A 72,089-nucleotide genomic window follows, 5' to 3' on the forward strand; every position below is an offset into this window, starting at 1 on the left:
GTCATTTGAGAGCATCCCATCCTCCAAGGACTTTGAGAGAAAATCATCAAGTTAGGAAAACCCAAACCCAAACACCTACAAACCCCAAGTGATTGAGCATTATTGAAGAGATTGATCCTGCATGGATCCGACGCTTGTTACCTTTGAAGACTGTGCTTCTTCCAGACGGTTAGGCGTCAAGGTCTAGAGCATCCAAGAGGAATTGTGGATCGCCGAGTGACCAAGTTTGTGAAGGTTCGGAATTCACCTGAAGACTTGCCACGAGTGATTGGGCGAGGTCTGTGTGACCTTAGCTCAAGGAGAATACAGTGAGGACTGTGTGTCCTCAGGTTTAAATACCTAGCCGCTCCAACCAGATGTACAACTAAGACAGCAGTTGGAACTAGTCTACCAAATCATTGTCTTCACCAAGCTCACCGGTTCTATTTCCTCAACTCTTTCATTTCCTCATAATTGTGTTGAGTGCTTGTTCATATCTTTGTTTGAAGACTTTGACTGAAGACGTTCTCAAATTCCTCAGTTCAAGCTTGTCTTTATTTCATCATGATGACTATGCTTGTGCCCTGTTATGTTTACTTTTGAGTACTTATTCCACTACTAGTAGTTCTTCGCTAAGGAATTTCCTCACCTGCAAATTCCTCAGTGAAGAATTCATAAAAATCGCCTATTCACCCCCTCTAGTCGATATAACACACTTTCAATTGGTATCAGAGCAAGGTACTCCCTTGTTCTGTGTGATTTTGGTTTAACCGCCTGGAGTTTTAGTTATGTCGACCATAGGTATGAAGAAAGTGATATGCCCCAACTTTGACGGTCACGATTATCCCAAGTGGAAGGCCATGATGAAGAAGCATCTCATGGCGATGAACAACGAGCTATGGAATGTCACTGAGATTGGTCTGACCGATCTGTGCAAGATGGCGGAAGCTGATGACATTCGCAAGTACACTCTTCTCAACCTCACGGCGAAGGACGTCATCTGCTCCTGTCTGTCTCAAAATCAGTTCAGGAATATCATGCATCTAGATCATGCGGTCTATGAAGGACCGTCTCTCTGAGGTCTATGAAGGTCATCAAACCTAGCATGATCCTTGGTTTGAGGACTTCAAAGAATCTCTCAAAGCGATGACATTCGAACCAGAATCATCATCCTTTGCATCATCCCTGCTAAGGTAACTGAATGCTACCTATCCGAGTCTAGTGATGATGAATCTGGTGATGAATTTGGACCCAGCTATGTCAAACTTGCTTCCCTTGCCACTAAACAACAAAGAGCTTTGGAAAAAGTTTAATACATGCTAAATAAGAGCGATGATATGTTGGGTGAAGAAATGGATCAGTCAAAAGCTTTGGGTAAAAGTCTTCAGAGACTTCATACTAAGCATGACACCCTTCAAGATCATCATAACACTCTCTTATCTGATCATGAGAAGCTTTCTTATGAATTTCTTCAAATAAAGCAAGATCTTGAAAAGCTAAGAGTGAGTTATGAAGATCTTCAGAAGGAGCGCGATTCATTACTTGCTCAACAAATCAGCGCTTCTTAGGAAGAATTTGTTCCTCCTTGTTTGAAATGCATTGAACGTGAATCTGCTAATTCTTCACCTGAATGTTCAAATGCTTCTAATGCTACAAATTCTTCACCTACCTCTGCTATCACTAATTCCTCATTTGAGGACACTGCTAGTATCACTGATGATGCAGGGCTGAAGGAATTGTACATGACATGCATGTACAAAAGCCTCAAAGGGCATCAGACTCTTTGTGATGTGCTTAAAAAGCAGATCCTCAACAGGAACCCTAGGAAAGAGGGTATTGCCTTTGAGAGGAAACTCAATGCTGATGGTACATATTGGAAGCCTGAGCAGTACCCCAAAACCTCATGGGTTGCTGCAAAGGGACCTCCAGTTGATCCATCTAATTTATCTGGCTTTGCATGTGAATCTCCTCATTCTGATGATGAGTCAATTGACTCCAACTATAAACTGTTCAAAAATCAGAATGGTGAAGTATTTGCTATATATGTTGGCACTAATTGCAGGAACGGTCCTCCTATGAAGAAAATCTAGGTTCCCAAAAGGTGCCTTGAAAGTCTTCAGGTAAATGTCCTCAGGACACCACCTGTGAAGAATAGGAACCCCAGATCAAATTCTTCAGATGGACCAAACTCCTCAAAAGAATCAAAGTCCTCATATGAATATCATCGTGCTAACAACTCTATTTCGCAGGGAAGAGCTAAGGGCTATTAATATGAGCATTATTCTTCTAATTATTATGTTCATAAGTCCTCAAAGAATTTCTCTGCTTATTCATATGCTTATCCTAACTCCTCTTATGTGAAACGAAATGGGTGGCATCTATGCCACCTTTCTCATATGGAGCTCGCAGAGTGATGAACTCTTTGCCACCCCTTCAGATGTGGGTGGTGAAGAAAAAGAACTAATCTCTTCTGCAGGGTCAGGTCTCCAAACGTACGTAATCGTCTGAAGAATTTGCTAGAGACCTGAATGTGCCTGAAAGGACGCAGGCTAATCATGAAGAAATGAACTTTCATTTCTCATGTCCTCATACTGCTTTATCTGTTCTCTTGCTTGATGAAATTGATCTGATGATTTGATGTCATATTCTTCACTGAGAAGTATATGAGTTCGTAAGTTGCACTAATTCATCTGCAGGATGATCAATCCAAAGCCACTGAGTGGGTCCTCGATAGTGGATGTACAAATCACATGACTGGTGACAAGAATCTATTGATGGATGCTCCCTTATCACCATCGCATCTGAAGCATATCATCTTTACTGACAAAGGCAAAAGTCAGGTATTGGGTCTAGGTAAGGTTGCGATCACAAAGGATCGACACATGGACAAAGTCATGCTTGTCGAGTCCTTAGGATACAACCTCATGTCTGTCTCAATGCTTTGCGATCTTGATATGGTTGTTATCTTTGGCAAGTACCATTGTGTTGTGGTTATGGAAGCTGACAATTCCAAAGTCTTCGAAGGCTTTAGGAGAGGAGACCTGTATATTGTTGATTTCTCTACAGGACCACAACCAGCCGTGTGCCTACTTGCAAAAGCTTCAGAGGGCTGGCTCTGGCATCGACGACTTGGTCATGCAGGCATGAGGAATTTGCACACGCTTGCGAAGAAGAAGCATGTCATTGGCATCGAGAATGTCAAATTCCTCAAGGATCACTTATGCGGAGCCTGTGAAGCTGGAAAGATGACCAAGGCCAAGCATCCAGCAAAGACAATCATGACTACCACTCGACCATTTGAATTGCTTCATATGGATCTTTTTGTCCCTAATCATTATTCTGTTGTTACAAATGATGCATCTCTATATGGCTTTGTTATTGTTGATGATTACTCTTGATACACATGGGTACACATTGTTACTTACAAACATGAAGTGCAGGAAGTCTTCAAACGATTTTCCTCGAGGGTTTCAACCAACTTTGGTGTGAAGATCAAGCACATCAGAAGTGACAATGGAACTGAGTTCAAGAATTCTGGTCTTGATGACTATCTTGATGAACTTGGTATTACTCATCAGTTATCTGATCCTTATACTCCTCAGCAGAATGGCGTCGTGGAGCGCAAGAACAAAACTCTTGTTGAGATGGCTCGCACTATGCTTGATGAATACAAGACACCTGATACGTCTCCAACATATCTATAATTTTTGATTGCTCCATGCTATATTATCTACTGTTTTGAATGTTTATGGGCTTTATTATACACTTTTATATCATTTTTTGGGACTAACCTATTAACCCATAGCCCAGTGCCAGTTTCTGTTTTTACCCTGTTTTAGGGTTTCGAAGAAAAGGAAAATCAAACGGAGTCCAATTGACCTGAAACTTCATGGAACTCATTTTTGGAAGGAAAGAAGCCCAGAAGACTTGGAGTGCACATCGGGGGACCTACAAGGAGGCCACGAGGCAGGGGGCGCGCCCTCCACCCTCGTGAGCCCCTCGTGGCCCCCCTGACGTACTTCTTCCACCTATATATCTCCATATACCCTAAAAACATTGGACAACACAATTGATCGGGAGTTCCGCCGCCAGAAGCCTCCCTAGCCACCGAAAACCCATCTAGACCCGTTCTAGCACCCTGCCGGAGGGGGCAATCTCTCTCTAGTAGCCATCTTCATCATTCCGGTGCTCTCCATGATGAGGAGGGAGTAGTTCTCCCTCGGGGCTGAGGGTATGTACTAGTAGCTATGTGTTTGATCTCTCTCTCTCTCTCGTGTTCTTGAGGTGATACAATCTTGATGTATCGCAAGCTTTGCTATTATATTTGGATCCTATGATGTTTCTTCCCCCTCAACTCTCTTGTAATGAATTGAGTTTCCCCTTTGAAGTTATCTTATCGGATTGAGTCTTTAAAGATTTGAGAACACTTGATGTATGTCTTGCCGTGCGTATCTGTGGTGACAATGGGATACCACGTGATTCACTTGATGTATGTTTTGGTGATCAACTTGCGGGTTCCGCCCATGAACCTATGCATAGGGCTTGGCACACATTTTCGTCGTGATTCTCCGGTAGAAACTTTGGGGCACTCTTTGAGGTCCTATGTGTTGGTTGAATAGATGAATCTGAGATTGTGTGATGCATATCGTATAATCATACCCACAGATACTTGAGGTGACATTGGAGTATCTAGGTGACATTAGGGTTTTGGTTGATTTGTGTCTTAAGGTGTTATTCTAGTACGAACTCTAGGGCTGTTTGTGAAACTTATAGGAATAGCCCAACGGATTGATTGGAAAGAATAACTTTGAGGTGGTTTCATACCCTACCATAATCTCTTCGTTTGTTCTCCGCTATTAGTGACTTTGGAGTGACTCTTTGTTGCATGTTGAGGGATAGTTATGTGATCCAATTATGTTAGTATTGTTGAGGGAACTTACACTAGCGAAAGTATGAACCCTAGGCCTTGTTTCCTATCATTTCAATACCATTTACGCTCACTTTTATCACTTGCTACCTTGCTGTATTTATTATTTCAGATTACAAATACCTTTATCTACTATCCATATACCACTTGTATCACCATCTCTTCGCCGAACTGGTGCACCTATACAATTTACCATTATATTGGGTGTGTTTGGGACACAAGAGACTCTTTGTTATTTGGTTGCAGGGTTGCTTGAGAGAGACCATCTTCATCCTACGCCTCCTACGGATTGATAAACCTTAGGTCATCCACTTGAGGGAAATTTTCTACTGCCCTACAAACCTCTGTACTTGGAGGCCCAACAACGTCTACAAGAAGAAGGTTGTGTAGTAGACATCAAGCTCTTTTCTGGTGCCGTTGCCGAGGAGGTTAGCGCTTGAAGGTATATCTTTAGATCTTGCAATCGAGTCTTTTAGTTTCTTGTTTTATCACTAGTTTAGTTTATAAAAGAAAATTACAAAAAAATGGAATTAAGTTTGCCTCATACGCTTTATCTTTTTAATATCTTTCGTGAGTATGATGGAAAGGATAATTGTGCTCAAGTGCTAGAAGAAGAATTATATAAAATGTTTGGCACTAAATCTTTGAATGATGAGCATGATTGCAATGTTGTTAGTATGAATTCTTTGAATGTCCATGATACTAATGATGATTGCACTAGTTATGATGAAAATGTCTCCTATAAACATGTCAATTTTTGTGGAGTGCATTTGGTTTGTAAGTACACACCAAAAAGGGAAGATAGATATTGCAAGAAGCATAAGTACTTAGAAACTAAATTGTTGCAAGAAATACTAGATGATTGTGCTGAAAATTTAAATTTTTTTTCCATACTTGTGGACTTTGCAATGAACAGGGTCATTTAGCTATCCGATGCAAATTGTTCCATGATCTAATCGTGTCCAAAAATTGTGATGACTTGATTTCCCTTGCACATTATAATGAACTTAGTTTGCTTATGGGTTATGAAGAAATGAAACATATAACTGAGGATCTTCCAGAATTTGCCCGTTATAAACTTCTTGGCTTTGATCTAGAGGAAATTTATATGTATTGTGCTGTGAATTGCATTGAAAATCCTTATATTGCCAACTACATAAAGAAAAGAAAACAAATGGAAGATGAAGAGAATACTAATGAAAGGGAAGAGACTTCCCAATACCCTTCTATTATTTCTTATGATGAATCAGGTAACGAGGAGGAGCCTCCTATTCAACCAATCTCATTAATAAGGAGCTCCAAAAAGAGTATTGAACCCACACATGATGTGGTGAAAAAGAAGAAAATAAAAAGGAAGAGAGGTAAAAAGATATCTCTCCCAAATAATGCTGCTCCTATTAATATTGTGCCTAATGAAAATATAATTGTGGAAGATAATGATACTTCTTATGATCTTGAAAATCTTTTTGGCACTTGCTTGGAAGAATATGATAATTGCTATACTATTGGTGCTATCCATACTATTAATGATGAGAGTGGTTATGCTTATAATATGAAAAGGCCCAAGCTTGGGGGTGCTATGTTTGATGAAGATGATGTTTTTGAGAACATATTTGCTTCAATTAATGTTTGTCCCAAGCTTGGGGATGCTACGCTTAATGAAGATATTTTTAGTATCCCAAGTTTTGATATGCAAATTTATAATGATAATAACATGCCTCCTACTTATGACGATTATTGTGATGATACTTATGCTATAAAAAGTAGTGAGGATTATATTTATAAAACTTGTCATGATTATGGTTACCCCTTTTCTGAACATTACTCTTTTAATGTGGAAACAATTTATAGTATTCGAGTCTCTTATGATACTCCCACTATTCCGAATGAGAAGAATTTTTCTTATATGGAGAGTAGTAAATTTTCTATGCTTGTAGATCATGAAAAGAATGCTTTAGGTGCTGGTTATATTTTTTAATTCATTCATGATGCTACTGAAAATTATTATGAGGGAGGAATATATGCTTGTAGGAATTGCAATAATACCAAGTTTCCTCTCTATGTGCTTAAAGTTTTGAAGTTATGCTTGTTTTACCTTCCTATGCAAGTTGATTCTTGTTCCCACAAGTTGTTTTCTCACAAAATCCCTATGCATATGAAGCATGTTACACTTAAATGTGCTATTCATATTCTTCATGATGCTCTCTTTATGTTTCAATTCTTATCCTTTATGTGAGGATCATTGAAATCATCATGCCTAGCTAGGGGCGTTAAACGATAGCGCTTGTTGGGAGGCAACCCAATTTTATTTTTGTTCCTTACTTTTTGTTCCTGTTTAGTAATAAATAATTCATCTAGACTCTGTTTAGATGCAGTTTTATGTGTTTAATTAGTGTTTGTGCCAAGTAGAACCTTTGGGAAGACTTGGGTGAAGTCTTTATGATCATGCTGTAAAAAAACAGAAACTTTAGCGCTCACGAGAACTGCTGCCATTTTTATTTGGAGAGTGATATTTAGTTAATTATTTTTGAATATGATTAATAGATAAATTCCTCAGGTCCAGCAATTTATTTTAGAATTTTTGGGGTTCCAGAAGTTTGCGTTAGTTACAGATTACTACAGACTGTTCTGTTTTTGACAGATTCTGTTTTTTGTGTGTTGTTTGCTTATTTTGATGAATCTATGGCTAGTAAAATAGTTTATAAACCATAGAGAAGTTGAATACAGTAGGTTTAACACCAATATAAATAAATAATGAGTTCATTACAGTACCTCAAAGTGGTGTTTTGTTTTGTTTCACTAACGGAGCTTACGAGTTTTCTGTTAAGTTTTGTGTTGTGAAGTTTTCAAGTTTTGGGTAATGATTCGATGCACTATGGACTAAGGAGTGGCAAGAGCCTAAGCTTGCGGATGCCCAAGGCACCCCAAGTTAATATTCAAGTACAACCAAGGGCCTAAGCTTGGGGATGCCCCGGAAGGCATCCCCTCTTTCGTCTTCGTTCATCGGTAACTTTACTTGGAGCTATATTTTTATTCACCACATGATATGTGTTTTGCTTGGAGCGTCAATTTATTTTGTTAGGATTTGCTTGCTGTTATTTAGAACAATGTTTTGCATCTTTTATTTCAATAAAAATGGCATTGAGAGCCTTTACTATGCCTATGTTACAAGTGTACATGTTTCTGTTTGAAAACAGAAAGTTTACCGCTGTTGCAATAATTCCCTAGAAAAATCAGAATGTAATAAAATGTTGAAAACTTTTGCATAAGAAGCTCTGATAAATTTACTACAGTGGGAATTTTATTTCATAATTTTTGGAGCTAGGGAAGTATGGATGTTTCTGCATTCTTTACAGACTATCCTGTTTAGGCAGATTGCTGTTATGTTTGCATTGTTTGCATATGTTTGCTTCTTTAATGATTCTATTTGAGGATAAGACTATTAAATATGCAGAGGCCTTTAGTATGAAATGTTGAATAATAATTTTAGTGATTTTCTACAGTAGAGTATGATAAGGTTTTTGCAATGGTTTATACTAACTTATCTCACGAGTCCTTGTTGAGTTTTGTGTGGATGAAGCTTTTGAGATTTGGGGAGACCATGATATGAGAGGAATTAAGGAGACACAAAAGCTCAAGATTGGGGATTCCCAAGGCATCCCAATATAATATTTCAAGAAGTCTCAAGCATCTAAGCTTGGGGATGCCCCGGTTGGCATCCCACCTTTCTTCTTCAACAACTATCGGTTAGTATCGGTTGATCCTAAGTTTTTGCTTCTTCACATGATGTTTGCTATTCTTAGATGTCATTTTATTTTGCTTTGCTTGATGTTTGAGTAGAATACCAAGATCTGAAATTATTAAATGTTAGAGATTCTTCACATAGTTGCATAATTATTCGACTACTCATTGATCTTCACTTATATCTTTCGGAGTAGTTTGCCATTTGCTCTAGTGCTTCACTTATACCTTTTAGAGCATGGTGGTAGTTTTATTTTGAACAAATAGATGAACTCTCATGATTCACTTATATTATTTTGAGAGTCCTAAATAGCATGGTAACTTTCTTAAAATCCTAATATTCTAGGTATTTAAGATTAGTAAATTTTTTCTTATGAGTGTGTTGAATACTAAGAAAAGTTTGATGCTTGATGATTATTTTGAGATATGGAGGTAATAATATCAAAGTCGTGCTAGTTGAGTAGTTGTGAAATTGAGAAATACTTGTGTTGAAGTTTGCAAGTCCCGTAGCATGCATGTATGGTAAACGTTATGCAACAAATTTGAAACGTGAGGTGTTATTTGATTGTCTTCCTTATGAGTGGCGGTCGGGGACGAGCGATGGTCTTTTCCTACCAATCTATCCCCCTAGGAGCATGCGCGTAGTGCCGAGGTTTTTGATGACTTGTAGATTTTTTCAATAAGTATGTGAGTTCTTTATGACTAATGTTGAGTCCATGGATTATACACATTCTCACCCTTCCACCCTTGCTAGCCTCTTCGATACCGTGCATTGCCCTTTCTCACATCGAGAGTTGGCGCAAACTTCGCCGGTGCATCCAAACCCCATGATATGATACGCTCTTTCACACATAAACCTCCTTATATCTTCCTCAAAACAGCCACCATACCTACCTATTATGGCATTTCCATAGCCATTCCGAGATATATTGCCATGCAAGTTTCCACCATTCCGTTCATCATGACACATTCATCATTGTCATATTGCTTAGCATGATCATGTAGTTGACATAGTATTTGTGCAAAGCCACCGTTCATAATTCTTTCATACATGTCACTCATGAATCATTGCACATCCCGGTACACCGCCGGAGGCATTCATATAGAGTCATACTTTGTTCTAGTATCAAGTTGTAATCATTGAGTTGTAAATAAATAGAAGTGTGATGATCATCATTATTAGAGCATTGTCCCAAGTGAGGAATAAAAAAAAGGCCATAAAAAAAGAGAAGCCCCCCCCCCCCAAAAAAAGAGAGAGGCCATAAAAAAGAGAGAAAAGGCCCAAAAAAATGAATGAGAGAAAAAGAGAGAAGGGACAATGCTACTATCCTTTGCCACACTTGTGCTTCAAAGTAGCACCATGATCTTCATAGTAGAGAGTCTCTCATGTTATCACTTTCATATACTAGTGGGAATTTTTCATTATAGAACTTGTCTTGTATATTCCAACAATGGGCCTCCTAAAGTGCCCTAGGTCTTCGTGAGCAAGCAAGTTGGATGCACACCCACTAGTTTCTTTTGTTGAGCTTTCATACATTTATAGCTCTAGTGCATCCGTTGCATGACAATCCCTACTCCTTGCATTAACATCAATCGGTGGGCATCTCCATAGCCCATTTATTAGCCGCGTTGATGTGAGACTTTCTCCTTTTTTGTCTTCTCCACATAACCCCCTTCATTATATTCTATTCCACCCATAGTGCTATGTCCATGGCTCGCGGTCATATATTGCGTGAAAGTTTATAGGTTTGAGATTACTAAAGTATGAAACAATTGCTTGGATTGTCATCGGGGTTGTGCATGATGAGAACATTCTTGTGTGACGAAAATGAAACATGACTAAACTGTATGATTTTGTAGGCATGAACTTTATTTGGCCATGTTATTTTGAGAAGACATAATTGCTTAGTTAGTATGCTTGAAGTATTATCATTTTTATGTCAATATGAACTTTTGTCTTGAATCTTATGGATCTGAGTATTCATGCCACAATTAAGAAGAATTACATTGAAATTGTTCTAACTAGCACTCCGCATCAAAAATTCTGTTTTTATCATTTACCTACCCGAGGACGAGCAGGAATTAAGCTTGGGGATGCTGATACGTCTCCAATGTATCTATAATTTTTGATTGCTCCATGCTATATTATCTACTGTTTTGAATGTTTATGGGATTTATTATACACTTTTATATCATTTTTTGGGACTAACCTATTAACCCAGAGCCCAGTGCCAGTTTTTGTTTTTACCCTGTTTTAGGGTTTCGAAGAAAAGGAATATCAAACGGAGTCCAATTGACCTGAAACTTCACGGAACTCATTTTTGGAAGGAAAGAAGCCCAGAAGACTTGGAGTGCACGTCGGGGGACCTACGCGGAGGCCACGAGGCAGGGGGCGCGCCCTCCACCCTCGTGAGCCCCTCGTGCCCCCCTGACGTACTTCTTCCGCCTATATATCTCCATATACCCTAAAAACATCGGACAACACAATAGATCGGGAGTTCCGCCACCAGAAGCCTCCGTAGCCACCGAAAACCCATCTAGACCCGTTCCGGCACCCTGTCGGAGGGGGCAATATCTCTCCGGTGGCCGTCTTCATCATCCCAGTGCTCTCCATGACGAGGAGGGAGTAGTTCTCCCTCGGGGCTGAGGGTATGTACCAGTAGCTATTTGTTTGATCTCTCTCTCTCTCTCTCGTGTTCTTGAGGTGATACGATCTTGATGTATCGCGAGCTTTGCTATTATATTTGGATCCTATGATGTTTCTTCCCCCTCTACTCTCTTGTAATGAATTGAGTTTCCCCTTTGAAGTTATCTTATCGGATTGAGTCTTTAAAGATTTGAGAACACTTGATGTATGTCTTGCCGTGCGTATCTGTGGTGACAATGGGATACCACGTGATTCACTTGATGTATGTTTTGGTGATCAACTTGCGGGTTCCGCCCATGAACCTATGTGTCGGTGTCAAAACCGGCGGATCTTGGGTAGGGGGTCCCGAACTGTGTGTCTAAGGTGGATGGTTACATGAGGCAGGGGACACGATGTTTTACCCAGGTTCGGGCCCTCTTGATGGAGGTAAAACCCTACGTCTTGCTTGATTATTCTTGACAATATGAGTAGTATAAGAGTTGATCTACCACGAGATCGGAGAGGTTAAACCCTAGAAGCTAGCCTTTGGTATGATTGTCTGTTGTCCTGCGGACTAAAATCCTCCGGTTTATATAGACACCGGAGGAGGATAGGGTTACACAAGGTCAGTTACAAAGGAGGAGATATGCATATCCGTATTGCCTAGCTTGCCTTCCACGCCAAGTAGAGTCCCATCCGGACACGGGACGAAGTGTTCAATCTCGTATCTTCATAGTCCAACAGTCCGGCCAAAGGATATAGTTCGGTTGTCCGGAGACCCCCTAATCCAGGACTCTCTCAGTAGCCCCTGAACCAGGCTTCAATGATGATGAGTCCGGCGCGCAGTGTTGTCTTCGGCATTGCAAGGCGGGTTCCTCCTCCGAATACACCACGGAAGAGTTTGAATACAAGGATAGTGTCCGACCCCGCAAAATAAATTCCACATACCACCGTAGAGAGAATAATATTTCCACAAATCTAATCTGCTGACATGTTTTGGCAGCATGACATCACGCCACGGCCCGGTAATTATTTGAACCGTTTTTCTTTAACCAGCCCCGCACATAAAGCGAGGCGGTTTCTTGACATGTCTTGTCAAAGCAGAGATCGTGTTCCCTTATCACGGGATTCTCATCAATACAAACGTGGGTAACCCAACCATGCATGTTGGTATGACTCCTAGATCTTAGGTAAGTCTCAAACGACCACGAGGAGGACGCCTGATATTCATCCCCTTTATGAAGGGACAGGGCTTTTTCTTTTTTCCCTCCCATGCTCAATCGAATCCTTCCCCCGCCTCGAGTTCTAACACCCAAAGCCCAGGTCAGGTGCTTCGGACCTTCAATCATGTCCGGATACAACCTTCAAGGCTGGTGGATGCCTTCCTCCATCACGGAGGAGGACATCAAGAAGTTGAGGGAGGCCAGATATCTAACCGCCGAAATTTCGCATAGGTTACCCGCCCGAGGGCAGGTCGTCCCTACTCTCGAATCCAACGAGAGCGTTGTGTTCGTCTCCCACTTCCTCCGAGGACTAGGCCTCGCTCTGGATCCCTTTGTTAGGGGTCTTATGTTTTATTACGGGCTGGATTTTCACGATCTGGCCCCGGACTCCCTTCTTCACATCTCGTCATTTATTGTCGTCTGTGAGGCCTTCCTCCGCATTACCCCTCACTTCGGCCTGTGGCTCAATACCTTCAATGTGAAGCCAAAGATGGCCGAGGGGCAGTACGCAGCGTGCGGAGGTGCTCTAATAAGCAAAATTCCTGATGCTCCATGGCCAAAGGGTTCCTTTCCAGAGGTTTCCGGATTGTGGCAACGGGAGTGGTTTTACATCACAGCTCCCCAAAGTGCCAAGTGGGTAGCTGCCCCACCTTTCGCTCGGGCCCTCCACAACAACTGATGTCATGGATCAGCAGGGGGCTGAGCTGGGGTCCATCCAAGGACGTGCCATACTGCAGAGCCGTATTCGAGATCTCTTCGAGGGAGATTTCAGTCTGGTTATGGTAATGCAAGTTATGTTGGTTCGTCGAGTCCAGCCTTGCAAACGCCGGCCCCTCCGCATGTGGGAATTCAACCCGGAAGGACCACACACTATTCAGAATTTCCTTGGCATGACGCACGAGGAGATGTACAAATCTTTCTTGGAACCCCAAATAGAGTATCCGGACACTACCGAGGACGTGGGCCTGAGCTGCAACCGCCCCGCCTCCCAAGTAAGTAATCCCAGGGCCGAACACACTGTCCTTTTATTTATCATGACATCATTCTGAAGAATCGCTCTTTGACCAGGACTGGATAACAAAGGCGAAGATGATCCGGTGTTCGGCCTCCCTTCCTGAAGGCTTGGACAATCCGGTGCTGGAAAAGATGCTCGAGCCAGCACCTTGTCTAGTGCCCTCCAAGGAAGATGAAGGGGGGAATAAAGAGGGCAAAAGCGGGCCTCCATCGCTACCTATTCCAATCGAGGGAATGAGCGCCTCCGCGAGGGAGGATAACCAAGGGGAAGAATGTGACATTCTCTCTCCCCGGGGAAGGAAGAGGGCTACCTCTGAAAATCCGGAAACTAAGGTTTCCAAATGGGAGAAGAAATCTCTGCCAGAGGGTCCTGCCTCGGAGGGTATTCTTGCCGCACAATGTCCGCGCGGGGATCAGCCCTCTACCGAGCTGTAAGTAATCAAAAAGTAATTAATAATGAAAATATCTCGCTTTACTTCTGAGGAAAATAACCGAAGCATTTATCTTGCAGTTCGGATCTTAGCCCTTCTCAGCAAAGCTCGTCTTCAGGGGATCTTCTTCCAGAGATGATGGAGAGCGAAACGCCTCCCCCTGCCACGCCGCCTCACGAGGCGGGAGACCTCGAGGTGTCATCGCGGAGGGTTTCTCCTGATCCGGCAAGGCCAGAAGGTAATCCTATGGCCACCCGAAGTCCTCAGTATCCGGCTCTTGAAGAGAGCAATCAAAAGAGTCCGGCACCGTCTGGTGTGCGGTCGGACATACTGAGGGATCTTCTAGAGCAAGCGGCTATCTCAGAAGAGCACCGTACGTTGATGGGTGCGGTGATTGAAAGGATTTCGTCCGCCGAAAGCGGGTTGCATGAAGCCTTTATGATTCTACTGACGGGTTTTGAGGTACGTGAAATGATGTACATTTTTGACAGTACCACACATTTTTAGATGTGCCCTGTGTAGATAGTAGCCCTTGAGACTCTGGTTGTCGTCGAAAACGGCGGCAAACAGAGGATCATAGTCCCAGGTAATAACCAGACCGCCTGTATGCGCAGGGTGATTGAAAGGATTTCGTCCGCCGAAAGCAGGTTACATGAAGCCTTTATGAGTCTACTGACGGGTTTTGAGGTACGTGAAATGATGTACATTTTTGACAGTACCGCACATTTTTAGATGTGCCCTATGTAGATAGTAGCCCTTGAGACTCTGGTTGTTGTCGAAAACGGCGGCAAATAGAGGATCATAGTCCTAGGTAATAACCAGACCGCCTGTATGCGCAGGTGGTTGAAGCTCCGGTGGCTAGCCGGACTGATGGGTTTGCCGAACTAAAGCGACAACTGGATGCGGCAGATGCCGGCATCGTGCTTGTTAACAAGCGGCTTGACGAGGCACAGGTAGGTGATTTTTCTGGTGAATGTCACATAGTAAGAGCAGCATGATGCCAGTATCTTTAATATGTTGTGACTGCAGATGGAGCTGCCACCATGGAGACCCTTCGGGCGGAGCTTGCCCGAGCCAAGGAGCAAGCAAGGAGTAGTAATGCGGCCGCTTTAAAGGCGGCTGAAGAGTTAAGGGCCGAACAGGCCGCACATTGCGGGAGCAAAGAAAAAATTGCCAAGATGGCAGTGGAATTAAAAGATGCTGCTGACCGTTACCGGCTTCTTGAAGAAGAAAACCGGGTGAAGGCGACGGACCTGGAGAAGGCCCGGGTGGATGCCAAGGAAGCCCGCTCCAAAATTAGAGCGACAAAGGAGGAGCTGCATCAAGCAGCGGATATCGTTTTTGGGAAGCCCTTCTTGTTGCAGACTAAGTTCGGAGATCCGAAATATGCTCCTCTGGACCGGCTATGGAGTTCTGCGGATGAGTACATGGATTTGGCTGCAAGTGCTGCGGATGCGACTGAGTACTTCAAGGATCAGAAAGGTCCTGAAGTGGAGAAGCTGTTCTGGTCACAGTTTCACGCTCCAGTTCGTCCGCTGTTGCTGAATGAGCAATTGACCAATTGGGCCGAGCTCCATAGATTATCCGGACTGGCCATGAGGTCTGTTGTGGATCATTTGTGGCCAGGAGGGCCAAGGCCGAATAGCTACTTTAGCTTAGTGCAACAATTCCTTGGCACTGTGCCACGCATCGGTGCTGTAAAGAGGTCGGCGTGCATAGAAGGCTCGCGGATGGCCCTTACCCGTGTCAAAACATACTGGGCGGAGATGGATGCCGCCAATGTTGCGGCACAGGGTTCGGCCATAGGCCGAGTGGCTACCGAGCACTACTTTGAAGAAGTTCTTGAAGGCGCTCATTCGATAGAGGCTCAGTGCTCGAAGAATATTATGTTTGATTGACATGTATTCCCATTGTAAAAACAATGTTTTATTGAGTTTATCAAGGCTCTATTTATACTTTTGCCCGAAAGTACTATGATGCCTCCCGTGCGACCGTTTATGTATATATGTATATAACCTGAAAGATGGCAGTCGTCGGCTTCAGCCCCCACGCATATAATGCGGGGGTGTTCGTAGAAGATGCATCTGCACACTTGATCCAACGTCTTGGTCCATTAAGGAGGTGATAGCGCAGCGAACTAGGCAATCAGACTATAATGCTTCAATACTTTCACTTAGCCAGAGGAGTTTGACAGTGGGGCTACTATATAGCCCCTGGCGGCTTCGCACTCATCCGAATTCGGGGTGTGTACATGCCTGGCCGGGAAACGGCCCTTCTTTAAGGCGGAGGAATCCCGAAGATTCCTCTAGGTCATCGAGTGGTTGACTAGTCTCACGCTATATCATGACAGTCAGTTTTTGGCTTTCTCTACTGAGGTGCTCGTCCGGATGAACCAGGGCACAATCGCAGTAGTTCGACTGGTGTCGCCTTAGCCGATAGAGCGGAATGTAAGGCAGCAAAACACAGGAGCCGGGCAAACCCAACATTTGACCAAAGACATGATTCAAAGCTGATGCATATAAAGCCAAACTCGCGACGCCGAACACTCCCTAAGGTATTCGGTCTTTATGGTGTAAACCGGGCTTAAGCAGTGCCCTTTGTAATAAGCCCTTGGTGTCCAGGTACGTGCAATATTCTGACATGGCCACATGCCAATACGTCAGCATCCTTCTCAATTGTACTGAGAATCCGGGGGATGTGTATCAACAAGAGACAGTAAAAAAGGTTTACGCAGGGTCTTAATCTATAAAGAATCCTTGGAACGGGTCCCTGCTGCACGTCTGCGCCTGTGTCTCCGTTGTGCCATATCCTGGACGGGTGTGGCACGATGGTCATCTGTAAAAGAGAGCAACTTAGTTGAAAAGTTTTCATGCAAAAAGGTAGGTTATACTAAATAAACCATGTACAGTTCAAGATGAGTAAAGTTGAGCCTAATTGCCGCTTGTTTGCGCGCGCTGAGCCCCTTGTATTGTAATAGGGGTATAGCCATCAAACCTGTATCAATTACATATAGGTGCGCCGGACTCGTCTAACCGGCGTCCGTGGTCTTAACGACCTGTCAGATGCTTTAGTTGGTGAGGCCGTTTAGTGTGCTTCTGCCAAGGCAGCCGCACGGTCTTCCGCGTGCAAGGAGCGCTCAATATTTCCATTTACTGTAATGATGCCGCATGGACCGGGCATCTTAAGCATGAGAGAAGCATAATGCGGTATTGCGTTAAAGCGAGCGATGTGGAAGGTTAAGTTTTCGCTGCGGAAGTTATCGGGAAAGCCGAATATAACCTCTAGTAGCAGGGAGCCCGTGCAATGGGCCTTTGGGCCTAGCGTTACTCCTTTAAAGGTAGTATTGCTGCGGCTAATTTTTGTTGGGTCTATCCCCATTTTGCGGACTGTGTCCTGATATATTAGGTTTAAACTGCTGCCGCCGTTCATCAGGACTCGTGTGAAGTGGTATCCGTCAATTATTGGGTCTAATACCAAGGCAGCCCATCCTGCAAGCCGGATACTTGCCGAGTAATCCCGATGGTCAAAGGTGATCGGTTGGGACGACCAGTGGCAGAACTCCACGGTGATAGGCCCTGGGGCATGTGTCTCTAGGAGTGCCGCTTTGTTTCTCCCCTTTGTTACGTGTAACACGTTTACTGTTTTGACTTCTGGTGGGAATTTCTTCTGTTCCCCAGTGCTTTGCTTGCGAGGCTCGCCCTCGTGTTCGCGTGGTGTATCCTGCCCCTTATGTCCGGCGTTGAGCTTGCCAGACTGCTTGAAAACCCAACATTCCCTATCGGTATGATTTGTAGGCTTATCGGGGGTGCTGTGGATCTGACATATTTTATCCAGAATCTTGTTTAGGCTGGACAGTTCGTCTCTGTTGCCTTTCGAGGGCAGATTTTGTTGACCTGGCCAAGAGCTTCTAAATCCGGCATTTACCGCCGTGCTCTTTGGGATGTCTTCTTTATTCCGGCGCTTGTTTTTGCTGCGTCGTGGTTTCCCGTTTTCGTCCCTGACTTCGGATGTACTTGGGTCGCTGGTGCTGCATCGGGATAACCAGCTATCCTCGCCCGCGCAAAAGCGGGTCATGAGGCTTGTTAATGCTGCCATTGTTCTTGGCTTTTCTTGGCCGAGGTGTCTGGCAAGCCATTCGTCTCGAACGCTGTGCTTAAAAGCTGCAAAGGCTTCGGCGTCCGGGCAGTCGACTATTTGGTTCTTTTTAGTGAGGAACCTGTTCCAAAGCTTTCGGGCTGACTCTCCGGGCTGTTGAGTTATATGACTCAAATCGTCTGCATCCGGTGGTCGGACATAGGTCCCTTGAAAATTTGCCCGAAAAGCGTCTTCGAGCTCTTCCCAGCTTCCCATGGAGTTTTCGGGGAAGCTTTTAAGCCAGTGCCGAGCTGGCCCTTTGAGCTTGAGGGGTAAGTACTTAATGGCGTGGAGATCGTCTCCTCGAGCCATATGGATATGGAGGATGTAGTCCTCAATCCAGACCCCAGGGTCTGTCGTTCCGTCGTACGCCTCTATGTTTACGGGTTTGAATCCCTCTGGAAATTCGTGGTCCAGCACCTCATCGGTGAAACATAGGGGGTGTGCGGCACCCCTGTATTTGGGTGTACCGTGGTGTTGGGATGTTTGTTGTGTTGCATTGCATGCTGGAGCACGCTTGCGTGGCCCATAGATGGATCTGGTTGCGCCGTCCTTTTGATGCGAGCCCTCACGCGGATTGCGTACTGGCTTATGTGCGACGTCGTTTACCGCTCTATGTTGGCCATGAGGTCGTCTATCCGACTGGATGGCCGTTTTGTTTTTTGGTTGCGGGGGATCTAAGGCCTCCTTATCGAATTCAGGTAGCAACTTTCGCTTCGGGTAGCTCTTGGTGTGGCGATTACCGCCGTACTTCGCTGCCGTGTTGAGTACTTCACTCCATCTGATTCTGAGTGTGTCTTGTGCAGCCCTGAGCCTTTGCTTCTGCTTTTTCAGACTCCTCGTAGTGGCAACAAAGCCTTTGATGGGCATTCTGTTGCTTCGGGTGCCTGTCCGGTGTGATGTCGTCCAGACTGTTATCTTCGACGAAGTCGGGTTGTTCGGTTTGATTCTTTGTGTTGCCGTGGTCGGGCGATGGTTCACCCTGCTCTATCGCTGGATCTATATGATCGTTGTTTCTGCCGAGGCGGGATTTGGGGTGGTGCTTACGCCGCCGCTTTGACTGCTTCTCGAGGGAACAGCCCTTCGCTGCGTCCTTCCGTTCCTCGTCGTCGTTTTCTTTGGGTATGTCCACCATGTATACATCATATGATGAAGTGGGCATCCTGTGCCCTGTGGGCAGTGGTTCTTGTTCGTCTCTAGCATCGTCATCCATATCGTCGATGTCTTCGGAGTCGAAGTCAAGCATGTCGGTCAAATCATCGACAGTGGCTACTAAGTGGGTAGTGGGTGGGTAGCGAATTTCTTCGTCATCCGCATCCCAATCCTGCCGAACATAGTTCGGCCAGGACTCTCCTGACAGGGAGAGAGACCTTAATGAGTTCAGTATGTCGCCGAAGGGCGAGTGCTGAAAGATATCCACGGAGGTAAACTCCATAATCGGCGTCCAGTCGGATTCGATAGGCACATGCGCAGGCGGTTCGGAGTCTGTGGCCGAGGAAGGATCTGACAGTTTGGCATCACGGCTCTCGTGAAGGGTAAGGTCGATACTCGGCTCGATCGCCGCTGAGGATACGGCCTCCGTGGCGGGTTCTATCCACCCGTCCATGGATGGCGCAACTGGCTCCGAATTGATGGTCGGAGTGGTTGCCAGTGCGATCTCCTGAACACTGTCCGATGGTAGAGCTAAATCATGCTCATCGTGACCGTGTGGCACACTAGGCAGGGGCTCGAATCCGTTGAAGATCAAGTCTCAGCGGATATCGGCCGTGTAGTTTAAGCTTCCAAACCTGACCTGGTAGCCAGGGGCGTAACTCTCAATCTGCTCCTGATGGCCAAGCGAGTTGGCCCGCAGTGCGAAGCCACCGAATACAAAGGTCTGTCCGGGGAGAAAAGTCTCACCCTGGACTGCATCGCTATCGATGATTGAAGGAGCCATCAAGCCTAATGATGACGACACAGAGGAACTCTTAATGAAAGCACCAATGTCGGTGTCAAAACCGGCGGATCTCGGGTAGGGTGTCCCGAACTGTGCGTCTAAGGCGGATGGTAACAGGAGGCAGGGGACACGATGTTTTACCCAGGTTCGGGCCCTCTTGATGGAGGTAAAACCCTACGTTGCGCTTGATTATTCTTGACAATATGAGTAGTACAAGAGTTGATCTACCACAAGATCGGAGAGGCTAAACCCTAGAAGCTAGCCTATGGTATGATTGTCTGTTGTCCTGCGGACTAAAATCCTCCGGTTTATATAGACACCGGAGGAGGCTAGGGTTACACAAGGTCGGTTACAAAGGAGGAGATATGCATATCCGTATTGCCTAGCTTGCCTTCCACGCCAAGTAGAGTCCCATCCGGACACGGGACGAAGTCTTCAATCTCGTATCTTCATAGTCCAACAGTCCGGCCAAAGGATATAGTCCGGCTGTCCGGAGACCCCCTAATCCAGGACTCCCTCACTATGCATAGGGGTTGGCACACGTTTCATCGTGATTCTTCGGTAGAAACTTTGGGGCACTCTTTGAGGTCCTATGTGTTGGTTGAATAGATGAATCTGAGATTGTGTGATGCATATCATATAATCATTCCCACGGATACTTGAGGTGACATTGGAGTATCTAGGTGACATTAGTGTTTTGGTTGATTTGTGTCTTAAGGTGTTATTCTAGTACGAACTCTAGGGCTATTTGTGACACTTATAGGAATAGCCCAACGGATTGATTGGAAAGAATAACTTTGATGTGGTTTCGTACCCTACCATAATCTCTTCGTTTGTTCTCCGCTATTAGTGACTTTGGAGTGACTCTTTGTTGCATGTTGAGGGATAGTTATGTGATCCAATTATGTTAGTATTGTTGAGGGAACTTACACTAGCGAAAGTATGAACCCTAGGCCTTGTTTCCTATCATTGCAATACCGTTTACGCTCACTTTTATCACTTACTACCTTGCTGTTTTTTATTATTTCAGATTACAAATACCTTTATCTACTATCCATATACCACTTGTATCACCATCTCTTCGCCGAACTAGTGCACCTATACAATTTACCATTGTATTGGGTGTGTTGGGGACACGAGAAACTCTTTGTTATTTGGTTGCAGGGTTGCTTGAGAGAGACCATCTTCATCCTATGCCTCCTACGGATTGATAAACCTTAGGTCATCCACTTGAGGGAAATTTTCTACTGTCCTACAAAGCTCTGCACTTGGAGGCCCAACAACGTCTACAAGAAGAAGGTTGTGTAGTAGACATCAACACCTCGTCGTTTCTGGATTGATGCAATTGATACTGCGTGCCACATCATCAACAGAGTATATCTTCACAAATTCTTCAAGAAGACTGCCTATGAACTCCTCACTGATACGAAACCCAATGTAAGTTATTTCAAAGTCTTCGGTGCTAAATGTTGGATTATAGATCCTCATCACAACTCAAAATTTGCACCGAAAGCACATGAAGGTTTTATGCTTGGTTACGGAAAGGACTCGCACACCTACAGAGTCTTCAACAACGTTCTTCACAAGGTTGTTGAAATTGTAGATGTGCGGTTCGATGAAACTAATGGCTCGCAGAGAGAGCACCTACCTTCTGTGATAGATGAACCAGCACCTAAGGAAACTATCAAGTTCAAGGCTACTGAGGATGTCATTCCTACTGAAGAATCTGCTAAAGAATTCATTCCAGAACATGAAGAACGTCGAGCTAATGCACCTGAAGAAAATGGTGCTGAAGAAAATGCTGATCAAATTCCTCAACGACAACCAGCTCATCCTCGCATTGCAAAAGAAGTGCAAGTTGAAAAGATCATCAATGACATTAAAGCGCATGGTCCTCTCACATGCTCAAAAGCTTCACATTTATCTAACTTTTGTGGGCACTATGCTTTTGTCTCTATCACAGAGCCCATTAAGGTAGATGAAGCATTTCTGGAGCCTGAGTGGATTCAGGCCATGCAAGAAGAATTACATTATTTCAAGCTCAACAACGTCTAGGAACTGGTCAAACGTCCAAATCCTCACAAGCACAATATCATTGGCACAAAGTGGATCTATCGCAACAAGCAAGACGAAAATGGCCTTGTGGTAAGGAATAAGGCACGGCTTGTAGCTCAAGGCTACACACAGGTTGAAGGAATTGATTTCGATGAAACTTTTGCACCTGTTGCTAGACTTGAGGCTATTCGCATATTACTTGCTTATGCTAACCATCATGATATCACTCTATATCAAATGGATGTGAAAAGTGCATTCCTCAATGGTAAGCTTGAGGAAGAAGTATATGTTGCTCAACCCCCAGGTTTTGAAGATCCAAAGAATCCTGACAAAGTCTTCAGACTCAATAAGGCCCTCTATGGCCTCAAGCAGGCCCCACGGGCGTGGTATGATACTTTGAAGGAATTCCTTATGAAGAAAGGCTTCAAACCCGGTTCACTCGACCTTACTCTTTTCACTAAATCTTATGATGGTGAATTGTTTGTGTGCCAAATGTATGTTGATGATATTATCTTTAGCTGTACTAACCAACGTTATAGTGATGAATTTTCCTATATGATGAGTGAAGAGTATCAAATGTCTATGATGGGAGAGTTGAAATTCTTCTTAGGTCTTCAAATTCGTCAACAACACAATGACATATTCATATCTCAGGAGAAATGCCTCAAGGATGTACTGAGGAAATTCGGCATGCAAGATTGCAAAGGCGTCAAAATTCCTATGCCCACAAATGGCCATCTGTGCACTGATGAAAATGGTATTGACTTTGATCATAAGGTATACCGCTCCATGATTGGTTCTTTATTGTACTTATGTGCATCTAGGCCAGATATTATGCTTAGTGTTTGCATGTGTGCCCGATTTCAAGCTACACCGAAGGAATCACACCATAAGGCTGTGAAGCATATTCTTCGATATCTAGCTCACACACCAACACTTGGATTATGGTACCCCAAGGGCTCGGCTTTTGATCTCATTGGATATTCTGACTCTGACTATGCTGGTGATCGTGTGGACCGCAAGTCAACATCTGGTACATGTCATTTCCTCGGACGATCTTTGGTCTATTGGTCCTCGAAGAAATAGAACTGCGTATCACTATCTACTACTGAAGCTGAGTACATTGCCGCTAGTTCTTGTTGTGCTCAATTGCTATGGATGAAGCAAACTCTCAAGGACTACGGCGTCAACATGAAGAATGTGCCTCTCTTCTGTGACAATGAGAGTGCCATCAAGATTGCTCACAACCCAGTTCAGCACTCGAAGACAAAGCACATTCAGATTCGTCATCATTTTCTTCGCGATCATGTGTTGAAGAGCAACATTTCTATTGAGCTTGTGAAGACTGAAGAACAACTAGCCGATATCTTCACAAAGCCCTTGGATGAGAAGAGATTTAGAAAGTTGCGGTGTGAGCTAAATATCTTAGAATCTTTGAATATTCTTTGAAAAGGACACTCATCCTAACACTTATGCAAAATTGATGACTTAGATGTGCAACACATGAGGAAACGTTTTTCTTCAATCAATGAAGAATAACACTCTAAGTGTGAAGAAATTAATGAAGAATTTGATTCTCAGAACCCTACGACAATTGTACGCGGTGTCTGAAATCATCATTCTTATACGGTGGGTCACGCCACCACAAAAAGTTGAAATTCCTCAGTTGTTCAAATTCTTCAACTTTGCATTGTCTTTAATGTTTCCGTCATTTTTCTTCATTGGCTATATATATATGAGTTTATGTCCTCTACAGCATTCACTTATGGCTATTTCTTCAAGTTGTTTTTTTGCTAAGTGAATGTGATCGGACCCTTCCCCCTCTATGCTATACTCAACCCAATCTGTTCACAAATTCTTCATGTGCGTTCTATTTGAAACTCGTTCAAAATCTTCACTGTGTCCTTGTCAGCTGAAGAAATTGCGAACGGAACTTCAAAACCTATCTTATCTAAATTTTCGGCTTTGCCGCTCAAACCGTTCCGCATCCCACGATATACTTATCTATTCACCCACGATCTAACACGATCTCCACTTCTCAGTACGTGGGTGACACATGTCATGTGAATGAGAAGGGTCAGGGGCACGTTCGTCCAAATTCTTCGGGCGGACAGTTTTTCACCGTGGCTATAAATACCCCCTCTCCCCTTCCTCACTTCCTTTACTCCGCTCGACCTCCTTCTCCAGCTCGAGCTTCTCAAACCCTAGTTTCGCCGCTACTTCATCATCGCTGGTGAGGAAGAGCTTCACTGCCTCGACCTCGTCGCCGCCGTACTCGCGCCGGCCGCGTAAATCTTCACTCTGGCGCTGCCGTAGCCGTCTTCCTCCGCCGAGTTTGGGCGTGGAAGATCTGCACAGATGAACTTCACTTCTCAACCTCACAGTTCGTCATGTTCTTCGTTCAGGGTAATTAAAAGATACTTTTACTGCCCTCTATGATTCAAATGATTATCTACAAAATCTTCAAAGGTGTTTTTCTTCAAATCTTCACACACTAAAACACCTCACATGTCATCTGTTCTTTATTCGTTTCTCTAAGCTATGTTTTTCTTCAAGATTCCTCAAATGTGTGGATTTTCGACCTATACATCTCTGGAACCTAAGACAAAGAACGCTTAGTGAAATTCTTCAAGACTTATCTGGTCAAATTCCTCAAACTTGTTCTTTTTACAAAACCTTCTGAGAACACATATGACCTCTCCAAATTCCTCGCAACTATACTCTGTTCACAGGTACTCTTGTCCGCTGCTGAATCACCATGTTCTCATCAACTTAACTCATTTGCAGCGTTCCTCGAAGAAAAATTGCATACTTCTTCAGAAAATTCGATTGTTCAAATTCCTCAACTGAAGAAAATGACTGATGGTAAGAAGCCACAGAAAGGAGGAAATAAGCGAGAGGTCAACACAGTGTTTGAAATCCCTGATGACATCTATACTGGGTACTGCACACCTCCCGAGGAAGATAAAAATCAGTGCAAGGTGCGCATTCAAAAGATAGAGAGGAGATGGGCTAGAGAATGGAGGGAGTATAGATATGTTACTCCCAAATACATGAAGAAATTCGCTGTTACCCCTCCATGCTCAAGACCTCCATTGGCACCTGGCCAAGAAGCGGATCCCACTAGCATCAAGCATGGTGAGGACTTTCCTGAAGAATGGGCCAAGCGCCAGGCCAAGTTAGCCAAACAAGCAAAAGAAGCAGTGAGGAAATTCAATGAAGACTCTGCTGCTGCTGCTGCCACTAAGGCCTCTGTCAAGCCGAATAAATCTATGGCAAAGAAGCCTGCACGTAAGCCAAGTGCTTCACCTTCAGTGCCCTCAAAGCCAAGTTCCTCAGCAATGTCCTCACGGCCAAAATCTTCAAATCCCTCAAGGCCAATTCCTCATGCTACTCCTGCTCCTCCAAAATCCTCAGCTCCTCCAAAGTCCTCAGCTACTCCGACAAAGTCCTCTCATCTTGCCACGTGCCAAAGGACTACATGCATCTCTATTGCCTCAGGAGCTTTAGCTAGTTCCTCAACTGCACCCAATTCTTTAACGGGACCCTCTCTGCTGAAGACAAAGGCCACTGCTGGACGAGGTCCTCGCCCTAGTCCTCAGAAGAAGTAGGTCGCCTTCCAAGTGACGTCTGAAGAAGACGAAGCTGATGATGAAGAACTTGCTGAGATCATCAGAGATAGGCAAGTCAAGGCCGCTAGAGCCAAAGGCACAAATGTGCCACTGCTTTTGGATCCAAGGTTGATCCTCGACTATATTGATCTCTGGCACAAGGACCTAAACACTCCTATGCCTGATTTCAAGTTGACTCCTGGCCAAAGTCACATGCTGACCCATTTCATCCAAGAAGAAAAATGGAAATATGAGAAGGCCAGGCAGATCAAGAAAGCGCAATATAAGAAGGAGAAATTTCTAAAGAACAACATTGTCACTATGACAACTGATGAACTTGTAAAAATCCAGTCTGAAATCAAAACCCTCAGCAATGACTTCAAAGCCTACTATGTTGATTGGCAAGGAGCCAAGGCCAGGTTTGTTAAACTGGATGAGAAGTTCATCTCAAATGTTGCAGCTCCATCGCAATAGGAAATTCCTCAGGCTGAAGCATCTGCTCAGCCAACTGAAGAACATGCCAGCTCCGCTGATGACTTTCAGGCTGCTGAAGAAAATGTGAGTTCCAGGGATGATGACTGCATTCCAGCCACTGAAGAAATTGCCAGGGCATCCACTAGTGGTGCGCCTGAAGAAAATGAAGAAGTCAGGGCAATTGCATCAGTTGTGCCTGAAGAAAATCAACCAGATTCCTCTGCTCCTCCTGCGCCTACACCAACTCCGATCCTTCCATCTGCATCAGATGTGAAGAAGACCAAGACTGCAGAGCGGGCAGCTGTGAAGAAAAGGAAAGCATCAGCTACTTCAGATTCTTTAGCTCCGAAGAAAATGAAGTATATGACAAGTTCGTTCGCAAATCCCATTGATGTTGTTCCGATCTCAACTATGCCATCAAAGGACCTTGTTCCTTTTGATGAAGAATATGTGATCCCCAGCAGATCTAATGAAGAAAATCCTTCTGCTGCTTTGTCAGAGCAGATGGATGAAGAAATTGAAGCGGATCAAATCCCTTCAACACCAGTTGTTTCCTCGCCTATGCCTCAGTTCACAGCTGAAGAGGCTGGCGTTGAAGAAATGGAAGATGAAGATGTGGACATTGGCTGTACCACACCTGTGCTAAGTGATGAATTTTGGGAAAGTCAGCATCCAAACTCTCCACTGTTCACACCTTTACAGCAAATACCTCAGTCCCCTGCACCAACTGTTCAAATGGGCTCTAAAGAAACTCACCCCACTTCGTCTGTACATGAAGAAATTCCAGCCACTAGTGCTGAAGAAACTGCTGCTGCTGAACATCTGAAGACGCAGACTGCCACTGAAGAGGAACCAGAAATTCCTCAGCCTGAAGAACCTGACATTGCGATTCCTGAGGTTGTGATGCAACTCACTGACACTCCTCTACCCAAGCCAAAGGATCCATTCTCCAGGAAGCAAAGATTCAAGGCTGATGATTTCTTCGACGAGCACGTATTCTTCACAGACTACAACCCCTATGACTCTGCTCGCATTAGGAAAAGGCGTTTCTAGACTGCCAGCCAGGCTAATTTCTATTCCTCAGTACTGTTCAACAAAGACAAAATCTTCTATCATGAGCACATTCCTCACGTGGATATGGAATCTCTGCCGTGCTTCGTGCCAGTCCTCAGTGTTCTTCACGATGCTGGACTGTTAAATTTCTGCAGTGACATCTATGATTGGAATGAAGAACTCATTCTTCAATTTTATGCGACGCTGCACATCACAGGAGATTCTAAAGATGTGAATTCATGGGTGCTGGACTGGATGTCTGAAAACACTCACTACACGGCACCAGCTACTGAATTGCTTTGTGCTTTACCACTCAGTCCTCCCCTTGAAGCTGCTCGTTGCATCTAAAGTGAACCTGAGCTTACAAATCACTACATGCAAGTTCTGATGAAGCCTTTGAAGCCAGGTCAGGCCCCACGAACCAAATTCCTCGTGAAGGAATTACTATATGTGCCTCGGACTGTCTATCGCATTCTGACAAGGACAATGAGTCCCATCAAAGGCCACGACTCATCTGATGAGGAAATAGTTGGCATCATGAAGAATCTGCTATTCAACATCATACATAGCATTCCTATCAACTATCACGATTTCTTCATGAGGACTCTGGCAAATGCCGCACTTTCTCCGTTTGAGCTGAAACCTTATGCACCTTGGATTATGAGATTCCTCAGAACAAGGTCTTCACTCAACTACAAGGTTGATTTTTCAGAATCACCTTAGCTATCTGCCCCCGATTGAAGTCCTCAAGCAGGCTTTTGCTTCGACTGATGAAAAAGGCAAGGCTCCTGCTATCATTAGTGAAGGCACTCGTCCATTGGATGGTCAGTTTCGCAAAGCTGCATCTTATTCCACCAATGATGACTCTGCCACACATGACTCTGCTGCCAATGCACCCAAGTCTACTCCCCAAGCCACTACTCCTCGTGTGATGACTGACCGTGAGCTTCTTCTTAGTCTTCACCAGAAAGTGGATCAAAACCATAAATGGGTTAAGCGTCACTTTGGTTCATTTCTTCACAACATGACTGCTACACACAATGCAGTGAAGAAAAACCATTACTACGTCCATGAAGTTTTCGGTCGCACCTGGGCCATTCTGTCACATCTGTATGGTGAAGAAGATCTCAATAAAATGGGTCTCAAGGAAGATTTTGATTGGTCTGCACCTCCACCGAAGAAATACAAGAAGGTCAAGGTTCCTCCTTTGGTGTCCAGCTCCTATTCTTCATCGCGCGACACCGAAGAGCATGAAGACTTGGACGACACTGCAGCAGGCCCTTCCACGACAAACGACCCCAACAACGCTGGCGCTCCTTCATCAACTTGATATTCTTCAGGGGCGTTAGTCCTCATTTTCGATCCTTTTGGTCATTCGATGACAAAGGGGGAGAATTTTGAGTTAGTCTTCAAGCGCGCCTGTCTATATGGGCATTTTTTTGCTAAGTTACAACTCTTGTTCTTCTGAAACTTTATTAGATCGAATTGTAAACTTAAACCCGATGGTGCTCTGATACTTTGGATGTGTTTTTCTGCATGCTTATTTCTCATATATGTTAATGCACGCATGCTGAATTACATCAGTCACCATATTTCATCATGCATTCCAAATTCTTCATTATGATATGTCAAATGCGTGTATGAATTACAAGATACAGGGGGATATCTCCATGATTCAACTCTTCAAGTGTGCATTGCTTCAAATGCAAATTCCTCACTATGCACATCTTCAGGGGGAGTTCTTCTATATCTTGCAATCAAATTCCTCAATATCAGTATTTACAGTTCATATGTTTATCCCCGTTGAAAACTTAACCTATATTGTCATCAATCACCAAAAAGGGGGAGATTGTAAGTGCATCTAGTGCCCCTTAGTGATTTTGGTGTATTGAAGACTTATAGGTTAAGGGACTAATGTGTTTTTGAGTGTACACAGGTCTATAAGTCTATGAGGAGTCTGATATTTACTGAGAAAGTTGACCCCTAAAAATGAAGTTCTTCAACTAAAGACTTTGGATTTCTGAAGACTTTCTGAAGACTTTGAAAGTGAAGAAATTGGTGCAATCTTGAAGACTTGGTATTCATCCGAGGAACATGAAGCGTGAAGACTTTTGTTTTCGTAGTTTCATTTTCTCTTTCTTGAGTCATAGGAAACACCGTACTGTTAAAGGGGGTCGAGGAAATACTAAGGAAAAATTTCCATGTGATGCTCAACTCAAAATCCTACACCTACCAATCCCTTCGAGCGAAGCCATTGGAAATCTCATACAGTTCAGTTATATTCTTCAGTGACAGAGACGAAGTTCTTCTGGTCTATGAGGAATTTGTTCTGACTGAGGAGTTAGGAATTCTCCAGTGCGGATTACCTACACAGTGAGGAACATGATAGCCCTGAGGAATTTGATACTCAAATTTCCGATCGTTGCTGTGCTATGCGCCAACTGTCCCAAAATATGTACCCACCTAACGGTCATATCATTGAAGGGCATTTATGTCTTATCATGTCGGGCTGCTCCCTAGGCTATAAATAGCCGCCCCCCTACAACCACTAGCTGGTTGGCTGCTCCGAGAGAAACTAACACTTGTCATTTGAGAGCACCCATCCTCCGAGGACTTTGAGCAAAAATCATCAAGTGAGGAAAACCCAAACCCAAACACCTACAAACCCCAAGTGATTGAGCATCACTGAAGAGATTGATCCTGTGTGGATTCGACGCTTGTTACCTTTGAAGATTGTGCTTCTTCCAGACGGTTAGGCGTCAAGGTCTAGAGCATCCAAGAGGAATTGTGGATCATCGAGTGACCAAGTTTGTGAAGGTTCGGAAGTCACCTGAAGACTTACCACGAGTGATTGGGTGAGGTCTCTGTGGCCTTAGCTCAAGGAGAATACGGTGAGGACTGTGTGTCCGAGACTGTGTGTCCTCAGGTTTAAATACCTAGGCGCTCCAACCAAATGAACAACTGAGACAGCAGTTGGAACTGGTCTACCAAATCATTGTCTTCACCAAGCTCACTAGTTCTATTTCCTCAACTCTTTCATTTCCTCATAACTGTGTTGAGTGCTTGTTCATATCTGTGTTTGAAGACTTTGACTGAAGACTTTCTCAAATTCCTCAGTTCAATTTCTTCAGTCTGTTTGTCTTCATCCTGTGTTATCCTGTGTTTACGCTTTCTGTACACTGTGCTTGTCTTCATTTCATCATGATGACTATGCTTGTGCTCTGTTAGGTTTACTTTTGAGTACTTATTCCGTTGCTAGTAGTTCTTCGCTAAGGAATTTCCTCACCTGCAAATTCCTCAGTGAAGAATTCATAAAAATCGCCTATTCACCCCCCTCTAGTCGATATAACACACTTTCATGCTAGGATCGGTCGGATCGTGAAGACATACGACTACATAAACCGCGTTGTCATAACGCTTTCACTTACGGTCTACAAGGGTACGTAGACAACACTCCCCTCTCGTTGCTATGCATCACTTAGATGGATATTGCATGTACGTAGGAATTTTTTTGAAATTACTGTGTTCCCCAACAGTGGCATCCGAGCCAGGTCTATGCGTAGATGTTATATGCACGAGTAGAACACAAAGGAGTTGTGGGCGTGGGTATATACATATTGCTTGCCGTCACTAGTTGATTCTTGATTCAGCGGTATTGTTGGATGAAGCTGCTCAGACCGACTTTAATTTACCATGAACTTAGTACCTGATAGTATTTTGCATGTCTATGTTGTTGTAGATAGATGGCCCGTGTTGTTGTTTCGTTGAATTTTAATGCGTTCCTAGAGAAAGCTAAGTTGAAAGATGATGGTAGAAATTACACGGACTGGGTTCGTAACTTGAGGATTATCCTCATTGCTGCACATAAGATTTACATCTTGGAAGCACCGCTAGGTGACAAACCCGCTGCAGGAGCAACACCAGATGTTATGAACGTCTGGCAGAGCAAAGCTGATGACTACTCGATAGTTCAGTGTGCCATGCTTTACGGCTTAGAACCGGGACATAAACGACATTTTGAACATCATGGAGCATATGAGATGTTCCAGGAGTTGAAGTTAATATTTCAAGAAAATGCCCGGATTGAGAGATATGAAGTCTCCAATAAGTTCTACAGCTGCAAGATGGAGGAGAACAGTTCTGTCAGTGAACATATACTCAGAATGTCCGGGTACCACAACCACTTAACTCAACCGGGAGTTAATCTTCCTAATGATAGTGTCATTGACAAAGTTCTTCAATCACTGCCACCAAGCTACAAGAGCTTCATGATGAACTATAATATGCAAGGGATGGGTAAGACAATTCCCGAGCTCTTCGCAATGCTAAAGGCTGCGGAGGTAGAAATCAAGAAGGAGCATCAAGTGTTGATGGTCAACAAGACCACTAGTTTTAAGAAAAAGGGTAAAGGGAAGAAGGGGAACTTCAAGAAGAATGGCAAGCAAGTTGCTGCTCAAGTGAAGAAGCCCAAGTCTGGACCTAAGCCTGAGACTGAGTGCTTCTACTGGAAAGGGACTGGTCACTGGAAGCGGAACTGCCCCGAGTATTTGGTGGATAAGAAGGATGGCAAAGTGAAAGGTATATTTGATATACATGTTATTGATGTGTACCTTACTAATGCCCGCAGTAGCGCCTGGGTATTTGATACTGGTTCTGTTGCTAATATTTGCAACTCGAAACATGGGCTACGGATTAAGCGAAGATTGGCTAAGGACGAGGTGACGATGCGTGTGGGAAATGGTTCCAAAGTCGATGTGATCGCCGTTGGCATGCTACCTCTACATCTACCTTCGGGATTAGTATTAGACCTGAATAATTGTTATTTGGTGCCAGCGTTAAGCATGAACATTATATCTGGATCTTGTTTGATGTGAGACGGTTATTCATTTAAATTAGATAATAATGGTTGTTCTATTTATATGAGTAATATCTTTTATGGTCATGCACCCTTGATGAGTGGTCTATTTTTACTAAATCTCGATAGTACTAATACACATATTCATTATACTAAAGCCAAAAGATATAAGTTTAATAATAATAATGCAACTTATTTGTGGCACTACCGTTTAGGTCATATTAGTGTAGAGTGCATGAAGAAACTCCATGCTGATGGACTTTTGGAATCACTTGATGCTTGCGAACCATGCCTCATGGGCAAGATGACTAAGACTTCATTCTCCGAAACAATGGAACGAGCAACAAACTTATTGGAAATTATACATACTGATGTATGAGGTCCAATGAGTGTTGATGCTAGTGGCACGTATCGTTATTTTCTAACCTTCACAGATGATTTGAGCAGATATGGGTATATCTACTTAATGAAACATAAGTATGAAACATTTGAAAAGTTCAAAGAATTTCAGAGTGAAGTGGAAAATCATCGTAACAAGAAAATTAAGTTTCTACGATCTGATCGTGGAGGTGAATATTTGAGTTATGAGTTTGGTCTTCATTTGAAACAATGCAGAATAGTTTTGCAACTCACGCCACCTGGAACACCACATCGTAATGGTGTGTCCGAACGTCGTAACCGCACTTTATTAGATATGGTGCGATCTATGATGTCTCTTACTGATTTACCGCTATCATTTTGGGTTATGCTTTAGAGACGGCTGCATTCACGTTAAATAGGGCACCATCGAAATCCATTGAGACGACACCTTATGAACTGTGGTTTGGCAAGAAACCCAAGTTGTCGTTTCTTAAAGTTTGGGGATGCGATGATTATGTGAAAAAGCTTCAACCTGATAAGCTCGAACCCAATCGGAGAAATGTGTCTTCATAGGATACCCAAAGGAGACTGTTGGGTACACCTTCTATCACAGATCTGAAGGCAAGATATTTGTTGCTAAGAATGGATCCTTTCTAGAGAAGGAGTTTCTCTCGAAAGAAGTGAGTGGGAGAAAAATAGAACTTGATGAGGTAACTGTACCTGCTCCCTTATTGGAAAGTAGTTCATCACAGAAATCAGTTCCAGTTATTCATACACCAGTAAGCAATATTGGGGATATCGCTTATCGGGAACTTATCGGTCGACCCATGATAAGGGGTAAATCGGCCAGTTTATCGGTATATCGGCCGATTTATCGCAATATCGGTTGATTTATCGGTCGATTTATCTTATCGGTCAGAGAATGGTAAGTGATAAATCGGCCGATTTATCGGAATATCGGAAGATATCTTGAACAGTGCCAGTAAGTGAGGAAGCTAATGATGATGATCATGAAACTTCTGATCAAGTTACTACCGAACCTCGTAGGTCAACCAGAGTAAGATCGGCACCTGAGTGGTACGGTAATCCTGTTCTCGAGGTCATGTTACTTGACCATGACGAACCTACGAACTATGAGGAAGCGATGATGAGCCAGATTCCGCAAAATGGCTTGAGGCCATGAAATCTGAGATGGGATCCATGTATGAGAACAAAGCGTGGACTTTGGTTGACTTGCCCGATGATCGGCAAGCCATAGAGATTAAATGGATCTTCAAGAAGAAGACTGACGCTGACGGTAATGTTACTGTCTACAAAGCTCGACTTGTTGCAAAAGGTTTTTGACAAGTTCAAGGAGTTGACTACGATGAGATCTTCTCACCCGTAGTGATGCTTAAGTCCGTCCGAATCATGTTAGCAATTGCCGCATTTTATGATTATGAAATTTGGCAAATGGATGCCAAAACTACATTCCTTAATGGATATCTTAAAGAAGAGTTGTATATGATGCAACCAGAAGGTTTTGTCGATCCAAAAGGTGCTAACAAAGTCTGCAAGCTCCAGCGATCCATTTATGGACTAGTACAAGCCTCTCGGAGTTGGAATATACGCTTTGATAGTGTGAGCAAAGTATATGGTTTTATACAGACTTTTGGAGAAGCCTGTATTTACAAGAAAGTGAGTGGGAGCTCTGTGGCATTTCTGATATTATATGTAGATGACATATTATTGATTGAAAATGATACTGAATTTCTAAATAGCATAAAAGGATACTTGAATAAGAATTTTTTAATGAAATACCTCGGTGAAGCTGCTTATATCACTGGTGCGCGTCGGTCCTAAACAAACGGTTTAAAACCTCTTTCCGCGATGGCATTTGGAACCATCGCCAAGTGAGTGTGGGCGATAGGGGGGTCCTTCCCACACGACCCAGAAACCGTCGGGGATAGGGCCCCTACAGTACTCCTACTCGTTTCTGCTCGCATTGCCACTGCAGTCGATATTCTATGGTGCTACGTTTATGATGCGCGGCCCATCACAAACGGTTCACTATTATAGAACGTGTATGATGCGCGACCCATCACAAACGGTTCACCGTTAAGAAGATTAGCTAATCGTCGTACGAGTGTCGGACAGGATTACGAAATGTTGGACTGTTGTAACATCGTCGTACACGATAACTATCACACACGCTATTCTGTGGTGCAACGTTTACGATGCATACTTCATCGGAAACAGTTCATGGTTGCGAATCGTGTATGATAAGGAAACTAACACAAACTTTTAGTTTGCCCGCACCGTTTGTGATATTGTCTGACGTCGCACACGCTTTGCAAATGGCAACTATGTGCATGCTTGCACACATTTCCTCTCTGTGAACCGTCTCGGATTATGGTGCATATCGCAAACGTTTGTGTTTTACCAACCGTGTGTGCCGTAACAACTTGGAGAGCGTAATTTCACCATAATTTATTTGCTGCTTTTCCAAATTGTAGAGGATTTGGATTTGAATTTGAATGTATGCTACAGCTTTATCCATATCCATGAGGTTCAAACAACCAATGCATTATTCGATTCATAGGTACATATGTTCAAGAATTACATAAGAACCAAATAAAGAATGATGAACCACAATTGTATACTTGTACCATTAAAGACGGTAAAGAAAGAGGCGAAATATATTCTGGTTGCTGAACAAGGTGAAGCGGAATGCCCATATTGTGCCCTCCTCCATGCAGAAGGCACGCATGACTCTAGTCCAACCCCTTGTGATGGCCGACCGCCCATCCTTCACGGTCTTCATGAAAACATCTAGATAATCATCGTGTTCTGGTAGAAAACTTTAACCTTTGCATGCCTACCAATCATGTAGTTTGAGAGGTAATCTTGAGTAAACTGCTTTGGCAACCACTACAAAGGAATAAGATTTCAGACATTGTCATCTAACACAACTCATTATGGGCAGTAAAAAGAAGGCTGCAGAGTTCTTACTTACCATCATGCAGTTCGCTGTTGTCTTGGATAAAGTGTAAACAAATAGTTTAATTGCCAGCTTCCTCACTTGATGCTGGTTCATCGATATCTCATTGCCCCATACGCAGAAAGGATCGAAACGCGGATCTTTACCAATGACATATGTACCTAAAAGCACCAAGTTAATATTAGAAGCTAAACAGCAATGGCACAATGATGTAGTGCAACACTCTTTTATAATATGTCTATATACATCCGTATGTGGTAGTCCATTTGAAATCTCTAAAAATAACAAATATTTAGGAACGGAGGGAGTATCTTATAACATCCAATATACTCACATATTAGATGAATTAACATCTTATATTATGGGCCGGGAGGAGTTTAGTTTGTTCTTAAAAATTATCTGTTGTTGTATCCACGGGTAACAGTTAGTTTGAGCTAGTTCGGGCTCAAATAACCCTAAAGTATATCTAAACATGAGGGCTAGTTTGAGCTAGTTCGGGCTCAAATAACCCTAAAGTATATCTAAACACGAGGGCTAGTTTGAGCTAGTTGCATCTATAACCCACCAAAAAAACTAGTATCCAACCCAAGAGGTGCTAATTGGAGCTAGTTCTCCTAGTGCATTTATTGTCAATCTAACCCTGTCATCCAAACAACTCTTTGGATGGAGTTAGTTCAGGGTTAGTAATGAGCTAGAAACTAACTCTAACCTCTAGCTAAGTTGAGTATCCGAACAGGGATGTGTTGTTGCTGTTGTTGTTGTTGTTGTTGTTGTTGTTGCTGCTGCTCTTCTATGTATATCTAGACATCATTAGAACATTAATGTAACACTCTTCCTTGTTGCTATGTAGCCTAGGATTGCATATTTAGACATTAAGTACAGTCCATGTTGCTATGTAGCCTTAGATATATTACATATGGCCCTAGTTAACCTAAGGAAAATGGGTTGCAGATATATCCAGTTAAAAGTCCGATTCATCGATTAGTCCCTTATCAGCCGCCAGCCTATATGGTACCAACTACGGATATCCTGAACAGTGAGCAGATATAAGCCATGGGATGAAACTAACCTCGATGGAAAACATCAGTCGTTCCCAAAATTTTCCTATGTAGGTACATCAAGAAGCATGTTAAGCACAACAGGCTAAACATCAACCAAAATTACACATGGCAGCCAAAATAATCTCCAAAAGATAGCTTCAGTGTGCAGGTTTAAGCACGCTAGTAAAGCAAAACAAGTGGAAAGATGTGCTAACTGCAACAGGCCTAACATTTAACAACAAGCAAACATGGTCATTCAAACTGGTATTGTGCCTGTCTAAGTACACTGGTTATGGTTAAATAAAAATGGAAAGGCGTGTTAACTACAAGATGCATCAACCAAATGTAGTCATTCATAGTGGTATTGTTGAAACTGGTACTGATGAAATTGAACTGCACAGTTCATACTTACACATATAGAACATCACGTTGTGAATAACTGGAATAAACAAGGCATACTACGAACAACCAAAGATAGAATTTGAAACTGAACATATGCTAACTACAAACAACCGAACAATCAAAAAACTTTAAAAAGGGCATATGCTAGATATAACAGGCTTAACAACAAGCAAATATATGCATTCCTATCGGTATGTTTAAAACTGGATTGATGAAATGTACTGCACGGTAAATAATTGCACATATAGAGCATCACATTGTGAACGACTGAAATAAACAAATCATGGGTTCCCTCACTTGTCACAGATGGGCTCGTTCCCGTGGGAAGAGCATGGACCCTGGATGCGCTCCATGTTGTCGCAGATGGGCTCCTTCCCCTTGGAAGAGCACGACTGTAGGGTGCCCTCCCTGATGTCACAGACGGGCGCTTTCCCCTTGGAAGAGCAGATGGGCTCTTTCCCCTTGGAAGAGCCGGAGAGGGTGCCCTCCTCGTGGTCGCCGTCGATGAGGTCTGACTTGGAAGCTGTGGATCCCAAGCCAGTGTCGTAGAACGTGTCCTTCAGAAATAACAAAAGGGGCTCGATGGCGATGTAGAATGGCAAATTGTTGACAGCGAGCCAGAGGAGATCAGCGGCGGGGCCATGGATGAGATCGACGACGGTTGAACCCGAGGGGTTGGGGGTGGGCCACTTAACCTGTGACACAGCCTGCCTCAGGGCATCGCTGTCGATGACCTTGATGTAGTAGCCGGCGGACGAGACATGCCCGCATACTCTAGCCCGCTGCTTGAGTGTCTACCACCAGTAATGGTCATCATCTTCCTCGGCGACGTCGGGCAAAGAGACTGCTATACACCTCTTTTGGGACAGTCGCTCCTCGAGCTCCACGAGAAGCGTAGCCGGGGTTAGGCTGCGACACTCTGGAGTGGGGGATGGGGATCTGTGGGAAAGGGGGCGTTTGGCAGGCGTCATCTAAGAAACTCAGGGCGGCCTGGGTATGGAGATCGGTGGGTAAGCTGCACAGGCAAACCGACAGATGTTGACAATGGAGCTCTTGTGGCGGCGGTGGGGACTGCTAGGGTTTTGAGCGAGGGAGGGTGTGTGTGTGTGTGCGCACACACGGTCGAGGAGGTTTTGTTGTGTGTGTGTGTGTGTGGAGGGGGGTGTTTGAGGAAATGACGCGGGTATTGAAAATTTTACTACGCGGGAGTCAAACGCGGGAGTGAAATGCCGGGCTATTGAAAATTTTGATGATAGTGCACGCACACGGTCCAGAGATAACAACCGTGTGTTATGAAAAAGAAAACCCTCGAGGCGGGCAGATATTTTCGATGCAGGCAGGATTGAGAACAAGAACCATCACACACGGTCCGGAGATAATAACCGCGTGTTATGAAATAGAAAAACCCTCGAAGCCTGCAAATATTTTTGAGAGGGGGAGCCTCGTGGAGCCCAATGTTCTGTGTGGATGTGTGTGTGACAGGTGCACCGGCGTGGCACACGGTTAGTTTGAGTGAACCGTGTCTGTTGCGTCATCCGACTTGTCTAATGTTCATAAATTTGGCGAAAAATGATGCGGGAGAGGGTCAGAACATGAACACACTTGCATGTGGACCAAATTTATGTATCAAAAGGGTGGTTTGATTTTCAAATACCAAATGCAACTTCGATGTGGTACCTCTCTCGCAAAGCGCACGGTATTGCTTGCTCCCACCCTCTCGTGTCGGCATGAAGGGAATACTAAGCTATGAATGCATGCCCCCTCCCCCTCAACCGAGGTTCACCTAGCAAAGTGCAAAGTAGCTAGCAGCCCCCCTCCCTCGTGTCGACACGAAGGGAATCGAAAGCTATATATGAATGCATGCCCCCTCCCCGTCAACCGAGGTTCACTGTCGGTGGGAAACGACACCTATGGGATCACAAGAATCCCTACTATGGTTAGCGGGGCGCAGGGTCATGGGAAGAGCAGATCTAACAGGTAGCCCATAGTTCGTTTATCCAGGTTCGGGCCGCGAGGATGCGTAAAACCCTACTCCTGCTTTGGTGGATTGTATATATGTGTCCTTGAGCTAGCGGTGGGGCGTGAGGAGCTCCAAAAAGCCGAATCCCTCTCCTGGTCGCCTCGGGCCTCCTTTTATAGAAAAAGGGGTTGCCACAGTGGCACACAGGAGGTGGAAAGGGTATAGTGATGCAAGGTTATCCCTCGCATTACATGACAAGGCGCATTTATTGCGTCTTGCTTAGGTGTCCTTGCTTTATCGGGGATGGGGGAGAAACCTTTCTCGTCCGTCGCCGCTCCTTCTTGTGTCGACACGTGCCCTGGCCAGCGATGCCTGTGATGCCACATAGGTAGGCAGGCAGCTGAGGTGGCACAGTGGTGGGTCTTCACGAAGATCTGCATGCCGCCACGCAGGTGCCTGCCCAGCTGGTTGGGTCGGCAGCTGCATGCATGCGGTGGTGGAGGTTTAGTCGGCGTGGGCCTGATGGTGGCCCTGCGGATGTCCGTGGTAAGGGCCTTGCTGGGCCCCGGCAAGGGTCTTGTCGAGGCGCCTGCTGTCATCCCCAGCAAGGCGCTTGCCGGGGGCCTTGTGGTCTTCCTTGGCTGGGATCCCGCCAAGGGTTGTCGTTTCTTTAGTGTGTATCTGATCTTGGATGTCTTCACGAAGATCTGCATGTCGCCACGGGGATGTCTCTCGAATCCTTGCCCTTTGGGGGCAGTGGACTCAAGGGTGATTTGCTCCGGAGGCGCGGGGCGAGTTGCCGCGGCAAGGGTCTTGTCGGGGCCGCCAGAACTGTCTCCCGGCAAGGATCTTGCCGGGGGAGTCTGCTTCGTCCCCTTTGCTCTTCGTGGTCTTGGCCTTGGCGTCGTTCTAGTTCTCTTGAGCTTCGGTCTTACCCTGGCTCACCTCCCTTGCCTTGCTTGGTGTGGTGGTGTCCGTGGCTCAGGCTGCCCGTGCACAGTTATAGGGGTACAAAAAGTGTACCCCTCTTTTTGTACACCGACAGGAGCCCCCGGGCCTGGGCCACACATAAGCGCAACGCGTTGTTGGGCTAGGCCCAAAAATGGTGCGCGGGCAGGCGGGGCGGTTTTTACCGCGGTAAGGTTCTTTGCGCGCTGCGCTTCCCACGACTCCCGCGCGTGGCGCGGCATGGGGAGGTGCGTGTGACATGGGCGGCATGCGTGGGGTTGGTTCCCGCGGGCATGCGTCACACCACAGTTAATGTGCAAGGAGGCGCCCCGTGTTTTCCCCCATAAAAAAGGAATAACCGCGGGCGCGCTGCTCACTTCCTCCTCTTTCCTCGTGGCTTTTCCAATCTCAGAGCCGCCGTTTCCTCTCTTCCTTCCTTCCTAAGCTTCCGCCGTCGCCCGCCGTCGTTGCTTCGCCATCCTCCTTCCTCAGCCCTCTAAACTTCTTGGCCGCCATGGCGCCCAAATCCGTCAAGGGCAAGGGGGTGGCTAAGGGCGCTGGGACTGTGGAGCCGCCGGAGAGCGCGCTGTCGGGGGACCGGACGAAGTCCGCCTTCTTCTTCCCCTCGACGGTTGATGTTCATGAGCTCCGGGCCTCCTTCAGGCCCCTATGGGGAGCGAAGACGGGGGGAGAGAATTCGGGACACCCGGCGACGCGCGTCATTCCTGCTGCTTGCGCCGATCCTGCTCCAAATCGGTATCCCTTTTTCGTCGATTATCTTTCTTGCGGGTTATGCCCCCCTTTCTCAGATTTCTTCTGCGACATCATGCACACCTTCGGCTTTCACCTCTTGGATTTTACTCCGAATGCGGTGGCGTGCATGGCTTTCTTCGTGCATCTTTGCGAAGGCTTTGCCGGGGTGCAGCCCAACACGGCGCTCTTCTGCCATTATTTCTTCCCTTGGATCCAGCCGGGAGGTGCCGTCTCTGGTTGCGTCACCTGGATCCCAAGATCCAAGGGGGCGTACCCAGACGGTGCCGAGAAGGAGAGGTGGGAGGAATGGCGTGGCCGGTGGTGCTGGATTGAGGATGAAGACCCGCCGGAATTCTGCAAGGTCCGCCGAGTGCCGCCGGTCCGCGGCAGCGATTGGAGCGATGTCGCCGTCGCCGACGGGAGGCTCACCGTCGCCACCACCAGGATTCTCTGGCTCACCCGGGCTGGACTCACCCTTGATATGATTGGGGCGGACTTCATTCATCGCCGGATCGCCCCGTTGCACAACAAGGGGAGGCCAGCCTGGCTTTTCATGAATCCGGCTGACATTATGCGACTCCGCCCCGGCCTCGACCACAATTTCACGGTGTTGGCGCATGCCCACTTCTGCCAGCGGCTTTTCCAGCTTGATGTGGGTCGCGACGGCGTGGTCAAACGGACCGGCAAGGCCGCGAGGGCTGCCGCAAAGGTTGGCAAGGCCATCAAGGGGCCGTTTTTAAAGTTGCCAGCGGGGGTGGTCCCGTTGTGCAACAATTCACATCGGTCCGAGATCATCGCCATGATGCCAGACTGTAACGCGCATGGCCCTGTCCCGAGCTGGAAGGAGCCGAAGGATGCTGATGTGCAGCAATTCTTCGACACCCTGATCGAGGTGTATGTCAATACTGACGCCGAGCGGTGGCTTATCATGGACACCACCCAGGTAGAGCTGGACTACATCGCCACTAGGGCGAGGGAGGCACAGCTTGCCATGGAGGCCGGTAGCGTCGGGGGTGAGGAAGACAAGGCCGCAACGACTGCAGAGGAAGAGGAGCTCGTCCGGTGGGCGGCAGCCACCGAGGAGGTTAGCAGTGCCGACACCAGAGCTCCTCTTGTCGAGGACGCGGCCGACGAGTCGTCGTTGGAGGAGGACATGGCGGCGGGCTCGACGCCAACCAGGGGAAGAGGGCGAGTCCTGTGGCGGTCTGGCTCCGGCGAGCCGGTCCGGCCCGACAGGGCTCCGCGGCCTCAATTGACCCTGGAGGGGTCTGGGCGTCACACGAGGGCTACGGCAGCCAAGAGGCTGACGAAGGCCGTTGAGAAGAAGAAGACAACAGCCCCTTCCTCATCTGGGCGCGCGCAAACCCCGCCGTCTTCGCCTCCTCCGGCAGATGTTGACTCGGATGTTGACGCGGAGGTCACTTTTGATCTTGGGCCTCTCAGCCCGAAGAGGAAAAGGAAAGCGGTGGAGGAAGAGGAGATAGACGACGAGTAAGTACTCCGTTCCTTACTGCCATTTCCATTCCTCTGAATTAAGTCACCCATCTTGATCCGTTTTTGCTATTGCAGGGATGCAGAGACGTTGGCCCAAAGGGTGAAGAGGGCCAAAGCCTTGGCGGGCGGCCAGCCCCCGGCCAGTGCTTCAGAGTCGCCACTGGTGGTGCTGAGCAGCCCGGACAGCAGCCCCGGCACAGCCCCAAGCATAAGTTCGTCACCCTCCTCTTACTCGACACGTGGTAGGCATTCGATGCTATGGTGTTGACCTTGTCGGGTTTGCAGGAGGGGAGCGGCAGCAGGAGGAGCCGCAGAGGGCTACCCCCAACACACCACCCCCATCGACTACACCGCCGCGAGGGGCGTCCCCGGCAAGGGCATCAAGCACGGAGCCCACACCCATGGAGGAAGAGGGGAACTTGGGCGCTGGTGACTCTGCCACGACGCCAAATGCTGGCGGGGAGGGGACTTCTGCTTCACAGCCCAGCACTGGTGAGTCGCCTGTCCTCTGTCTCTGTTTTTCCCTTATTCTTTTTCTTGGCTTCAATGCTCCCATTACTACCCAGGCCCTCCGTCAATAGGTATGGAGGACGTGGATGCCGTTGCTGGGAATGTTGCTGAGGAGGCCGCGGCGGGGGCCGACATGATTGCCGCCGAGGAGTCCGCCAAGGATGCTGCCGAGGACACCACTGCGGGGGCCGCCAAGAAGACCGGCTCGGCTTCTGCCGAGGGTGCCAGCGGCGGGCCTGCTGGGGAAGCCGGCAAGGCCACTACCGAGGAAGAGGTGGTTGATAATCAGCCTCCCTCCTCCTCAACCTCGGGCCCCGGCAGATATCTGAAGGTGGGCGACAATCTTTTCGTCCATCTCCCAGGGGCGTCAAGTTCCCGGGCGCCCACCGCAGGGAAGTCTTTGATGGCGAGGTGCTTGCCGCCACCGGGCTCGAGGTTGTCGATGAGCCGAGCGTTGGCGGTGATGGTTCTCCAGAAGAGCAGCTTTTCCGTGCTATGGGGGCCAACTTCCGAAAACTCCAGGCGCTCTACCGTGTCCATCTGGACAAGGTTAAGTACAGGACGGCAACCGTGGACCAGGCGGAGGTGGATTTCAAGGCGCGCGTTGCTGAGACGCAGACCTGGTTCCACCAGACTCGCAAGGAGCAGAGGGCCTTTCAGGAGGAATTGGCCAAGCACAATGTCGAGCTCACCATGAAGATGGCTGACATCGAGAAGGTCCAGGAAAAGGCGGCGAACTTGGCTGCCGTGGCCGAGGCCGTTCGGAACTAGCATCAAGTCGCACTGGATTCCCAGGAAGAGGACCTCACTGTGCGTGAGGCGAAGCTTGCCGCAGCGCTCCGTGGCCCTTGTCGCACGGCGGACTCGCGAGCTGGAGCAGAGGCACACGGAGGCACTCGATGCCCAGGCTCTGGCCCATGCCGGCAATGTCAGGGAGTTGGAGGCGGAGCGGGACAAGCTGAAGGAACAGGCCCTCAGGCTGTCCAACGAGAAGAGCACGCTCAACAGCGCCTTGGTGGTGGCGCAAGGAGCAGTCATCAGCAGGACTGGGGAGCTCTCCGAAGCGCAAAACTCCGTCAGAGATCTCAAGCTGAAGCTGGAGGATCTCGAGAAGATGTTGTCGGAGAGCAGGGCTCGGGAGGTGATCTTGACCAGGAGTCTGGAGGAGGAGAAGCAGCTGCGGGCGAACGAGGCCGCCTCCCACCAGGAATATGTGGCGAGCGAGAACAGATGGATCAGCCGTCTGGAGGAGGTCGCCGGCAGGGTCACCTCGCAGTTGGCCACCATGGGGATGCCAAACGTGAGGTACGCCCCTGAGCGCAGCGGGACCGTCAACACCAAGCTGACTCTGTTCTTCGAGGGCATCCTTGGAGCCTTGGCTTATCTTCACTCCAGCAGAGCGGCCACATTGGCCGGGGAAGCCCGGCGACTTTGCCGTGGGGTCATGACCAAGGTCCTCACCAAGATGGTGTACTGGAATCCCGACCTCGACTTCAGTGCCACGATGGATAGCTTGCCGGAGGGTACTGACCTCACGGTGCTCAAGGAGCGCATCAAGCCCGTCATCAGCAGCATCGACGAAATCAAGAGGGTGGAAGGCCAGCGCCGGGATTAGGCATCCCATTCTTCACCGCCGCTGCAGGTTCATGACCAAGACAAATTTCATCTTTAGTTAGAACCGCAGCAATGATGTGATGTAATATAACTTTGCAGTAATTTTAATTTCATGCACATTATTTCCCCGTTCAATTCCTCTTTGTATGCGCGCCCTACGTCGATTGGGTAGGCTCGCTGGCGCGGAAGCCCCTAGCGGCGTTTTGGGGACGGATCCCCATGTGCCTGCTGGGTACGCGTGCTGCCGGGCGAGCCACCTTTCCGTTCTGAACGCGGCCGCTCGAATTGTCGAGCTTGACTCGAGTCAGAATCGAGGGTGTTGTTGATCGCGCAAGGCTACTCTGCCATTCTCGACGCAGCCGCTTGAGCTGTTGAGCGGACTCGAAACAGGGCAAGGGCGTCGCCGATCGTGGGAGAGCCCCCTGGCGTGCAGGTTTCTCATACAAAGGCGTGACATCTCCGGGGGGAATAACCTCATATAAGAAGGATAGAACAAATAAGGGCTCAGTGCAACTTAGCTTCTGTTTGTAGTCGCTCGAGCGCTAATCTTCCGGCCTCCTTCCCTCTCCAAGAGCCACGAAGACGAAGGAGTGCTGGGCTGATTGCTAGAGCCAATTCTCACAACTGCGCCCCCTACCTGGCGCGCCAAAGATGTCAGTGGGAAACGACACCTATGGGATCACAAGAATCCCTACTACGGTTAGCGGGGCGCGGGGTCGTGGGAAGAGCGGATCTAACAGGTAGCCCACAGTTCGTTTATCCAGGTTCGGGCTACGAGGATGCGTAAAACCCTACTCCTGCTTTGGTGGATTGTATATCTGTGTCCTTGAGCTAGCTATGGGGCGTGAGGAGCTCCAAAAAGCTGAATCCCTCTCCTGGTCGCCTCGGGCCTCCTTTTATAGAAAAAAGGGTTGCCATAGTGGCACACAGGAGGTGGAAAGGGTACAGTGATGCGAGGTTATCCCTCGCATTACATGACAAGGCGCATTTAATGCGTCTTGCTTAGGTGTCCTTGCTTTATCGGGGACGGGGGAGAAACCTGTCTCGTCCGTCGCCGCTCCTTCTTGTGTCGACACGCGCCCTGGCCAGCGACGCCTGCGATGCCACGTAGGTAGGCAGACAGCTAAGGTGGCGTAGTGGTGGGTCTTCACGAAGATCTGCATGCTGCCATGCAGGTGCCTGCCCAGCTGGTTGGGTCGGCTGCTGCATGCATGCGGTGGTGGAGGTTTAGTCGGCGTGGACCTGATGGTGGCCCTGCGGGTGTCCTCGGTAAGGGCCTTGCCGGGGCCCCGACAAGGGTCTTGTCGAGGCGCCTGCTGTCATCCCCGGCAAGGCGCTTGCCGGGGGCCTTGTGGTCTTCCTCGGCTGGGATCCCGCCAAGGGTTGTCATTTCTTTAGTGTGTATCTGATCTTGGATGTCTTGACGAAGATCTGCATGTCACCATGGGGATGTCTCCCGAATCCTTGCCCTTTGGGGGCAGTGGACTCAAGGGTTATTTGCTCCGGAGGCACGGGGCAAGTTGCTGCGGCAAGGGTCTTGCCGGGGCTGCCAGGACTGTCTCCCGGCAAGGATCTTGCTGGGGGAGTCTGCTTCGTCCCCTTTGCTCTTCGTGGTCTTGGCCTTGGCGTCGTTCTAGTTCTCTTGAGCTTCGGTCTTACCCTGGCTCACCTCCCTTGCCTTGCTTGGTGTGGTGGTGTCCGCGACTCAGACTGCCCGTGCACAGTTATAGGGGTACAAAAAGTGTACCCCTCTTTTTGTACACCGACATTCACCTAGCAAAGTGCGAAGTAGCTAGCAGCCCCCCTCCTCCCTCGTGTCGGCATGAAGGGAATCCTAAGCTATATATGAATGCATGCCCCCCAACCGAGGTTTGCCGTAACAAAGTGCGAAGTAGCTAGCATCCCCCTCCCTCGTGTCGGCACGAAGGGAATCCTAAGCTGTGAATGCATGCCCCCAACCGAGGTTCCCCTAGAAAAGTGTGAAGTAGAGCTAGTAGCCCCCTCCCTCGTGTCGGCCCGAAGGGATTCCTAAGCTATGAATGCATGCCCCCAAACCGAGGTTCACCTAGCAAAGTGCGAAGTAGCTAGTAGCACCCCTCCCTCGTGTCGGCACGAAGGGAATCCTAGCTTAGCTATGAATGCATGCCCTCCCCCCAACTGAGGTTCACCCTAGCAAAGTGCTAAGTAGCTAGCAGCCACCCCTCCCTCGTGTCCGCACGAAGGGAATCCTAGGCTATGAATGCACATGCCCCCCCAACCGAGGTTCACCTAGCAAAGTGTGAAGTAGCTAGCAGCCCCCCTCATGTCGGCACGAAGGGAATCCTAAGCTATGAGCATGCCCCTCCCCCCCAACCGAGGTTCACCTAGCAAAGTGCGAAGTAGCTAGCAGCTCCCACCCCCTCGTGTCGCCACAAAGGGAATCCTAATTAAGCTATGAATGCATGCCCCCAACCGAGGTTCACCTAGCAAAGTGCGATGTAGCAACCCCCCCTACACACACTTTTATTCGGCGGGCCAGAGAGGCATATATCTCACCAAGATGGATCATAAAATGGACCAAGAATAATCCACCTTGGTCTTACAACCTCTCTCTTGTTGTTGGTCAAAGTGATGGCCATCCATGCGACCCCGGAGATGGTCTAGCTCGCCAATAATCACACAAGTAGCTAGTCCCCGAAGACAACCGCTGCATGCGTGTGGCCCAAACATATGTATGGAGAGGTGTGTTTTTGAGTAACAATGAACAACTTTGATGTGGCACCGTGATTTCAAGCTAGAAATCCCCACACTGAGTGAGGGTTAGGTTGACGATGCATATGTATGTTACACCACACTTCAAGACAACGACGGGGATTCATATATGCATGCATGCGTGCATAGTATATGCGCTCAAACTTAATTAGGTATGAATCTCACCATGACCTATACTACGATAACACTAACCAAATGAAGAATCCTCCATGGTAACCTATCTTGTTGTTGGTCAAGGTGATCATGGATGTCCACACGGGCCCATGAATATATAGGCTTGTCGTCGATAACCACACGGGGGAGTATATCGTTCGAAGGCAACCACTACATGCATATGTATGGAGGTGATGCGTGAATGCATGTTTGAATACACAACATTGATCTGGTGCGTGTGTCAAAAATCGCACACTAGCTCCCCACACAGAGCGAGATTGGTTCATGATGGTGTCATTGTACTAGCCACTTCGACTCGATGGGAGGGATTCATGCATATACATGCATATGTGTGTGCTCAAAGTGTATCATGCATGTCATCCTAGAGCAAAAATAATAATCCCCTCCTAAGTCAAATTAACCTCTCTTGTTGTTAAGCAAAAAGAAGTGATGGACCAAGCGAGCCCACAGATGGAAAGCATCGATATCGCTGATAACCGCTTAAGTGGGTGTGAGAGGACAACCACCACTGCTTTGCATGTGGGCCAAACATATATATGTTGAATACCCAAAATGCACAACTTTGATGTGCCACATGCCTCAAAAACTGTAAACCATGCACCCACACAGAGCGAGGTTCATATCAAGCATACTACATATGATGGCCCCCTTTCCCCCTCTTCACCGCATACTATATGCTCCTGCCGTAATATATGTACAACCCAAAAGAATCCTCATCGCTGGTGAAATTAATTAACCTCTCCCAATGTAGGTCAAAGTGATGCATGCATGCATGCAACGACGATGGCTTCATGGGACCACAGATGGAAGCATCACACGTGAGTGTCCTAGCTAGGATATATATGCATGTGGCCCAAAAAGGTGTTGTGTGATGTTTGAATAACCAATTTCACAATTTTGATGTGGCACGTGCCTCGGTAACCAAAAAGTCCCAACATTGAGTGAGGTGTACTTGTTCATGGACGCATACGTATAGTATATATGCTAGTCCCCTCCCACCTCTTCGAGGCGTACTATATACCATCATAACACAAACAAAAAAGATTATACCTTGCTGGTCAAATTAACCTCACTGCCGGCTGTTCATCAAAGTGATGGACGATGAACTCGCGGGCCCACAGAAAGCATCACATGCAAGTATCGAGTGTCGTGTAGGACAACCATCGACTGCATGTGGCCAAAACATTTATGTATGAAAGGGTTGTGTAATGTTTTAAATAACGATTTCACGACTCTGATGTGGTGATGACCCACAAGTATAGGGGATCTATCGTAGTCCTTTCTATAAGTAAGAGTGTCGAACCCAACGAGGAGCAGAAGGAAATGATAAGCGGTTTCCAGCAAGGTATTCTCTGCAAGTACTGAAATAAGTGGTAACAGATAGTTTTGTGATAAGATAATTTGTAACGAGCAACAAGTAACAAAAGTAAATAAGGTGCAGCAAGGTGGCCCAATCCTTTTTGTAGCAAAGGACAAGCCTAGACAAACTCTTATATGATGTAAAGCGCTCCCGAGGACACATGGGAATATCGTCAAGCTAGTTTTCATCACGTTCATATGATTCGCGTTCGGTACTTTGATAATTTGGTATGTGGGTGGACCGGTGCTTGGGTGCTGCCCTTACTTGGACAAGCATCCCACTTATGATTAACCTGTATTGCAAGCATCCGCAAATACAACAAAAGTATTAAGGTAAACCTAACCATAGCATGAAACATATGGATCCAAATCATCCCCTTACGAAGCAACGCATAAACTAAGGTTTAAGCTTCTATCACTCTAGCAACCCATCATCTACTTGTTACTTCCCAATGCCTTCCTCTAGGCCCAAACAATGGTGAAGTGTCATGTAGTTGACGTTCACATAACACCACTAGAGGAGAGACAACATACATCTCATCAAAATATCGAACGAATACCAAATTCACATGACTACTAATAGCAAGACTTCTCCCATGTCCTCAGGAACAAAAGTAACTACTCACAAAGCATAAACATGTTCATAATCAGAGGGGTATTAATGTGCATATAGGATCTGAACATATGATCTTCCACCAATTAAACCAACTAGCATCAACTACAAGGAATAATTAACACTACTAGCAACCTACTAGCACCAATCTCGGACTTGGAGACAAGAATTGGATACAAGAGATGAAGTAGGGTTTTGAGATGAGATGGTGTTGATGAAGATGTTGATGGAGTTGCCCTCTCCCGATGAGAGGAGCATTGGTGATGACGATGGCGATGATTTCCCCCTCCGGGAGGGAAGTTTCCTCGGCAGAACAGCCCTGCCAGAACCCTAGATTGGATCCGCGAAGGTTCCGCCTCGTGGCGGCGGAGTTTCGTCCGAGAAGATGGCTTATGAATTTTTTCCATGGAAAGAGTCCATATAGCAGAAGATGGTCATCGGAGGCGACCAGGGGGCCCACGAGGTAGGGGGGCGCGCCTAGGGGGTAGGGCATGCCCCCACCCTCGTGGGCAGGGTGTGGCCCCCCTGGTGAAGTTCTTGCACTCAATGTTTTTTATATATTTGGAAAACATCATCCGTGAAGTTTCAGGATTTTTGGAGCTGTGCAGAATAGGTCTCTAATATTTGCTCCTTTTCCAGCCAGAATCCTAGCTGCCGACATTCTCCCTCTTTATGTAAACCTTGTAAAATAAGAGAGAATATGCATAAGTATTGTGACATAATGTGTAATAACAGCCCATAATGCAATAAATATTGATATAAAAGCATGATGCAAAATGGACGTATCAGCTCCCCCAAGTTTAGACCTCGCTTGTCCTCAAGCGAAAAGCCGAAATCGAAAAATATGTCCACATGTTTAGAGATGAAGGTGTCGATAAAAATAAAATACGGACATGAGGGCATCATGATCATTCTTAGAACAACAACTTATATAATTCTTGGCATATGATATCTTATGCTAGAGTAATAATTCAATCACATTATCAAGTATGAATCGTAAACTTCATTGAAAACTAACAAACTATAATCTCAGTCATTGAAGCAATTGCAATTTATCATAACATAGGAAAGAGTCAATGTATAAGAGCCTTTCAGCAAGTCCACATACTCAACTATCATATAGTCTTTCACAATTGCTGACACTCACACAATACTTATGGGTATGGAGTTTTAGTCGGACACAGAGAAAGATAGGGGCTTATAGTTTTTGCCTCCTAACATTTTACCTCAAGGGTAATGTCAACAGTAATAGTTCATGAGAACTGACATCCAATTAGCCATATATACCAGGATCTTTCCAACATATTGTGCTTGCCAAAGGATAAAATGTAAAAAGGAACGGTGAAGATCACCATGACTCTTATGCAATGTAGGAGATAAAAGTAAAAGATAGGCCCTTCGCAGAGGGAAGCAAAGGTTGTCATGCGCTTTTATGGTTGGATGCACAAAATCCTAATGCGAAAGAACATCACTTTATATTGCCACTTGTGATATGGACCTTTATTATGCAGTCTATCGCTTTTATTACTTCCATATCACACGATCGTATAAAGCTTATTTCTTCCACACCAATAAATCATACATATTTAGAGAGCAATTTTTATTGCTTGCACCGATGACAACTTACTTGATGGATCTTACTCAATCCATAGGTAGGTATGGTGGAATCTCATGGCAAAACTGGTTTAAGGGTGTTTGGAAGCACAAGTAGTATCTCTACTTGGTGCAATGAATTTGGCTAGCATGAGGGGGAAAGGCAAGCTCAACATGTTGGAGGATCCAAGACAATATAATTTATCTCAGATGTAAGGAAACATAACGCATTACGCTGTCTTCCTTGTCCAATGTCAACTCTTTAGCATGTCATATTTTAATGAGTGCTCACAATCATAAAAGATGTCTAAGATAGTATATTTATATGTGAAGACCTCTCTTTCTTTATTACTTCCTATTAATTGCAACGATGACCAAAACTATGTTTGTCAACCCTCAATAACTTTTATTCATCATACTCTTTCTATGTGACCTCATTACTCTCCATAAGAGTCACATGATCTCTTTGTTTCTTTTTATTTCTTTCTCTTTTCTTTTATTTACTTAGGATCATGGCAAAATAATCAAGCCCTTGACTCAACACTAATCTTTATTATATAGCTCACGGACTCGATTACATAGAAGGATAATAAAGCAAAACTCACAACTAGATCATAGTAAGAACTTTTATTCTACAAGATAAATATATTACCAAAAGGATCAAACTAAGAAAAATGGTAAAAATAAAAGTGATGGTGATACGATACCAGGGCACTCCCCCAAGCTTGGCAGTTGCCAAGTGGAGTGCCCATACCCATGTGATTATGTCTCTCTTTTCGGGGATGGTGATTTGATGTTCTTGGCGATGATGCCCCTCAAGATATGATTCTCCTACTCAAGCTTGTTGACTTGCTGTTTGAGGTCCATTATTTCCTTTCGGAGTTTTCCTGTAACAGCCAAAACTCCCTGCACCCAAGGGTGCTGCATAGCTGCGGGAGAACCAGTGACACTCTTTTTCATATTCTCATAAGAAAGAAATCTAACATTGGAAGGGATAACCAAGTTTGGAATAGCTGAGCTCTACAGTTCTCCCATTGTGAATCCAGCTTGGAGGCGGGAAGTGACTTCTTGATCCTCTTCCATGCCATCTATCCTCTTCAAATCAGCCTCCATCTCTTCCTCCGTTGCTGGCCCAAAGGGGTCAACATGATCGTCTGTTGTTGATCTCGGTGCCGGATGAGACACCCGGCTCTCCCCGACTGACTCTTGCGAAGACATCCTGCTCTAATCTGCAGCAGCAACAACTCGAAACACAAACATGAGATAATTGCGTGATACGGGAGTCAAAACCCCCAGGAGATTATATAATGAATTTTTACCGACCAAAATACGTGTCCTGTAAGAAAACGGAGTCCAAAGAGCACACGAGGTAGGGGGGCACACCCAGGGGGGTAGGGCGCGCCCTCCACCCTCGTGGAGCCCTCGTGTCCTTTCCAGACTGCTGCTTATTTTTCTATTTTTCTAAATATTCCAAAACGGAGAAATATTGCCTTAAAAACTGTTTTGGAGTCGGTTTACTTACCGTACCACATACCTATTCCTTTTCGGAGTCTGAAACGTTCCGGAAAGTGTCCTTTATGTATTCCTCCGGGGTTACAGTTTCAATAACATTGGTTTCAACATTTATGGGATTACCTGAGATATAGTGTTTGATTCTTTGACCGTTCACCACCTTCGGATTTGTGCCTTCGATGTTGTTGATTTTTATGGCACCGGAACGGTAGACCTCCTCGATAACGTAAGGACCCTCCCATTTAGAGAGAAGTTTTCCTGCAAAAAATCGTAAACGAGAGTTATATATCAATACATAATCACCTATGTTAAACTCACGCTTTTGTATCCTTTTATCATGCCACCTTTTAACCTTTTCTTTAAACAACTTGGCATTTTCGTAGGCCTGGGTTCTCCATTCATCAAGTGAGCTAATATCAAATAACCCCTTCTCATCGGCAAGTTTAAAATCATAATTAAGTTCTTTAATAGCCCAATAAGACTTGTGTTATAGTTCGAGAGGTAAGTGACATGCTTTTCCATAGACCATTTTGTACGGAGACATACCCATAGGATTTTTATATGCAGTTCTATAGGCCCATAATGCAGCATCAAGTTTCTTGGACCAATTCTTTCTGGACCTATTAACAGTCTTTTGCAAAATTAATTTGAGTTCTCTATTACTCAATTCTACTTGACCACTAGACTGAGGGTGATAAGGAGATGCAATTCTATGATTACCATCATATTTAGCAAGCATTTTACGGAAAGCACCATGAATAACATGTGAGCCACCATCAGTCATTAAATATCTAGGGACTCCAAACCTTGGAAAAATAACTTCTTTAAGCATTTTAATAGAAGTGTTATGATCAGCACTACTAGTTGGAATAGCTTCTACCCACTTAGTAACGTAATCAACAACAACTAAAATATGGGTATAACCATTAGAGGAAGGAAAAGGTCCCATATAGTCAAAGCCCCAAACATCAAATGGTTCAATAACAAGTGAATAATTCATTGGAATTTCTTGATGTCTACTAATATTACCAATTCTTGGACATTCATCACAAGATAAGACAAACTTACGGGCATCCTTGAAGAGAGTAGGCCAATAAAAACCAGATGGCAGTACCTTATGTGCAGTTCTATCTCCAGCATGGTGTCCTCCATAAGCTTCGGAGTGAAACTTGCGTAGGATCTGTTCCTGTTCATGCTCAGGTACACAACGTCTAATAACACCATCTACTCCTTCTTTATAAAGATGTGGGTCATCCCAAAAGTAATGCCTCAAATCATAAAAGAACTTTTTCTTTTGCTGGTATGTGAAACTAGGTGGTATATACTTAGCAACAATGTAATTAGCATAGTCAGCATACCATGGAGCAGTATGAGAAGTATTTATGACATTTAATTGCTCATCAGGAAAGCTATCATCAATAGGTAGTGGGTCATCAAGCACATTTTCTAACCTAGACAAGTTGTCTGCAATGGGGTTCTCAGCTCCTTTTCTATCAACAATATGTAAATCAAATTCTTGTAGCAAGAGAACCCATCTAATAAGTCTAGGTTTAGCATCTTTCTTTTCCATAAGATATTTAATAGCAGCATGATCAGTGTGAATAGTTACTTTAGAATCGACAATATAAGGTCTAAACTTATCATAGGCAAATACAACTGCTAAGAATTCCTTTTCAATAGTAGCATAATTTCTTTGAGCATTGTCTAGAGTTTTACTAGCATATTAAATAACATTTAGTTTCTTATCAACTCTTTGTCCTAGAACAGCACCTACAACATAATCACTAGCATCGCACATAATTTCAAAGGGTAAATTCCAATCAGGTGGCTGAACAATAGGCACAGAGATCAATGCTTTCTTAAGTATTTCAAATTCTTCTACACAATCATTATCAAATACAAATGGTATATCTTTTTGTAATAAATTAGTCAGAGGCCGAGAGATTTTTGAGAAGTCCTTGATGAACCTCCTATAAAAACCGGCATGACCAAGAAACTTCTTATACCTTTGATGTCCTTGGGACATGGCATCTTTTCAATAGCATCAACCTTGGCTTTATCAACTTCAATACCTCTTTCAGAAACTTTATGCCCTAGGACAATACCTTCATTAACCATAAAGTGGCACTTTTCCCAATTCAAGACAAGATTAGTTTCTTCACATCTTTGCAAAACTCGATCAAGGTTGCTCAAACAATCATCAAAAGAAGATCCATAGACGGAAAAGTCGTCGATGAAAACCTCACAAATCTTTTCACAAAAGTCAGAGAATATAGCCATCATGCATCTTTGAAAGGTAGCAGGTGCATTATATAAACCAAAAGGCATACATCTATAAGCAAAAGTACCAAAAGGGCATGTAAAAGTAGTCTTTGATTGATCTTTGGCTGACACAGGTATTTGAGAGAAACCAGAATAACCATCTAGAAAGCAAAAATGTGTATGTTTGGATAATCTTTATAGCATTTGGTCGATAAAAGGTAAGGGGTAATGATCTTTTTTAGTAGCCATATTTAATTTGCGGAAATCAATTACCATACTATAACCAGTAATGATTCTTTGAGGAATCAATTCATCTTTATCATTAGGAACAACAGTAATACCTCCCTTATTAGGGACACAATGGACAGGACTTACCCACTTACTATCAGCAATGGGATAAATTATACCTGCCTCAAGGAGCTTTAGTATCTCCTTTCTTACCACTTCTTTCATTTTAGGATTCAGTCGGCGTTGATGATCACGAACTGGTTTAGCATCTTCTTCCAAATTAGTTTTATGTTGACATAGAGTGGGACTAATGCCCTTAAGATCATCAAGAGTATACCCAGTAGCAGCACGATGCTTCTTCAGAGTTTTTAATAATCTCTCTTCTTCATGTTCTGAAAGGTTAACACTAATAATAACAGGGTATATCTTTTTCTCATCAAGATAAGCATATTTAAGAGTATCAGGTAACGGTTTAAGCTCAAACACGGGATCACCCTTGGGTGGAGGAGGATCCCCTAGGATTTCAAAAGGTAAATTGTTTTTCAGAATAGGTTCCCGTTTAAAGAATACTTCATCTAATTCCCTTCTTTCATTCATAAACATATCATTTTCATGGTCTAGCAAATATTGTTCTAAAGGATCACTAGGAGGTACGGCAATAGAAGCAAGACCAATAATTTCATCCTTACTAGATAATTCTTCTTCACGGTGTTGTCTACTAAATTTAGAAAAATTAAATTCATGAGTCATATCATCTGAACTGACAGTAACAACATCCCTTTTGCAATCTATGGTAGCATTAACAGTATTTAAGAAGGGTCTACCAAATATAATGGGGCAAAAACTATCTTGTGGGGAACCAAGAACAAGAAAATCAGCAGGATATTTAGTTTTCCCACACAAGACTTCAACATCTCTAACAATTCCCATTGGTGAAATAGTATCTCTATTAGCAAGTTTAATTGTGACATCAATATCTTCTAACTCAACGGGTGCAATGTCATGCATAATTTCTTTGTATAAGTCAATAGGTATTGCACTAGCACTAGCACCCAGATCACACAAGCCATGATAACAATGATCTCCTATTTTAACAGAAATAACAGGCATACCTACCACAGGTCTAGGTTTATCTGTATCACAGGGTTTAGCAATTCTAGCAGTTTCATTACAGAAATAAATAACATGCCCATCTATATTATCAGACAAGAGATCTTTAACAATAGCAATATTAGGTTCAACTTTAGCTTGCTCAGGAGGTGTATATGTTTTAATATTGCTTTTACGAACCACAGTTGAAGCTTTAGCATGATCCTTTATCCTAACAGGGAAAGGTGGTTTCTCAACATAAGTAGGAACAATAGGATCATTATAAGTAATAGTCTTTTCTTCAACTTTAATAGGTGCAGCTACTTTTACTTCTATGGGAGGATGATATTTAAACCACTTCTCCTTGGGGAGATCAACATAAGCAACAAAAGATTCAAAGAAAGAAGCTACTATCTCAGAGTCAAGTCCATATTTAGTGCTAAATTTACGAAAAATATCGGTATCCATAAAAGATTTAACACAATCAAAACTAGGTGTTATACCTGACTCCTTACCATTGTCGAGGTCCCAATCTTCGGAGTTGCGTTTAATTCTTTCCAATAAATCCCATTTGAATTCAATAGTCTTCATCATAAAAGAGCCAACACAAGAAGTATCAAGCGTGGTGCGATTATTACCAGAAAGCCGAGCATAAAAATTTTGAATAATCATTTCTCTTGAGAGCTCATGATTGGGCATGAATATAACATTGATTTAAGCCTCCCCCAAGCTTGAGCGATGCTTTCTCCTTCGCGAGGCCAAAAATTATATATATAATTGCGATCACGATGAACAAGACGCATAGGATAAAACTTTTGATGAAATTCCAATTTCAATCGTTTGTAGTTCCAAGACTCCATATCATCACATAGCCTATACCATGTCGATGCATCTCACATCAAAGATAAAGGGAAGACCTTCTTCTTAACAACATCTCCGGGTACACCTGCAAGCTTAAATAATCCACAAACTTCATCCACATATATTAGATGCTCATCCGGATGTTTTGTTCCATCTCCTAAAAAAGGATTAGCTAGCAGTTTTTCTACCATACCCAAAGGAATTTCAAAGCAAGCATTTTCATTTTCAGTAGGTTGAGGAGCAACTCTTTGCTCTACAGGTCGGGGTGAAGAAACCCCGAACAAGCCCCTCAGAGGATTACTTTCCATAGTAACAAGTGACAGTAAATTTCAGCACACTATATAAATTTTTCCTTACCAAATTCCACCTACCAAAGGCGCTTCACTCCCCGGCAACGGCGCCAGAAAAGAGTCTTGATGACACTCAAGTATAGGGGATCTATCATAGTCCTTTCAATAAGTAAGAGTGTCGAACCCAACGAGGAGCAGAAGGAAATGATAAGCGGTTTCCAGCAAGGTATTCTCTGCAAGTACTGAAATAAGTGGTAACAGATAGTTTTGTGATAAGATAATTTGTAACGAGCAACAAGTAACAAAAGTAAATAAGGTGCAGCAAGGTGGCCCAATCCTTTTTGTAGCAAAGGACAAGCCTGGACAAACTCTTATATGATGTAAAGCGCTCCCGAGGACACATGGGAATATCGTCAAGCTACTTTTCATCACGTTCATATGATTCGCGTTCGGTACTTTGATAATTTGGTATGTGGGTGGACCGGTGCTTGGGTGCTGCCCTTACTTGGACAAGCATCCCACTTATGATTAACCTCTATTGCAAGCATCCGCAAATACAACAAAAGTATTAAGGTAAACCTAACCATAGCATGAAACATATGGATCCAAATCATCCCCTTACGAAGCAACGCATAAACTAGGGTTTAAGCTTCTGTCACTCTAGCAACCCATCATCTACTTATTACTTCCCAATGCCTTCCTCTAGGCCCAAACAATGGTGAAGTGTCATGTAGTTGACGTTCACATAACACCACTAGAGGAGAGACAACATACATATCATCAAAATATCGAACGAATACCAAATTCACATGACTACTAATAGCAAGACTTCTCCCATGTCCTCAGGAACAAAAGTAACTACTCACAAAGCATAAACATGTTCATAATCCGAGGGGTATTAATGTGCATATAGGATCTGAACATATGATCTTCCACCAATTAAACCAACTAGCATCAACTACAAGGAGTAATTAACACTACTAGCAACCTACTAGCACCAATCCCAGACTTGGAGACAAGAATTGGATACAAGAGATGAACTAGGGTTTTGAGATGAGATGGTGCTGATGAAGATGTTGATGGAGATTGCCCTCTCCCGATGAGAGGAGCGTTGGTGATGACGATGGCGATGATTTCCCCCTCCGGGAGGGAAGTTTCCCCGGTAGAACAGCCCCGCCAGAACCCTAGATTGGTTCCGCCAAGGTTCCACCTTGTGGCGGCAGAGTTTCGTCCGAGAAGATGGCTTATGATTTTTTTTCCATCGAAAGAGTCCATATAGCAGAAGATGGTCACCGGAGGGCCACCAGGGGGCCCACGAGGTAGGGGGGCGCACCCAGGGGGTAGGGCACGCCCCCACCCTCGTGGGCAGGGTGTGCCCCCCTGGTGAAGTTCTTGCGCTCAATGTTTTTTATATATTTGGAAAACATCATCCGTGAAGTTTCAGGACTTTTGGAGCTGTGAAGAATAGGTCTCTAATATTTGCTCCTTTTCCAGCCAGAATCCCAGTTGCTGGCATTCTCCCTCTTTATGTAAACCTTGTAAAATAAGAGAGAATAGGCATAAGTATTGTGACATAATGTGTAATAACAGCCCATAATGCAATACATATTGATATAAAAGCATGATGCAAAATGGACGTATCATGTGGCACCAGCCTGCCTAACAAAACGACCAACCCACACGGTGGCTCACAACTCATAGTGTTCTGCGAGCCACCTGCCACCCCCAAACGCACACACACACACACACACCGCGAATCCACCGCAACTACGATGCATGTTAAATTAATTATCCCGCGGTGAACATACATGTTACCAAAGGAGAGATGTTTTAATTTCCAAAAATTCACAGAGATCATTAAGACATTTTAGTGCATTGATTGATTGATTTTCTGTGGGTATAATGTGCAAAAATCAAATTTGAGCTACATGCACACGTGACAGTGCACCTAAATGGATTGCAAAAACACATGTGTCTCACTGGGTGCATGTTTACTCCCCGTGCAACAAATTTCAAACATTGAGAATCTTGATTTTTAAATTCTAGTACATCCAAAACTTATTTGAAGTTCATGAAACTTATCGTGTCGTCATATGGACACCAATACAAAGTGGCATTGTACTTTTTTTGTCAAATTTGAGACCGGTTTTGATGTAATCTTTATCTAATTATAGACGGAAGATTATTAATAATTGGGAATCAATATCCCAAACGGATTATTTATTCGAACTGTTAGACCAACAATGGATACGTGCCATGCTTCGGTTAAGCAATAAAGCGGCAGCATTAATCATCCAAATAGAAAAACAATATACGTGCCGCCATGCGACCCGTGTGGCGTGCGAGCAGGCGTGAGTTGACGGGACGCATGCGAGCAGTCGGCCGCGCAGGCAGACAGGGAGGCGTGCGTGCAGGTGTGTGAATTGATGGAGGCGTGCTCGCTGCGCAGTGTCATGGGGAGTGTCAGGACCCCGATTCCAAGTCACATCGATCTAGCCGGTAACACCTCATATCACATTGTGGCCTCACGCACGGTATCCCCATGGGTGTCGCCTTACCAAGGCCCGGGACCGTTTGCGCCTTTTGGCTCACGTATATGATAGTGTCGCTAGCATCCATATGACAAAGAACCCGGGCCGACATGGCTAGTCCTGAACCCAAAGCGGCACCAACCTATGGGGACAGGCATACATGAATCACATCGAGCATGTCGGTCAGTAGCGTGTGAATCCGGGCTGAAGCACTGGGCTAACAGGACTCCGGGAACCCGGGCTATAGCAGGCTAGGCAGGACTCCGGATGTCACCGCGTGACATTTCCCCGAAGGGACAGACACAGGAACGAAGTGGGACACATGCCGGCCAGTCAAGTGACCTGAGCAGTAGTGCTGGGCTAGCAGGACTCTGGTGAACCGGGCTGTAGTGGACTACTATGGCTCATGGAAGCACTAGACTACATTTCCCCATAAGAGAGGCTGCCAAGGATAAACAACTAGATTGTCGGACCCCACACATACCAAGCATTTCAATCATACACACAATATGCTCGATATGTGTAAATACAACATGGCATCACAACATAACTCTACGACTCAAGTATTTATTCATTAGGCTCCGAGGAGCGAGAAATTACAAACATGGGTCTCATGACCCAACAATCATAGCATACAAATCAAAGCACATGCGGAAGCTTAACATGTCTGAGTACAGACATCTATAAATGAAAAAGGCTAAGAAGCCTGACTATCTACCAGATCCTGTCGAGGGCACAAGATCGTAGCTGAGGTATCAAGCTAAACGTCAAAGTCCACACGGAACTACTAGCGAGACTGACGTCTCTCTGCAAAACATAAAATAGGCAAACGTGAGTACAAATGTACCCAGCAAGACTTACATCAGAACTATCTACATATGCATCGGTATCAATAAAGGGGGTGGTGGATTTTAACTGCAGCAAGCCAGCTTTGACTCAGTGGCTAACCTGAACTACGACTGCAGGCAACTCTTTTGAGGTGGCGCACACGAGTCCACATATTCACCATTCAATACACCACTATGGATCCGCTCCCGTCTCCCTACGAGAAGGCCATCCGTAGCACTCACACTTATCTTGCGAGTTTTAGAGTATCCACTTTCACTTGTCTATGAACTGTTATAGGCAACCCAGAAGTCCATTACCGTGGACACGGCTATTCGAATAGATGATGTTAACCCTGCAGGGGTGTACTTCTTCACACACGCTCTCACCACTTACCGCCGTTTACATGACATGTACTCGGCAACCTTCAAGCGGAAGCCCAACGAGGGTGTCGGCCACGGCCTACCTAAACACTCAAGTCTCTAGTCCAAGTTTATCGCCTATCCAGGCTCCATCCGCAGGGAGTCCGGCCGAGGTTTCCACATACGGCCCCGGACGATGTGTACAGGGTTCCGAGACACCAAACGGGCGCCCGGCATGCCCGGCCATGGTGTATCTACCGCATCATAGCCCACCCCTAGGGTCAGCGCTACACATGGCCGCCAACACATATCCTATAAACACCAGAAACTAGATGCAACTCCTGGACAGAGGACAAGGGTGATCAAGAAGCCGAGAGCGTCCATCGCTTTCGGGCCTAATGCGTGGTAGTAACTGTTTCATGGATCACAAACACAGAACTCAGTTCCTGAGGGCGGCTTCAATGAGAAAACCCACCATGTACTCCTACATGGCCTCTCACCTCTACCTTTACCAAATCGTGTTCACACACTTAGCTCTCAATAGTAGGACATGTTTACACACCTCCGATTCATCCCCGATGAATCAGACTTGACTCAAGGCTAAGCAGTAGCAGGCATGACAAACAAACATGAATGAGTAGGCACATCAGGGCTCATACAACTCCTACTCATGCTAGTGGGTTTCATCTAATTGCTGTGGCAATGACAGGTCATGCAGAGGAAAGGGGTTCAACTATCGCAGCAAGTAATAGTTGAATCGTTGTTGTCCTAATGCAGTAAAAGAGAGCAGGAGCGAGAGAGTGGGATTGTATCAGAATGAACAAGGGGGTTTTGCTTGCCTGGCACTCCTGAAGATGATATAGTTCTTGATCGGTGTCATCGATCTCATCGTCCAAACCACGTCTATCGAGAGGGGACAAATACCGGCAACAGAGAAAGAAACACAATCAATGCAATGCACAATATGATTCATGATCATGACATGTCAATATGCTGTGGTTTGAGCTAATGCAACTAGCAACATGTTAAATGGAGTTGGTTTGATCCCTAGGTTCAAATTCAAACTCCATATGTGAGAGTTTAAATTCAATTCATTTGATTTGTCCTAAACAATGGCCTTAAGTTGTTCTAACATGCATGAAAATGGTACAGATGGATTCCTTGAATTTTTCTAATAATTTTTCATATATAATTTATTTCATTTGGAGTTACGGTTGAATTTCTATGATTTTTAGAAGTTTTGGGCATTTTCTGGAATTTCCTGAATAAGAATAAATCTAGAAAATTAGATTATTGCATTGGCATGACATCAGTGTGACATCAACAGGTCAACATGCCAGGTCCAGGTCAAACCAGACCAGTGGGTCCCACTGGTCAGTCTCACAGTGATGGCTAGGCTCACAGACATGTGGGCCCGGTCAAAGGCCACGTCAGCACAGTCAATGCTGACGCGTGGGTCCACTTAAATCAAATTAAGTCCAATTAATTTTGTTAGTAGGTTAAATAAACCTGTGGGGCCCGGCTGTCATTGGCTCAGGTGCTAACCTAATTGGCAATTAGTGCCTAATGGCCGGATTAGGCCGGCGGTTACTCGCCGGCGTAAGCAGAGGCGGCGGCGTTCCCAATCCGGCCAACTCCGGCAACGGGAGCAAGCGGGGCTGGGTGTGTTGGAACCGGAGCAAGGGTGCGTATCGGTTGGTGGCCTCGGGCGATGCTAGGGTGGCCGGGAACATCGACGGCGTCGAGTTCCATGGCGGCGCAGCTGCGGCTTGCACGGGCGCGAGGGCTAGGGTGCACGAGCGGACGACCTGAGGCGCGCTACGGCTTCCTGAGAAAACCCGGAGCACGACTACGTGCTTGGATTGGCCAGGCGGGGTGGCTACTGACGGCGAGCTTCGCGAAGGCGGCAGCGAGCTCCGGCCGAGGTGGAAACCACGACTGGGTGGGTGGGGGGGGAGACAGGACGACAGGGAGAGGGGCGAAGGAAGAGGGGCTCACAGGGAACCCGTAGGGAAGCTCTTCGTGCTCAGGGATGGCTTGGACGGAGCGAATCGACGCCAGCAATCTCGGACGTCCGAGGTTGAAGACGACGGTGGTGAGGATGATGCACGGCTCCCGGCGAAGCATGGCTCGGCGTGGACGAAGAGGACGATGTGGCAGATCTCGCAGACAAAACGAGCGGTCGAGGGGAATGGGGTGGCTATGCGAACGGCGACGGTGAGCTTGCGGTGGCTTCGGCCATGGTGAGGAGCGGGCGCGGGAGAGAACGAGCAAGAGAGGGAGCGATCCCCACTGGCTTGGGGGTAGCGTGGCGTCGTCCAGAGAGGGCCAGGGCGAAGCGGCAAGCAGGAGGTGGCCGACGCTTGCGCGTGCACGTCGGGCACGCGCTCGTCCTCCTGGTAGAGGAGGAAGACGACAGGGGAGGAGGCGGTGGTGGGCTGGGCCGATGAAGCTGGGCCAGCAACAGGTAGGTGGGCCGAGGTAAGTGCCAGGTTAGTCCTTCTCTCTCTCTCTTTTATTTAGTTTCTGTTTTCTATTTTTCGGTAATTGTTTTGACTTAATTAAAAAATGCTAAAGCACTTTGTAAAATGCTGCAATAATTTGTGGACACTCTATGGATTATTCTAGTGGCCCACATTTAATTTCAGCATTATTTGAGCATTTAAATTATTTATAGTGTTTAAATGCCCAAATTCAAATACTTTATGATTTAATTCAAAAATCCAGGAATGACCTATAATTATGTTCAATATTTTTGGCAGAGATTTTCACCTTTATCAGAAAACATGAACATTTCCAAAGGGCATTCTGGGTCATTGAAAAATATTTTATTTGGACCTAGTTTGATTTGATCTGTTGCTAGGGTTTGAGCATCCCCATTTCATATTTAAATGAAATTTAACATGGTGCATGGATGCTTTAATGAAACTAATGACAAGCAATTCTAGGGCTGTGACAACTCACCCCTACTAAACAAGAATCTCGTCCCGAGATTCAGGATGTGAGGTAAGAAGACAGAGGGGACAGAAAGCTAACACGACCTTCATGATCCAATTGCTCTTCACGAAGATGTTGATCCACTCATCATCTAGCATTGACATCTTGCTCTGAGAATTTCATCCACTCATGACAATGAGAAGGAAGGGAAACCCAAAAGAGCGATCTCCTTGAAGATCGAGCAACTCACGATCAACTCACGGAGTAAGACATAGAAACATCTCGCGAACTGAGACACAAAACACATATCACGAGGGATGTAGAGGAACATATGATGAAGGTCCAAATTGGTAGGCAACAATCCCACACTTAGGTGAGATGGTGAGTGAGTGTCAAAGCAGCAAGGAGATAAGTTGCCATGATTACCTAACAGGGCACCTCAGGGAAGGTGACTCGTGGAATTATTCCCTCAAGTGGCAAAAAGAATTACTTTTGATACAAAGATCATTGAAACTCTTTATGCCAGCCTAAGGCAATCACAGATGATCGTTTGAAGGAGTTCAGAGGAATGGCATACTCAAATTAGGATGGTTGATGTGGACTACCTTGTTGAAGACAACGCAATGGATGATTTTTGCTTATCACCGGAAATGGATGGGACCCATGGTAGGATGGCACAACGGCGGTGCAAGATGGGAATATAAGGCAAATGCTGGGAATGATTCTAGTAACTGGGAAGAGACCCAACAGTAGGGAGTGAGCCCACTGTTTGTAAAGGTTATAACATACCCGAGGAAACCGAGAGCACAAGGATCCCTAAGGAGCAACATCTAGAATGAGTTGCACGAAATCCCCATGGAGGAAAATAGTCAAATAGCTCAATCAAGATACTACAATGATAGATCTTCCGGCTAGATGTGTTGGTCAGAACATCAACCTTGTCGGGACCTACATCATAGGTCTTGGAAAAGTTTCAACCATCATATCTGCCGGAGATTCAGATCCGGTTGATAACGGGATAAGACTCATCAAGTCTAGGAAGAGAAATGAAGGTCTGCAACACAAATCGACGAAATGACGTTGCGAGATTCTCGGGGAGTGAACTACGATAGCAAGCTCCAAAATATGAGCTGGTTCTGCTACACACCTGTGAACACACTGTCCTAGACAAGCATGACCACATGGTAGTCTTATAATAAACACCACCGAGTTCAGATGGGGAATCATCATCGAGGATATCGAAGTCCTTGTATAAGTCTTGCTCTTAAGAAGGAACTTCTTCTCCTTGAACAAACCAATCAGTGGCTTGGTGTGCTAGGAACACATATGGAGTGGAGGTAATTAATCTACCAAACCATAGAATACTTCGCACGTATGCATGACTGATTTGGGATGATTCCAAGGGAAACAAAACAAACCTTTCTCAAATTCATGGCGGCAACTTACACCAAATGCACGTGAACCGGAGAAGGTCACTTCTTTCATCCAACATATGCTTCATGAACGGGACACGAAGGCATTGCTTACAAGTTTTCAACACTAGGTTGATGTTCAACATGAATCATGGGGGAGACAAAATGCTGCTGATGGGCTCAACAACAACTCATCGAAATTTCCATATCACTGGACTTCCACCATCATGTGAGCATGGTGATAGCATTGGTTAGACCAAAGAATGTAATGGTGTATGCTCGAGGGATCAACCACAAGTAAGACAACATTACGAAAATCGTTGGTTCTGATTTGACTTGATGATAGCCCATACTCAAGTCAAAGTTTTGACAAGGCAATAGATCCAACAACTGATCACGAGGGCCAATCAATGGAGATATCATCTTTCTCCAACACACACACACACACAAAAGATATCCCTTAACATGAACTAAGTCAGACAAGCTTTTATCTTCCAATTCTCCAAGTTGTTGTCTAGCTCAACCGACTAGCTCAGGGATATCCAACACAGATTCTTGGAGAAGGGGTGATTTATAAGAAAACCAACTTGATCACAAACTCAACATAGCGGTCAGGTGACAGCCAGGTAATACTTCCAAGAAGATCTTCAGAAAATCACGAACCACCGATATGTTACTAAGCTCGAGAACAATCTTGCGTTTCAAGGCAGGATGACATGATCAAAAGAGCGAGGGTTTGGCAAAATCCTGACTCATCGATCGAAAAGTGCACCAGGAATAAGGACTAGGTTGCATGATCAATCTTAGAATGATGATTTAGTAACCATCACGCTAAGAATGAGAATATTGTCCATTTACTACCAAGCAACGAGTTGCTCGGAGTATTGATTTCACACATCACGATTCACTTGTCGGCATTCCGGTTACGACAACACGATGACCGAGGAATGAATGATGATGGTGAGAAGTATCACTGCATCGAGAGTTCAAAAGAGATGGTGCAATTCCTATGATATTCTTGACATAAAGAGGGCAACACTCCAAGGTAGAACAGAACAAAAGATGGAGTGGCATTTTGATCTGCGGGATACAACTACTTTGACCCAATCCGAGATATGGATGAGGTACTGGAGTTTGTTTCTCCTAGTCATTCCGAAATAGAATGGCTTGATAGACCACAAGAATAATTAGGCATCGATGAACGAATGCACACATACTCTTGACTATCAATTGATAGACAAGGGCCATGAAATAACTAAAGAGGGACAACCCAAAAGAACATATGATTTTCTGAGTTGTGGATGCATGGTTTAGCATGTCGAACAAAGTTCAACAGGTTTCTTACGGATAACCCATGCAGAAAGGTAGGACTGGCAAACTCACAATTCTTGAATGGAGAACCCATTAAGAGCACTCTTATTGTGATCTTTTGGTTCAAAGGCTTTTGCCATATTAGTTCATGGTATTGGAAGAAGGATATACCATGGACCTCGAGGACTATCGCAGGGTTACTAATATCTTGAGGGAACTAGCAAATACTAACAACATGAAGTAGGGTGAATCTCGGGTTCAAAAAGCCCAGGAGTAGAATACCTACTACTAAGTAGCATCACAAGATGCTTTCTAGAATGGTGACCAGAATCATCACACCGGGAACACAAAACATAGCTAGATTACTAGGTGACTCCCTAAAACACCTAGGTCATAATAATAGCTCCAACATATATGTCGAGGCAACAGAGTACCTCAACTCACTGATTAGTGTGGTTAAACTGGCCCAAAGGAACGTCGGTAACGGGAGGAGGGAATTTGCAAATGCATCAGATAGTTTAGAAACCTGGGATGACTCGGACAGCATAACGGCTGTAAATGCTCAGAAAAAGATTTGAGACATTCACAAGGATTTGCATAGTCACCTAACAACATCATATCAAGGTTCTGAGATTAACTAACAACACACAGAAGTAGTAGAAATAGAACTGGGGCTTAAATCCATCAATCCTATAAGTCTCTATCATAGTAACTCGTCATCCTGATAGATAGATGAGAAGGCCTAGTTCTTAATCCCCGTAGAAGAGAAGAGATTGACTCAGATCAGAAGGCCATGAGGTATAAGGAGTAAAAAGAGCCTTACATTCCCTTCCACAATCAATTCCCTTATATAGCTAAAGCATTTCTAGACTCAACTTCAACCAGTTTGGCTTGGTAATCCTACAGGCAGTTAGGCTCTGATACCAACGCTGTCAGGACCCCGATTCCAAGTCACATCGATCTAGCCGGTAACACCTCATATCACATTGTGGCCTCACGCATGGTATCCCCACGGGTGTCGCCTTACCAAGGCCCGGTATCGTTTGCGCCTTTTGGCTCACGTATATGATAGTGTCGCTAGCATCCATATGATAGAGAACCCGGGCCGACATGGCTAATCGTGAACCCAAAGCGGCACCAACCTATGGGGACATGCATACATGAATCACATCGAGCATGTCGGTTAGCAGCGTGTGAATCTGGGCTGTAGCACTGGGCTAACAGGACTCTGGGAACCCGGGCTGTAGCAGGCTAGGCAGGACTCCGGATGTCACCGCGTGACATTTCCCCGAAGGGACAGACACAGGAATGAAGTGGAACACATGTCGGCTAGTCAAGTGTCTCGAGCAGTAGTGCTGGGCTAGCAGGACTCCGGTGAACCGGGCTGTAGCGGACTACTATGGCTCATGGAAGCACTAGACTACATTTCGCCATAAGAGAGGCTGCCAAGGATAAACAACTAGATTGTCAGACCCCACACATACCAAGCATTTCAATCATACACACAATATGCTTGATATGTGTAAATACAACATGGCATCACAACATAACTCTACGACTCAAGTATTTATTCATTAGGCTCCGAGGAGCAAGAAATTACAAACATGGGTCTCATGACCCAACAATCATAGCATACAAATCAAAGCACATGCGGAAGCTTAACATGGCTGAGTACAGACATCTATAAATGAAAAAGGCTAAGAAGCCAGACTATCTACCAGATCCTGCCGAGGGAACAAGATCGTAGCTGAGGTATCAAGCTAAACGTCGAAGTCCACGCGGAACTATTAGCGAGACTGACGTCTCTCTGCAAAACATAAAATAGGCAAACGTGAGTACAAATGTACCCAGCAAGACTTACATCAGAACTATCTACATATGCATCGGTATCAATAAAGGGGCTGGTGGAGTTTAACTGCAGCAAGCCAGCTTTGACTCAGTGGATAACCTGAACTACGACTGCAAGCAACTCTTTTGAGGTGGCGCACACGACTCCACATATTCACCATTCAATACACCACTATGGATCCGCTCCCGTCTCCCTACGAGAAGGCCATCCATAGCACTCACACTTATCTTGCGAGTTTTAGAGTATCCACTTTCACTTGTCTATGAACTATTATAGGCAACCCAGAAGTCCATTACCACGGACACGGCTATTCGAATAGATGATGTTAACCCTGCAGGGGTGTACTTCTTCACACACGCTCTCACCACTTACCGCCGTTTACACGACATGTACTCGGCAACCTTCAAGCGGAAGCCCAAAGAGGGTGTCGGCCACGGCCTACCTAAACACTCAAGTATCTTGTCCAGGTTTATCGCCTATCCAGGTTCCATCCGCAGGGAGTCCGGCCGAGGTTTCCACATACGGCCCCGGACGATGTGTACAGGGTTCCGAGACACCAAACGGGCGCCCGGCATGCCCGACCATGGTGTATCTACCGCATCATAGCCCACCCCTAGGGTCAGCGCTACGCACGGCCGCCAACACATATCCTATAAACACCAGAAACTAGTTGCAACTCCTGGACAGAGCACAAGGGTGATCAAGAAGCCGAGATGGTCCATTGGTTTCGGGCCCAATGCGTGGTAGTAACTGTTTCATGGATCACAAACACAGAACTCAGTTCCTGAGGACGGCTTCAATGAGACAACCCACCATGTACTCCTACATGGCCTCTCACCACTACCTTTACCAAATCGTGTTCACACACTTATCTCTCAACAGTAGGACATGTTTACACACCTCCGATTCATCCCCGATGAATCAGACCTGACTCAACGCTAAGCAGTAGCAGGCATGACAAACAAACATGAATGAGTAGGCACATCAGGGCTCATACAACTCCTACTCATGCTAGTGGGTTTCATCTATTTACTGTGGCAATGACAGGTCATGCAGAGGAAAGGGGTTCAACTACCGCAGCAAGTAACAGTTGAATCGTTATTGTCCTAATGCAGTAAAAGAGAGCAGGAGCGAGAGAGTGGGATTGTATCGGAATGAACAAGGGGGTTTTGCTTGCCTGGCACTCCTGAAGATGATATAGTTCTTCATCGGTGTCATTGACCTCATCGTCGAAACCACGTCTATCGAGAGGGGACAAATACCGGCAACAGAGAAAGAAACACAATCAATGCAATGCACAATATGATTCATGATCATGACATGTCAATATGCTGTGGTTTGAGCTAATGCAACTAGCAACATGTTAAATGGAGTTGGTTTGATCCCTAGGTTCAAATTCAAACTCCATATGTGAGAGTTTAAATTCCATTCATTTGATTTGTCCTAAACAGTGGCCTTAAGTTGTTCTAACATGCATGAAAATGGTACAGATGGATTCCTTGAATTTTTCTGATAATTTTTCATATATAATTTATTTCATTTGGAGTTACAGTTGAATTTCTATGATCTTTAGAAGTTTTGGGCATTTTCTGGAATTTCCTGAATAAGAATAAATCCAGAAAATTAGATTATTGCGTCGGCATGACATCAGTGTGACATCATCAGGTCAACACGCTAGGTCCAGGTCAAACCTGACCAGTGGGTCCCAATGGTCAGTCTCACAGTGTTGGCTAGGCTCACAGACATGTGGGCCCGGTCAAAGGCCACGTCAGCACGGTCAATGCTGACGCATGGGTCCACTGAAATCAAATTAAGTCCAATTAATTTCGTTAGTAGGTTAAATAAACCTGTGGGGCCTAGCTTTCATTGTCTCAGGTGCTAACCTAATTGGCAATTAGTGCCTAATGGCTGGATTAGGCCGGCGGTTACTCGCCGGCGTAAGCAGAGGCGGCGGTGTTCCCCGTCCGGCCAACTCCGGCGACGGGAGCAAGCGGGGCTGGGCGTGTTGGAACCGGAGCAAGGGTGCATGTCGGTTGGTGGCCTCGGGCGATGCTAGGGTGGCCGGGAACGTCGACGGCGTCAAGTTCCACGACGGCGCAGCTGCGGCTTGCACGGGCGCGAGGGCTAGGGTGCACGAGCGGATGACCTGAGGCGCGCTACGGCTTCTTGAGAAAACCCAGAGCACGACTGCGTGCTTGGATTGGCCAGGCGGCGTGGCTACTGACGGAGAGCTTCGCGACGGCGGCAGCGAGCTCCGGCCGAGGTCGAAACCACAACTTGGGGGAGAAAGGGCGGTGGGGAGAGGGGCGAAGGAAGAGGGGCTCACAGGGAACCCGTAGGGAAGCTCTTCGTGCTCGGGGATGGCTTGGACGGAACGAATCGATGCCGGTGATCTCAGACATCCGAGGTTGAAGACGACGGTGGTGAGGATGACGCACGGCTCCCGGCGAAGCATGGCTCGGCGCGGACGAAGAGGACGATGTGGCGGATCTCGCAGACACAACGAGCGGTCGAGGGGAATGGGGTGGCTATGCGAACCGCGACAGTGAGCTTGTGGTGGCTTCGGCCATGGTGCGGAGCGGGCGCGGGAGAGAACGAGCAAGAGAGGGAGCGATCCCCACGGGCTTGGGGGTAGCATGGCATCGTCCAGAGAGGGCCACGGCGAAGCGGCAAGCAGGAGGTGGCCGACGCTTGCGCGCGCGCGTCGGGCACGCGCTCGTCCTCCTGGCAGAGGAGGAAGACGACAGGGGAGGAGGCGGTGGTGGGCTGGGCCGGTGAAGCTGGGCTGGCAACAGGTAGGTGGGCCGAGGTAAGTGCTAGGTTAGTCCTTCTCTCTCTCTCTCTCTCTCTTTTATTTAGTTTCTGTTTTCTATTTTCGGTAATTGTTTTGACTTAATTAAAAAATGCTAAAGCACTTTGTAAAATGCTGCAATAATTTGTGGACACTCTATGGATTATTCTAGTGGCCCACATTTAATTTCAACATTATTTGAGCATTTAAATTATTTATAGTGTTTAAATGCCCAAATTCAAATACTTTATGATTTAATTCAAAAATCCAGGAATGACCTATAATTATGTTCAACATTTTTGGCAGAGATTTTCACCTTTATCAGAAAACATGAACATTTCCAAAGGGCATTCTGGGTCATTGAAAAATATTTTATTTGGACCTAGTTTGATTTGATCTGTTGCTAGGGTTTGAGCATCCCCATTTCATATTTAAATGAAATTTAACATGGTGCATGGATGCTTTAATGAAACTAATGGCAAGCAATTCTAGGGCTGTGACAGGGAGGCATGCGAGTAGATGTGTGAAACTTTGGTAGGCATGCCAGCAGTCCGGTGCGCAGGCTCATCGGGAGGCGAGCCATCAGTTTGACCGCCGCCCGCCTCTCTCCCACAACTCCCACTACTCCATATTAATGGTGCGCCTGAGCGGCCAAACCCCCCATCCTCGCTACACACACAATCCTCTCTCTCTGCTTTCAACCTCGACACCGCTCTCAATCCTCAAAGCTGTCAGTGTATGAGGATGCCGCCGAAGCGCCCCACCGGAGGGAGTGGCAACGCCGGGGCTGCTAAAGCACTGGAGCATGGCGTGGAGATGGAGACAGAGGTTGCCGTCACCGCCGGCGAGTTATCGCTGCACCCTGACGTCGTCGACGGCGTCAAGCTTCCACAGCCAGAGGTGGAGTTCCGCACCGACTCCGATTACCACTCCGGCGACGACTGCGACGACCACTCCGGCGACGACTCCGACGACCACTCCGGCGACGACGCTAACGACGACGGACAGCTGGTTAGTCATCTATACCCATTTATGTGTCATATAGATCATAGGGTTTCTCTGGTTACTCCTGCCTCCCCCTTTTTGGAATAGAAATCCTGTGGTTATGTTCTCCCAATCCATGAAACCTGAGTAAGTTTCGTTAGATCTCTATAGTGTATTGATTGTTTTAATGGTACAGGTGATAAGTTATTAGTTGTTTCATCTGTGCAAATGATTT

This window comes from Triticum urartu, chromosome 1A (genome assembly GCF_056163025.1).
Source record: "Triticum urartu cultivar PI428250 chromosome 1A, HENAU_Tu73, whole genome shotgun sequence".
Lineage (NCBI taxonomy): Eukaryota > Viridiplantae > Streptophyta > Magnoliopsida > Poales > Poaceae > Triticum > Triticum urartu.